This window comes from Sminthopsis crassicaudata, chromosome 4 (genome assembly GCF_048593235.1).
Source record: "Sminthopsis crassicaudata isolate SCR6 chromosome 4, ASM4859323v1, whole genome shotgun sequence".
Taxonomy (NCBI): Eukaryota; Metazoa; Chordata; class Mammalia; order Dasyuromorphia; family Dasyuridae; genus Sminthopsis; species Sminthopsis crassicaudata.
The window spans coordinates 374,190,929-374,251,876 of NC_133620.1; the positions used below are offsets into that span (position 1 = coordinate 374,190,929).

The window sequence follows — 60,948 nt, forward strand, 5'->3', positions numbered from 1 at the left end:
GTAAAATCAAATTATCCATGTGGACTTTCTATATATCCACAACAGAGATACAGTTCTCAAGGGTTCTGTGTACCTTTTTCTGTTTCTCTTTAGTTTTGTGGATGTAGATCAATTTTTTTGTTTAAGTCTGGTTTTTTTTTTCTTAGAAACAAATGGAATTCCTCTGTTTCATTGAATGACCATCTTCTTCCATGGAAGAAAATGCTAACCTTAGCTGGGTAGTTTATTCTTGGTTGCAATCCTTGATCTTTTGCCTTTTGGAATATCAGATTCCAGGCCCTTCGATCTTTTAATGTGGAGGCAGCCAGATCTTGAGTGACCATTATTGTGGCCCCTTGATATTTGAATTGCTTTTTTCTAGCTGCTTGCAATATTCTTTCCTTTGTGTGTAATTCTGCAGTTTAGCCACAATATTCCGTGGAGTTTTTTTTTAAGGGTCTTTTTCAGAAGGTGTTTGATGAATTCTTTCCACGCCTATTTTCCCTTCTGTTTCTATTATCTCTGGATAGTTCTCTTTGATGATTTGATGATAGAATCTAGGCTCTTTTTTTGGTCATAGTTTTTGGGAAGTCCAGTGATCCTCAGATTATCTCTCCTAGATCTATTTTCCAGGTCTATAGACTTTCCCAGTAAGTATTTGACGTTATTCTCCAGCTTTTCATTTTTTTTTTTTTTGGTTTTTTTTTTTTTTTGTTGTTGTTTGACTGATTCTTGGGTTCTCAATGAATCATTCATTTCTATTTGTTCCGTCCTGATTTTTAAGGAGTTATTTTCTTCATTCACATTTTTTAGTTCTTTTTGTATATGCCCAATTGAGTTTTTAAATGAATTATTTTGCTCTATTGAATTTTTTTCCATTTCCCTATTTTTTTTAGAGAATTATTTTCTTTTTCCAATTCAGAAATCCTATTTTCTTGAGACTTTTTTATCTTTTCCAATTCAGAAATCCTACTTTCTTGAGAATTTTTTATCTTTTCCAATTCAGAAATCTTACTTTCCTGTGATTTTTTTTAACCTTTTCTAATTCACAAATTTTGTTTCCTTGAATCTCCTGTGAATTCTTTATTTTTTCCAACTCAGATTTCAGAACGTTGTTATTCTCTATCATAGCTTCTCTTTCCTTTCCCCATTTTTCTTCAAACTCTCTTAACTTTTTAATAGTCTCTTCTAGGAGAGAGTTATGTGATGGGGGGCAGGTATCATTCCCCTTTAGGCTGTTATCTGCTGACTCTCTGCTATTAACTTCCTCGGGGTTGGATACCCGCTCTTTCTTTGTGTAGAAGGAATCAATGGTTCTTTTAAGCTTTTTACCCCTGGTTAAAAAATCTTTTGGGGTCAGTTCTTGGGGTAAGAAATTATTTATTTATTTCTTTACCAGCTTCCTCCCAGACCAGATGGATGCAGCAGCTCCTGTGCCTGAGCTAAGAGAGAGCTCTGGGAGAGAGTTCCCCTTCCCCTCCCTGGAAGTGCCTCAGAGGTGATTAGTACGGCTGAGGCTGTGCTGTGAGGGTTGCCCAGTGAAGGACCCCACTGTGTGTCTTAGAGACTTCCCTGAGGTTTAAGACTGAACAGTAAAGGTGACACAAAGCCCAACCAATGTGTCCCATGGGGCGTGGATATCAGCAGCTGATGTGAAAAGCCCCTGCACTCAAACTGGAAGTGTCTGCCCAGAAACCACGGTCCTTATTTCAAAGGTTCTGCTTCTCTGGGACTTCCACGGCTGAATTCCACAGCCAAGCCAGGCACTATGTGAATTATATGTTGCCTTGGGCTGTGTCCCCACTTTTCAAGCTCTTAAGTATCCCAAGGTGAAGCCCCGGACAGCAGATGGAGGCTGCACAGCCTTGCCAAGATCTGTTAGGTCACTTCTGGATTGGGGTGGTTCTAGGATCTGGCTTTGTATTTTAAAGTGGCTTGATTTCTTTTCTGGACTGCTGTTTTATAAGCAGAGAAGAGCTAACAGCCTGTGCCAGATTCTTCTATCTCAGTGGCTTCTCTGATCCCAGAGTTCTCCCCAGCTTGATCAGTGCAGTGTGCTAGCACCTAACCCTGTCTGTGCTGGCCTTTTTTTTTTCCTCCCCTGGGAACCGACCTTTTCTGTTGAAACTCCAGATTCTCTTCAGCTGGTAAGTCATGCTTCCAGTCCTTGTGGTTTCTATCAGTCCAGCATTATTTTTGAGGCTGCTTTAACGAATTGGTATTGAGGGAAGAAGGGAGCTCACAAAATCACGTGTATCTTCTCCGCCATCTTGGCTCCGCCCCCCAAGTATGACTTTAATAAATGGATTGAACATTTGACCACTGTTGAGCCTAGTTCTCATTGTCATACTTCTGTTTATTGATCTGCTGCTTTGTACCTTCTTGGGTATAACACTATGTCATCTCATGGATCAAGTGAACTCTAGCTAGTGCTAAAAGTTTAGCTTGATGAGATAAGCAGTTCCCACAAAACAAGAGAAGGGAATTGTAAGGGTCTTGTAAATGGGTGGCCACCATGCAACAGGAGATTGAGTGGTCCAGAAGTAATTTCTGTGGATATAAGACTGCCCCTTGGGTGGGATCCTGGCCGTATTGTGATAGCTTCGTTATGGCTGATGGCTCTCTCACTGATTGGCTGTGTGTGTGACACCTCACAGACCCTTTTAAGCCCACTACAGGCAGCAAGTCTCTCTCTTTAACCTGTGTAGTCTAGCCGAATGGATGGATAGCCAAGAGAGGTAAAGAGTTTGATAGTGAACATGTGGGTCTTCAGACCAGGTGTTCACTAGGGAGTTAACAAATCAGGACATTAAGTCAGGGCATTATATGAGTAGGTATAACAAAGGCTTTAAGGTTACATGTGGCTGTTCTTGAACACGCTATCTCTTTTAATAAGATCTATTTTTACTTTTACTTTATCTGAGTCCAGAATTGCTACTCCTGCTTTTTTTTTTTAACTTCAGCTGAAGCTTAATAAATTCTGTTCCAACCTTTTACCTTTAGTCTATATGTATCTCTCTGTGTGAAGTGTTTTTTGTAAACAATATATTGTAAGATTCTGTTTTTTAAAAATATAATCTGCTATTTGCTTCCATTTTATGGGAGAGGTTCATCCATTCACAATAATAGTTATGATTACCAGCTCTGTATTTTGCTTCATCCTATCTTCTCTCCTGTGTATACTTTTGCTCTCTCTTTCTACCCTGTCCTTAGTTGTATTTTTTTACTCAACCCATCTACTATCTTATCACCTATCTCTTCTTTTAACCCCCTTTTTTAACCCACTCTACTTATTCATGTTATCTTCTATCAATGCTTCCTCCTTTCTCTTATCTTTTCCCCCTAGTGTTTCTGCCCTTCCTTCTATCCCGTCCCTCCCTTTTCTTTTCCTCTTTCCTCCAACTTCTTTATAGGGTTAGATAAATTTCTATACCCAACTGAATGATTATGTTATTTCCTCTTAAAGCCAATACTGATGAGATCAAGCTTCAGACAATGCTCATCCCCTTTCCTTCAATTTTAATAGGCCTTTTTCATCTTTTCATGTGAAGTAATTGTTCCATTATACCTTCCTGTCCTTATTTTCCAGTACAGACTGTGTTCCACCCCTTAATGACTTTTTTCTTTGAGTCCATTCTCAACTACATCCTCAGTCCATGTGGTGCCCCCATTTTGCCTGCTCCAGTGTCAGTTACAATTTGCAAGAGTTATAGATAATTATTTTCCTATCTATGGATATAAACAGTTTAACCTTTAAATATCTATCTATCTATCTATCTGTCTATCTATCTATCTATCTATCTATCAATCAATCTATCTATTGATCTATCTTCCCCCCTGTTTACCTTTCTATGATTCTCTTGAATCTTATGTTTGTAGATTAAATTTCTTGTTTTGTTCTGTTTTTTTTCCAATAAAAATGACTGAAAGTCTCTTACTTCACTGAAGATCCACCTTCCCTGAAAGATGATGCTAAGTGTCATTGGGTAGTTAATTCTTGCTTGTAACCAGGTCCTTTGCCTTCCATAATATGGTATTCTAGGACCTCTGATCTTTTATTGTAGAAGCTGCCAGATCCTAGGGTGAAGGATATTATGTGATTTTAGAGAAAAGTTCGGATTTGCTCCTATAAATGATGCTCTCAAACACAGTCAATTATAAAAGTAAGATTTAATTATACAATACATGGAATAGATTGCTTACAATAACAACTAATACAGCAAATAATACATAAAAAAACAGAGTAATGAGAATTATGATTAAAATAGGAGAAAAGGATAGAGAATACATCACCAATTTGGAGGAGCACCAACACCAGATTTCAAATGGCTGGAAAGTCCCTATTCAACAGCCTCTAGGTTCCAAATGGGAAAAGGGGTCCCAGACAGATTGTCATCTTCATGGGTGAGACTTTTTTTTTTTAATTTTTTAAAATTAATTTTATAATTATAACATTTTTTGACAGTACATTTGCATAGGTAGTTTTTTTTTTTTTCCAACAGTATCCTTGGTACTCCCTTCTGTTCTGAATTTTCCCCTCCTTCCATCCACCCCCTCCCCTAGATGGCAGGCATTCCCATACATATTAAATATGTTATAGTATATCTTAGATACAATATATATGTGCAGAACAAAATTTTTTATTTTTATTTTTATTTATTTATTTATTTATTTATTTATTTATTTTGTTGTTGCAAAGGAAAAATTGGATTCGGAAGGTAAAAATAACCTGGGAAGAAAAATGCAAAAAATGCAAATAGTTTACACTCATTTCCCAGTGTTCCTTCTCTGGGTGTAGCTGATTTTGTCTATCATTGATCAATTGGAACTGGATTAGATCTTCTCTATGTTGAAGATATCCACTTCCATCAGAATACATCCTCATACAGTATTGTTGTTGAAGTGTATAATGATCTCCTAGTTCTGCTCATTTCACTCAGCATCAGTTGATGTAAGTCTCTCCAAGCCTCTCTGTATTTCTCCTGTTGGTCATTTCTTATAGAACAATAATATTCCTTAACATTCATATACCATAATTTACCCAACCATTCTCCAATTGATGGTCATCCATTCATTTTCCAGTTTCTAGCCACTATGAAAAGAGCTGCCACAAACATTTTGGCACATATAGTGTCCCTTTATGGGTGAGACTTCAAGTAGAGAATCCTTTACCCATCTTTTATAGGGGTCGGGACAAAGAAGATTTTGTGCCAAATTGTACATAAGATATTATATAAGACAGGGATGTGCCAAATGTGTTTTAAGGATATAACTTAAATAACGTTGATATCATGGAGGGGAGCGAGCCCATCCTGACATCCATGAGATTCCAAGGAGTAGCTGAAATTGTCAAAGTGAAGCTTAACACCTGTGTGGCTTGTTCCCAATCTCATAGGGTTAAAGAATGGTTAAGTTCCCAAGAAGAAAGTTATATCTTACATTAATTGGGTTCACATGGTTCACATAGAAATCAGGTTATTAGGTTCACGTGGTCCAAATGGAGATCAGGTTCACATGGAGAGAGTCATGTTCTTTCAATGATTTGAAATGAACTTACTAATAAGAGAACATTTCTTATTCAAAGATGTAGAAGATCCTTACCCAAAATGACTACGCAGAGATCACTGAGTAGAAGGCAGAAAAATTGTTTATTAAAAACTTCTGGAAGATGAGCCATCACGAGATAAGAAAGAGAAAGCTCATGGTAGGAGGGCTAAAGAAGTAGTAAAGATACATAGCTTTTATACAAGAGATTACATCACAAGGAAGAGAGCATTGAGAAGGGGAGGGGGAGGCATATAATTGGTTATTGCTATTTGAAGAGACTGGAATGGAAGGTTTCTGTTACAAAGGATTACATCATTAGGTGGGGAGCATTGAGAAATAAGTGCCCTCTCTCCTAATTGAATGTTAAACATTGGTGCCAAAGGCAGATTAGAACAGAATACTTTGTTTCCCTGATTTCCAGAGGAAGAGAGGAATCATCAGTCAGACCTTCGAACTTCAGATTACTGAGCTGAGGGCATTTAATTATCTAAATATTGATAACATTGAATAAGGATAAATGTCATCATTTCTGGTTAAGTAAATATATCTAAAGTTTTAAGTAAATATTGGCTTGCACATACCATACAGAGACATAGAAATAATAAAAAATACAGAAAAAGTATTTAAACATTCCTGTAAATTCTTCACAATATCTCTCCATTCCACATACTAGGTAATTCTGACTATTGCTCTTTGATATTTGAGTTGTTTTTGTCTGGCAGCTTGTAGTATTTTTTTTTTCTTTGAGATTATAATTTTGGAATTTCTCAACAATATTCCTTGAGTGAATGGATCCAACCATTCTGGAGAGCAATTTGGAAGTATGATCAAAAAGGTACAAGTTGCGTGTATACCCTTTGATCCAGCAGTGTTTCTACTGGGATTATATCTCCAACAGATCTTAAAGGAAGGAAAGGGACCCACAAGGGCAAAAATGTTTGTGGCAGCTCTCTTTGTAGTGGCAAGAAACTGGAAATTGAGTGAATGCCCATCAATTGGACAATGGCTAATACATTATGGTATATGATTATTATGGAATATTAGTATTCTATAGGAAATGACCAACAGGATGATTTCAGAAAGGCTTGGAGAGATCTATGTGAACTGATGCTAAGTGAATCCATTTGAGTTAATGAGATCAGTTAGTGAGACAGTATAGAGAGAACAGAAAAGAGGATTGTGAATAGAGTTTTGAGGATACCAACAGTAGGATTTATAGATGATGATTATCGCAAAGGAGCCTGAGGAAAGTTTTAACAGATTGAAAGGAAAACCAAGAAACAGTAGTGTCAGGGTTCTCCCAACAACCAGAGAGAAATTCTACAAGTGACATCTAACACAGACTTAGAACCAAGGACCACAACTGGCCTAATGTGGAGCAGTGAGAGTTGAGACAGGGAGTCTCTGGCATCCTTGAAGAAGGATGAGTGTAATAGAATTAGCCGCAGAAAGAATTTGGTAAGAACTAATTCAGGTTATATGGTTGTCTTGCTACACAAGAAAAATCAGATTTAGAAGATAAAAATAACCTAGAAAGAAAAACAATAAGAAGAGCAAACAATAACAGAAAGAGTATAAATGCTATGTTGTGGTCCACACTCATTTCCCAGTGTGTTTTTTTTTTTTTTTTCTCTGGGTGTAGCTGATTCTGTTTGTGGAGTTGTGAACTGATCCAACCATTCTGGAAAGCATTTTGGAACTATGCCCAAAGGACTATAAAACTGTGTGTATCCTTTGATCAGCATTGTCTCTATTGGGTCTGTATCCTAAAGAAATCATCAAAAAAGGGGAAAGGACCCACATGTGCAAGAATGTTTATAGCAGCCCTTTTTGTAGTGTCAAGAATTGAAAACTGAACAAATGCCTATCACTTGAGGAATGTATGAATAAGTTATGATATATGAATGCAATGGAATATTATTATTCTATAAGAAATAATAAGCAGGATGATTTCAGAAATGCCTGGAGAGACTTATATGAACTAATGCTAAGTGAGGTGAGTAGAACCAAGAGAAAACTGTATATAGCAAAAATAAGATTTTGGCTTTTTTCAACCATGAAGTAATTCAGGTCAATTCCAAAAGACTTTTGATGGAAAGATTCATCTGCATCCAGAGAGAGTACTATGGGGTCTGAATGTGACATAATATTTTTACCTTTTTTATTGTTGTTTGCTTGCTTCCCCCCTCTATTTTTTTCCTTTTGATTTGATTTTTCTTGTATATATAATGCATGTGGAAATATGTTTAGAATTGCACATGTTTAATCTATATTGGATTACTTACTGTCTAGAGGAGGGGAGGGGAGAGAAGGGAGGGAGAAAAATATGGAACACAAAGTTTTGCAGGAATGAATGTTGAAAACTTATCTTTGCAGGTATTAAAATTATAAAGCTATTTAAAAAAAAGAATGATTAGGTTAAAAAAAGAATCCAGTCAGAATATTGGAGTGAAAAATATTAAATCATATTTCTTTGTCTCCACCTCCACCTCCACATCTTTCTCTCCCATCCTCCTCCTCCAGGTCCTTTTCTCCTATCCTCCTCATTGCCTAGGAGTTGCTTATTGTTCTAGGCAACCAACCCTAACAGGGTGGTTATGAATAAGAAGTCAGTGATGTTGCTCTACCTCTGTAACTTTATGGGCAGACTGGCACAGCAGCTTTCTATGGAAAGCCCTTGGGCTCTGGGTTCTTGTTAGCTGAATGCAGATAAAAGCAGTTGAACAATTGTGGCTGCTCCAAGAGGCTGTGTGGGTCTACCGACATCCCTCCCTGGATGTGCCCCGTCTCCTCTGATATCTGAAGCCAAGAAAGGTCTAATCAGGTTAGTACTTGCATGGGTAGGTGGCCTATGAATACTTGCTGCTGTAGGCTTTTTCCTTTTCTTCCAGTCACACCCTGTTTCCCTTTTACTCCACTGAGAAAAACCCATAATAAAAATTAATTTCTTGAAACAAATAGGTAAGCAATACATTCTTTCCATTGCTTTATACAAAACTATTTGTATCTCATTTTGCATTTCTTTAATGGATAGTATTTTTTTATGGATATATATGTGTATATATATATATATATATATGTATGTATACATACATATATATTATTTTTATTATATGGCTTTTTATTTACCAGATATATGCATGGATAATTTTATAGCATTGAGAGATGAACCAAATTAATTCCAATAGAGCAGTAATGAACTGAACCAGCTATACTCAGTGAAAGAACTCTGGGAGATGACTATGAACCACTATATAAAATTCCAATCCCTCTATTTTTGTCCACCTGCATTTTTTATTTCCTTCACAGGCTAATTGTACACTATTTCAAAGTCTGATTCTTTTTGTAAAGCAAAACAACTGTTTGGTCATGTATACATATATGGTATTTAATTTATACTTTAACATATTTAACATGTATTGGTCAACCTGCCACGGGGGGGGGGGGGGAGGAAGGAGAAAATTAGAACAAAAGGTTTGGCAATTGTCAATGCTGTAAATAAAATATAAAATAAATAAAATTAAAACTATAAAAAACTTAAAAAAAATAAATTTTACAGCATTGACAATTGCCAAACCTTTTGTTCCAATTTTTCCCCTCCATCCCCTCCCCCCCTTCCATGGCAGGTTGACCAATACATGTTAAATATGTTAAAGTATAAATTAAGTACAATATATGTACAAAAAGAATCAGACTTTGAAATAGTGTACAATTAACTTGTGAAGGAAATCAAAAATGCAGGCGAACAAAAATAGAGGGATTGGAATTCTATATAGTGGTTCACAGTCATCTCCCAGAGTTCTTTCTCAGGGTGTAGCTGGTTCAGTTCATTACTGCTCTATTGGAACTGATTTGGTTCATCTCATTGTTGAAGAGGGCCACAAATGGGTATTATTTTTCATCATCAATCTTACAATCATTGATCATTGTATTGATCAGAGTCCATAGAGCTTTCAAAATTGTTTGTTTTATGGTATTGTAAGACTAATGCCTTTCCCTCTCATGTTGCCTTCCATCCACAGTGAATGTACCTTGTATGTATTTGAGTATACATGCTATTTTCCCTAATAGAAGGTTAATTCTTTGTGGGCTAGGGCAAAAGTGAGACAGTCACTACTCTCAAAGATCTTATATGTTAAAGGGGAGGTAACATTTGAAGGATAGTGGATGTCCATGGAAGTCAGATCTTGTCTGGAGATTCACAGAACTGATTAAGGGGAACCCTAGGACAGTAGATTGCCATGCCTTCTTTAATAGTAAGAATATTATTAGGATTTTAAAAAATTGTCTGCTGGACAATAGATAAAAAGAAGTGGAAAGGAAGGAAACAAGAATCTATTAAGTACTTGCTATATGTCAACTGCCATACACCAAGTCTGGAAAATAGGTGCTATTTATAGTCCCCATTTTATTTTTTAGAAAACAGGCCAAGGCAACTTAAATAATTTGCCCAGGATCACCCAGCTGCTAAGTATCTGAGCTAAGATTTTTTTTTCCCCTGATGCAAACTATCGGGGTTAAGTGACTTGCCCAGGGTCACACAGCTAGGAAGTGTTAAGTGTCTGAGGTCACATTTGAACTCAGGTCTTCCTGACTTCACTGCTGGTGCTCTATCCACTGCGCCACCTAGCTGCCCCTGAGGTAAAATTTCAAGTCTACTGTTTTTAACTCTAGGCTCTGTGCTCCATTCTATGCCTCTAACAATTGGGATGGAGGTGGAGGGAGAAAGGGAGGAATGTCATGAGTATGGGTTCAGGGTAAATGGCAAGCTGCCTGGGTAAGTCCTGTTTGGTGACTGGAATGTGAAATCAGGGGCCGACTAGATACAATTGTTTAGCTGAGTTTCCTTCTACTCATCAAGCTGCCAATCTGGACAAGCCCAAAGCTGAGTTCTAAAACTTGAGCAGATTAATTGAGGGGAAGAGGGAGGTTAGAACAAAGTCTCTGGAGAAAAGGGGAAAGAGTTCTAGGCTGAGAGAGGAAGAGGGGAGAGCCCATTGTCAGAGCAGTTAATAGGATGTCCCCACCTCCTGATGGATTCCTGGACTGGATGTAAAGTATGGCCTAAGCCTAGATAAGAAAGCATTCACTATTTGGTGTATAATGTGATATATAATGTGACTGAATATAACATCTCTATGTAAATGCAGGGAACACTTGTGCAGGAGGCTGGAAGTGATATCCTGGCAGGCACACAGTTGGAACCAGGATAGAAGGCCTCCCTGGGAAAAACCTGAAACATTTACTGAGGAGGCTTCCCAGAGCACATAGCCAAGAGCAATATCCGATTTTGTGGTTTGGATGTGGATCATCTTTCTTTTGTTTCTCAGTCTCATCCCAGGTGAGTATTTACCCCCAAATGGTCCTGCCCATACTTTGGGTCTCTCAATTGGAATTTAGAAAGTTAGGTTAGGTGACAGCAGGTTCTTAGGACTTGAAAAGAGCAAGAATGAAATAGGGAAAAGAAGGGAAGCTATGAAGAGCACAGGGTGGGGAAGCTGCTGGGTGCCTTCCCTCTCTTCACAGATAGTGGTCTGAGGACCAAAGAGCTGAGGAGGGCTGGAGGAGGTCAGCAGGACCAGGAACAGCTCTGCTGAGCCATGTCACCTGCTCTGCCTAACGCTCTTTACTTCCAGCTGAGATGCTTTCTTACTGTAGATTTCACAAGCTGGTTCTAAGCCCTTTTTGGACATTCTTGGTGGGCTGAGGCTGGGCTGAGGCAGCCCCGGAGACAGCCATGGTGTTTCATTGTGCCTGCATCTGGAGACTTTCCTCCTTTCAATGTAGCTCATGAGCCACATGAAGGGATGAAACTCTGAAGCTTGTGCCTCAACCCTGCAGACCTGGTTTGATATTTGAGGACTGAGAGGGAGGGGCTTGGTTAGGATATAGAAGAGGAAGGAGACATGGGGTTGAGAGAGGGAAGGAACTTTAATAGCCATTGAGTGCAATGCAAACCTAGAGAAGAAATCCTGCCATAATACACCTGACCAGTATCTTTTAGCCTTTGCTTAAAGCCGTACAGTGAGAAGGAGCCCACTCCTCCCTCCTGAGAATCCATTCTACAACAGGCTAGCCCTAATGGTTAGAATTTTCTTTTCATTACACAAAATCTGAATTTGGTCTTCTATCCCTGTGTCTATCATTCTTGGTTCAGACTTCTGGGGCCAAAAAAAATAAGCTCTTCTTATACAGTATAATCTGAGGAATTCTATATCTCTATAAAGATAGATGTGTGTATATGTATGTATATATCTATAATGTATATACGTGTACGTATATATTATTCAAGATGTCATTTATTTGCACGTATGGACATATATGGGTATATTCCTCCAATCCACACTAATGACATTTAGAGGTAGATGTGTGTGTATATCTATGAGTGTGTGTTTAAAACATATGTCTTTTAGATACAAACATAAAAATATACATATAAACACATGCGTGTTAATATCAGGCAATCTAAGATAAGGGGGAAATGATTAGGTGATGGGCAAATTGAAAGAGGAAAGTTAAAGATAACATTGAGCTTGCTACTATGGATTACTGGCCAGGATGTTGGTGTCTCTGACAGAAATAGCAAGTTTGGGGAAGGAGAAGCGTTGGATGGGCTCGTAATTATCCTTCTCTTGGGCAGACTGAGTTTGAGGAAGAGAAAGTCCATCCAGGCCTTCTCCAAACCTACATTTCCTTGTTCCATCCTTGGTAACTAAAGTGTCATTTGTTCCTCTTTCCTGCCAATGACACAGGTACTTGCATCTCTGTAGGTGAGGGAAGAATAGGGTACAAAGAGGTCCCATCTTCTTCCAGATAGACCCAAACTTAGGAACAGAGATATGTAAGACCAAAAAAGAATTGAACTTAGTCACAGGGCTTGAGTTCAAATCCTGCCTCCAACACTTATGAGCCCTATGACCTTTTGAGCAAGCTCCTCAGGCCTCCAGCTCCTCATGTGTAAAATGAAGGGATTGAACCAAATGGCTTCTATTATCTTTTCTGGGTGTAAGTGAAAGACCCCACAACCTGACCTTTTAAGTCAATGTTCTTTCCATTTCTAAGATATTATGCCAGGTTAACCAGTGTTATCAGACCAATTTAACCCTACCTCTGACACAAGCATTTATTAAGCACCTACTGTGTATCAGGCACTATGCTCTATAAATAACATCTCCATTGAGCTTCCCAACAACCCTGGGGGTGAGTGCTATTAGGATTCCCATTTTAAAGTTGAGGAAACAGAAGCAGCTAAAAGTTAAGTGACTTGCCCAGAGTCACATACCCAGGAAGTGTCTGCAGCCAGATTTGAACCCACTTCTTCCTAACTTTATCCTCCTGGTCAGAGCTGCACTGTCTGTATAACCCTGTACAAATCACTGAACTTGCCAGGCTCCTCCCTCCCCCCAGGAAATGCTCCTCTGCCCTGGACTAGGCTGCAGCCCGGGATCCTAGACTGGTCCTGGAAGGGACCGCGGGGGTCAGCGAGTTCTCTGGTCTCATTTTAGAAATAAGAGAAGGCTCCTTCTCAGGGAAAGTGACTTGGCCAAAGCCCCAGAGTAAAGTAGGAGCACAGCTGGGAGCAGAGCCAGCCCAGAGCTCTCCCTTTGCCATGAGCACCTCCCACTGAGAAGGGGGCCCTGGTCCCTGCACTGACTGCAGCTCTGACTCCCATTCCAGGCCATATTCTGACCCTCCAGAGCCCCCACCACAGGAGATGAGCCTTGAAAGGCAATAAGCCTTCAGATGGGGCCACGAGGGGGTGTCAGAGGGCTGGTCCAGAATTTAGGAAGACTCAATCCTGAGTTCAAATTCTGCCTGAGACACCCACTAACCAAATCACCCTGGGCATGTCACTTAACCTGTTTGCCTCAGTTTTCCTGTCTGTAAAATTCAGTGGAGAAGGAAATGGCAAAAGTCTCCGGCATCTCTGCTAAGAAAGCCCCAAATGGGGTCACAAAGAGCCAGAAAGGGCAAACAACAACTGGATCCCAGCAAAGGACTCAGAAAGATAAGAGAGAGAGCTGTGCTTCTGCTGAGTGAAGCCGTGGAAATGGGAAAGAAATGTCAGCTTTGGGGACTAATGGTCAAATTCGTCTGCAATGGGGAATGTATCAAGGGGAGGAAAGAACATAAGAAGGTCACAAGAGGAGCAGATTGTAGAGGCTCATCCTGGAGGCAACTGGACTCCTCCAGGGAGGTTTTAGAGCAGTCCCAGGGCTGAGCCTTAGGAAAGCCAGCTCTGTGTGGGGGTGGATCCAAGGGAGAAGAGAGAAGAGAAGCAGGAGATGCATTAGGAAGCTGCAGCACTAGTGCAGGTGAGAGGTGGTGAGAGCCTGGCCAAGGGAGGCCATGTGAGCAGAAGGAAGGGATGATATGGGAGAGGGGCTGAAGAGGGAGGGGAGACAAGAAGTGGTGACCCACTGGGTATGGAGAGCAGGAGGGGAATGTCAAGGGAAGCCAAGGCTCCTGACCTGGGGAGCCCACTGTAGGGCCCAGGAGCCTGGAGAAGGGTCAGGTTTGCAGAGAATGACAATGACTTTCATTTTGTAATGCCTCTGAGATGGCTGTGGTTTATATAGATCCTACTCAGGATCTTTCTGCATTTTTTATTTCATGTACTTAAGAGGCCACCTTTCCTATGTACTTATGACTCTTATTTGCATCTTGTCTTATTTGCACTGGGAACTCACATGAGGTGACATCTCTGAATAAAAGCCGAGGAGAAGATGCTGTGTTCAGACTAGACCAAAAAATAGGAAATGACACCCAGAGAATTATGTGGATCTCAGCATTTAAACAGCTGATCCTAGCCAACATCTCTGCACCGGAGAGCAGTACAAACTGGCTCACTAACAACACACCATTTGAGAGGAGGCTGTCTCTCCTTCCTGATAACTCTCTAATGTTACACAATCTGAGAGTTGAAGACAGTGGATGTTATGAAGCTGAAATAAAATCATTCTTGGGAGAGATAATTACTCAGAAGTTCAACTTAACTGTCCTTGGTAAATGAACCACTGGGCCCTATTTGGACCCCTCCCTGCTGTCACCCACTTGTACACTTTTAAAAACTATTTCACTGTCCTCCTTTCAGACCTTTTCAAAACCTGTCTTGCCTCCCAACTTTGCCCCTTAGAGAGGGGAAAAAAGGTGGAGCTGCTCTTTCCTTAGATAATAAGAAAGCTGAAAACAGAAATCTGAAACCAGCAGGACTGTCACAAGTCACACACTCATTAGACAGCTCCAATGAATGAAAAGGACTGACTGAGCTTCCTTGTAGAGCCATGTGAAAGTTACTGAGCCAGTCACTCCCTTAGTCCTTCGTCACGCTCTCCCTGGGATTCTCTGGACTAGAGAGCAGTCACTGAAGGTTAAAGGTGACCCTGAAACAGTGATGGAGGAACAGTGTCCTTTTCTTCTGGGTGTCCTTAATGAAGGGAAAGAGAAGAGAGGTAGGGGTGAGGAGATGTACTACAGGGAAGATGAATGATGTACACTGGACTTTCTTGTAGAAATGGGGGAGAATGGAAAGAACTGAGCAGGGATTAACACTCTGGAGGACAGACACTGACAACAGTCATACTTTAGTCTAAGCTTCTGGTGACACCTCTGTATGACTGTCCTCTGTTCAAACCATCCAGGCCCTTTTCTCTCTTTATTACTCTTCTTTCCCTACTTTTGTGATCTTCCTTTACCCAAATACCAAAAAATTTTGCAATGATTGGAATCTCTGCCAGTTCCTCTTTTTCCATCTCCTTCTTCACATTCCTTGCTTTCTTCACAAATTCCTTTTTTGCAACCCTCTATCCCACTTCTTGGTGACGGACTGATGGCTAATGATACTGATTTATTGTTTTAGAGAATGACAGTGCAAACTTCAACAAGAATTTAGGCATTATTATGGCAGTCATCATCATCCTACTCATAGTCCTTGCATGTTACTTAAGTCGAAAACTACCAGGTAACTACCTTTACAAAATAAAGTAACTTGAAGATGAGAGGTTATGGCTGTGCTGGGGCATTGGGACTTGGGCAGAGAATTGCACTGGTTTTAGTTTTGGGAGAAGGGAGGGAGGAGATAGGCCCTAAGACTGCATGTTCTCATTAGTGGCCAAGCCTCTGGGAAGGGAAGTGACCAACCTGCTCTTTGGATTCCATTCTTCTTATCTCCAGGTAGCAGATTTTCTTGCTTCTCCAGTAGAGGCGAACCACATACAGAGGAGAATGGACATTTCCAGATGGCTTCTTCTCGGACCAATGAAGAGAGTCAGAGGATGCTTAAGTAAGAAATTAGCCACACACACATACATACACACACACTTATAAATATAAACACATACTGAGTGCCCAAGTTTGTGTGTGTGTATAACGTATGTATGTATATATCAATTTCATAAGTTTATGACTTAAAAAACTGAAGGTGCTCACCGTGGGAGCCCTTGACCATTTTCTGGAGGTATTCTCTAAAAGGACAATAATAAGGTACTTTTGAGCAATCAGAAATTAAGCAGCAGGCCCTAAGAAGTTCTCATCCTAGCAGAGGCCTCTGACAAAGACCTTATCCCTGGTGACCAGAAATTAAATAAGAGAACAGAATAAGTCTAAAGTAACTATGTAGGAAGGAATCTATTTCAAAGTGATTGACAGCTGGATCAAGAAATTGCCTTCTAGAGAGGAAATGCCCATTCTAGGCAATGCTTTAAAAAATAAATATATTCCATTTGTTGGGGAAAATCCCTTAGTTTTTTTTTTCTTCCAGGATCATGATTGAGTGTCAGAGGGCTCCTTTACCTTTTAAAAGAGCTGTACTGTGGTAAAAAGGTTTCTGGGTTTTAGGCTAAAAGAACAGTAAATGGCTGAATCCAGTCCTCCTCCCCTGAGAAAGAGGGAACAGCTCAATTGAAGATTCCAGCTTCAGCTTGTAGCTAAAAGCAGATGGAACCTCAGTTCCCAAAGTACAAATTCTGGCAAAAACACAGCACTAAAAGGCTACCTGAGCAGCACACTTGAAGTTGTCATCCTTCAGTCTCAAAGAAGAGCAAAATGATATCACTATGTTCGAGTCAGTCTTTTACAGCAAAATGTGTAGTTTTCCATGATTTTTGATTGTTGGCTTGACAGAATACAAATAAATGGCATTTACCTAAACTTTTTTTATCCAGTAGAGCATTGCCATTTGCAACCATACAAGAGGATGTAGTAGAAATGCAGAACGGGCTTGGCACACAACCGGAAAACAGCAGAGATCAGCACAGACAGGAGCTGCCTGATGAAGAAAAGAACAACACAGAATCTATGGACCACAGGAGAACAGCACAGATAGAAGCAGCCTGACAACATCAATCAAAGATGTGGGATCATATAAAACACATTTCTGTAATGTTCTGGCTAGTTCTCTGGAGGTCTCTGAACCAATCTTGGTCTCAGCAGAATAAATCACCACGAGAATATTCAGGGATAAAGTCTAAGTCTTTATTGTCTCCTTCATAGTCTGTCTCCTTCACCTGAGGCTGTTCCAGCTTTCTGGATAATCTTGTAGAATAGGTGTCAACTTGTAGAACTACTAAGTACTAAGTACAAGTAAACTAGAGAATCATTATCTTAATTCCACTGAGTTTAACATCCTGTTTTAGGATTAAACCAATCATACTGAGTCTTGAGTATGTTTCTCCAGAGTTCCTGCCCTTTATACAATTCCATATTGGTTGTTTGGTGAAAGAAACAGTGAATAAAATTTAGGACCAAACAAGAAATAGACAAAGTTGGGAAATAAAAAATGGATAGTTTTGATAAATTAAAAAGAGGAAGAATAGACACAGAGGCATTATATGGGGCAGAAGAGCTCATATTTCTGAAAGCCTATTCACATCAGGAATGGTTTAAATAGCCAACACAACATGTATACCATGAGAAGTATAGCCCCCTCCAAAATGTATTAAGAAGTAGAGAGGGAGGGATGAGTGGAAGAGAAAGCAAAGAGTGAGAAAAAAAACAAAGAAAAAAAACAAGGGAGGGATCCATGAGTGGGGTGTAGTTAAATAATAGCAAGACATGTTAAAGAGCAGAATTAAAGAAAAGAGTTAACAGGAATAGGAAAGGTGTGTGTTGTATATGTGTGAGAAGGGCAGCATTTCTGTGTGTGTATATTCTTTATACTAAAAATAATTGGGGGAAGTGAGGGAATGATTGGTTGATTGAGATATGACTAAGATATGTAAGCTAGTGGTCATGAAAGTGGCTGCAGCAGGTGATGTGGAGGACTTAGAGCTTGGTTGGGAATTGAAAACATCAAGCTCATCCTTTGGATCCCCAAGCCCCATTTGTCTCATCTCCGTTTTGTCCTTGGACTGTGACGATTCTTAAATTTGGTCTTCTACCCCCCTGTATCCATCATTTTTGGTTCAGCCTTCTAGGCCCTGTACAATATAATCTGAGGAACTGGCCACAGTAAGGCAGGAGCAGAGCTGGAAGCAGAGCCAGCCCAGAGCTCTCCCTCCCATGATCCCCTTCCTACTGAGAAGGGTGCCTTGCTTCCTGGCACTGACTAAAGCTCTGACTCCCATTCCAGGCCATATTCGGATCTTCCATACTCTGCCCCTCCCCCCATGAGCTGAGCCTTGAAGGACAATAAACCTTCAAATGGGGCCACTAAGGGCTGCCAGAGTGGCCAATGTTGGACCAGAAGTCAGACTCATGGTCCTGAATTCAAATCCTGCTTCAGATGTCTATGAACTGTGTCACCCTGGGCATGTCACTTACCCCTGTTTGCTTCAGTTTCCCATCTGTAAAATGCAGTGGAAATAGAGATGGCAAATGTCTCCTGCATCTCTGCCAAGAAAACCCCAAATGGGATCACACAGGATCAGAAAGGACAAACAACTGAAACCCAGCAAAGGATTCAGAAATATAGGAGTGAGCTGTGCTTCTGCTTGGCCTGAGTGAAGCCATGGAAATGGGAAAGAAATGTCAGCTTTGGGGAAAATGGTCAAGTTTGTCTGCAATGGGGAATGTATAAAGGGGAGGAAAGAATGTAAGAAGGCCAGAAGGGAAGCAGATTGTGGAGGCTCAGGAGAGCTCATCCTCATCCTGGAGGCAACTGGACTCCTCCAGGGAGGTTTTAGAGCAGCCCCAGGGCTGAGCCTCAGGAAATCCAGCTCTGTGCGGGGTGGATCAGAGGGAGAAGAGAGAAGAGAAGCAGGGAGATGCATTAGGAGGCTATAGCACTAGTGCAGGTGAGAGGTGGTGAGAGCCTGGCCAAGGGAGGCCATGTGAGCAGAAGGAAGGGATGATATGGGAGAGGGGCTGAAGAGGGAGGGGAGACAAGAAGTGGTGACCCATTGGGTATGGAGAGCAGGAGGGGAATGTCAAGGGAAGCCAAGGCTCCTGACCTGGGCAGCCCACTGCGAGGGCCCAGGAGCCTGGAGGAGGGTCAGGTTTGCAGAGAATGATAATGACTTAAAATTTTTAATGCCTTTGAGATGGCTGTGGTTTGTGTAGGTCCTTCTTGGGGCCTATCTGCATTTTTTATTCCTTCAGGTTAGTAAGAAGCCATCTTTCCTGCAGATACTGACATAATTTATTCATATTTTATTCATAGTTTCTGTGGATACCTCTGTATGTCTATCCTCTGTTCAAACCATAAAAACCCTTCTCTCTCTTTATTACTCTTCTTTCCCTCCTTTCATGATCCTTATTTACCTAAATGTCAAAAATTCTACAAAGAGTGGAATCTCTGTTAATCCCCTTTCCCCCATTTCCTTCTTCTCATTCCTTGCTTCCTTCACAAATCCCCTTTTTCCAGACCTCTCTTCCACTTCTTGGTGACAGATTGATCCCTAATGATCCATATTTATTGTTTTAGAGACCGAGAACACATTGTCTACATGAACTTATGGATCATGGTAGCCATTGCATTTGTGGTCCTGATAATAGCATGTGTCTTCTGTCTAAAACCATGAGGAAATTGCCAGAAGATGAGAGATTATGACGGGGCTGAGGCAGTGGGACTTAGGCAGAAATTTGCACTGGTTTTACTTTTTGGAGCAGGGCAGACCAGGAGGAGATGGGCCCTGAGGCTGCATGTTCTCATCAGTGACTGAGCCTCATGAAAAGAAAGTGACCCGCCTGCTCTTTAACTACACTCTTCTCATCTCCAGGCACTCACAAAAGAAGCATAATAGATGTAGTGAACCATACAGAGGAGAGTGGGCCAGTGGAGGGATGTACAGTTGTTCTTTCACGCCAGTGAACAGAAAGTGAGGACACCTGGGTAAGGTACATGCTAGCCACATATATATACACATGTATATACATACACACACATATACACATACACATACACAGAGAGATCATCCAAAACAAGAACGAGATCTGTTAGAAGCAGGCAGGAACAAGAATATGATCTTGATTTTTGGTCACAGTTTTATTCCTTTGTCTTTTCCTTCTGTCACTCAATTGCATAAATTTGGGGCTTAAAAAATTGAGAGTACTCTTACCTTGAGAGCCCTTGACAGTTTTTTGGAAATGTGTCCTCTAAAAAGTCAGTGATAAGGTGTATTCTAGCAATCAGAAATGGAGCAGCAGGCCCCAAGAAATTCTCATCCTAACAGAGGCCTTTGATTAAGACCTTCTCCCTGGTGACCAGAAATTAAGTAAGAAAACAGAAGTAAGCCAGAAGTAACTATTTTTGAAAGTGAATGACATCTGGGTCAAAAATTCTCTTTCTAAGTAGGAAATGCCCATTCTAGCCAAGACTATGGAAAAAAAAAACCCCAGATATATTCCATTTTATTGGAGAAAGTCAATTAGGGTTTTCTCCTCTAGTATCATGACTCAGTTGTCAGAGGGCTCTCTTGTCTTTCAAAAGAGCTGTTGTGTGGTAAAAAGCTGTTGCATTTTAAACTAAAAGAACAATAGTGGCAGAATCCTGTCCTCCTTCTATGTGAAAGAGAGATCAGCTCAGCTGAAGATTCTGGCTTGAGCATAGAGCTGAATGAAGATGAAAGCCTCAGATCCCAAAGTATAAGTTCTGATAAAAATGCAAAAAATAGGGCAGCTAGTTTGTGCAGTGGATAGAGCACCAACACTGAAGTCAGGAAGACCTGAATTCAAATCTGGCCCCACACACTAAATACTTCCTAGCTGTGTGACTCTGGGCAAGTCACTTAACCTCAATTGCCTCAGGGAAAAAAAAAAAAAGCATCAAAGGCTACCTTATCAGCATACTTGGGGTTTTTGTCCTTTGTTCTTGAAGAGAAACAAAATGGCATAACTATTTCAGAATCTACTTTTAAAGGAAAATGTGTGGTTTTCTAATAGATGCATGTTTTGTGATTAATGCTTTGACAGAATATAAATAAATGTCATTTATATAGAATTTTCTATCCAGTACAGACTTGCTACTACAACCATAGAGCATGCTGAATGGAGTCTGCACACTGCAGTAGAGCAACTGAAAGCACAGACAGACATAGTCTGACAACATTGATCAAAGATGTAGGATCATGTAAAACATATTTCCATATTAATTGTTTTGTGGAAGAAAACTTGAATGAAATTTATGACCAAATATGAAATGAACATTATGAAAAGAAAAATGTATAGTTTTGATGACATCAAATTAAAAAGGTTTCACAGGAACAAAACCAATGCAGCCAAGATTAGAAGGGAAGCAGGAAGCTGGGAAATAATTTTTACATTCAATGCTTCTGATAAAGGCCTCTGTCTTAAAATATAGAGGGAACTGAATCATATTTATAAGAATATGAGTCTGAGGATTAATAAATGGCCAGAGGACATGAATAGACCATTTTCAGATGAAGAAATTAAAGCCATGTGTAGTCATATAAAAATGTTCTAAGTTATTATTGATTAGAGAAATGAAAATTAAAACAACTCTGAGGTATCACCTCATACCTAAGAGATTGGTTAGGATGACCGGAAAAGATAATGATAAATGTTGGAAGGGGTTTAGGAAAACTGTGACACTAATGCATTACAGTTTACGACTCCAAACTGATCTAGCCATTCTGGAGAACAGTTTGAAGTTCTGCCCAAAGGGTTATAAAACTGTTTATACCCTTTAATCCAGCAAGATCACTTTGGTCTGTTTCCCCAAAAGACCATAAAAAAGGGAAAAAGGACCCACATGTGTAAAAATGTTTGTAGCAGCTTTTTGTGGTGACAAGGAATTGCAATTTTAGTGCATCTTCATCAATTGGAGAATGGTTGAATAAGTTATGGTATATGGATGTAATAGGATATTATTGTTCTATAAAAAATGATGAACAGTCTGATTTCTGAAATGCCTGGAAAGACTTAAATGAACTGATGTTGAGTGAAGTTAGCAGAACCAAAAAATTTTGTACATGGCAACAGCAAGATTATGTGATGATCAATTATTATGGATGAGCCAAGTCTATTCCAGCAAAGTTTGATGAAAAATACCATCCACACACAGAGAAAAAATTATGGGGACTGAATGCAGAGTAAAGCATACCTTTCTCACTTTGTTGTCTTTTCGCCCCTTTTACATGACTTTTCCCTTTTGTTCTGATTTTTCTTTCACAACATGTCTCAGGTGAAAAGATGTAAAAATGATCAATGTGCACATTCTTTTCTCAGGGAAAAAGTTGGAAATTGGGGTATCAGTTTGTAATTTAGTGGAAAGAACAAAGGTTCTGGAGCCAGACAATCTTTTTTAGCTGTTTTACCTGCATCAGAGTCTTCTTGATTTCATTTTGGATTTTCTTGGTAGAAATACTGGAATGGTTTGCCATTTCCTTCTCCAGCTTATTTTACAAAGGAGGAAACTGAGGCAAATGGGATTAAGTAACTTGAGGCTAATAAAGCTAATAAACGACTGAGGCCAGATTTGAACCCAGGAAGAGTTCAGTCAAAGTTAAAGGATCTAAGATCAAATTCTCCTTTATGAATATTGTGCCCTTAAGCAACTTAGTTGCTCTCCATAGAACTGTTTCCTTCTTTGTAAGATTTTGACTTCCAATTTTTTTTTCTCTTTTACCTCTCCCCACTCCAGATTAGCAAGCAATCTAGCAAGCAATCTGTCATAGGTTATATGTACACATTGATTTTTTTTATTTGATATTTTATTTTCCCCCACTTACATGTAAAACAATTTGTAACGCTTCTTTGAATTCCAGATTATCTTTTTTATCCCTCCACCCGATTGAGAAGACACAAGTTATGCAAAACATTTTCATAAAAATCAGACTGCAAAAGAAAACATGGATTTTCCCCCCGATCATAGTGATGGCGATGACCCCCCAAACTGTCCAATTCTTCTCTCAGGCCCACCCTTCAGGGAAGTTAAGTGCTTTCATTCAGTTGGAGATTTTGGTCAATCACCCTCCATTGAATTGCCACTAACAACTTCCTGTAGCTCAAACTTCCAAGATAAATAATTTCTTTTCAATTGGAGATCTAGGCCCAGGGCACTGTCAACACTGACTCAAACTCCCAGTTAAGTAATCTCATTCAATTTTAAATTGAATTGAAATTCAGTCTCTCCTGCCCTCCCCCTTACTATCTCCTGGCCAAAGATCAAAGCAAGCCACAATATATCTAGGGCTATATGCCCAGATATCTTTGCAGAAGTCCTCAAACATGATTATACTTGTCAAGGAAGTTGTCTTCTTAGCAAGCTGTCCTGCCAGGACTTTTGCCCACTGGTGAAATTGCCTTCTCAGGGCCTATAAATTCCTTTTGTCACAGATTTCGGATTTGTGAATTCTTTTTCCATATAGGACCTATGACTCTGACCAAAGGGGATTTCCCAACCTAATTCTCTCATCATAACTACCATTAACCTCATCAATAGGTAAAGTTAATATGCTGTTTTCTAATATCAATAGTATGATTCTTATGTAAAGTCTAGCAGCCCCATTTCTATTTGAGTTTGAAATCTCTGACATAGAGCAACAAAAATTAGGAATATCAGGAATAAAAATAAAAGGAAGGAGGCCTTGTCAGTACTAGATCTCACACTATAATATAAAGCAAGGATCATCAAAAAGGTGTGGCATTGCTTTAAAAAAAGAGGTCAATCAATGCAACAGCAAAATTATGTGATGATCAACTATGATGAACTTAGCTCTTAGCAATTCAGTGATCTAAGGCCATTCCAGTAAACTTTGATGGAAAATACCATCCACATAGAGAGAAAAAATGATGGGGACTGATGCAGATCAAAGTATACCTTTCTCACTTTGTTATCTTTTTTTAAAGTTAACAGTATACAGAAGGAAACAACAGTATAGAGTCTGATAAACTCTCCAGCTACCGGGTAAGGACTTAACTATGGGACAAAATGCTTCTGGGAAAACTGAAAAGCAGTTTGGCAGAAGTTATGTATAGACATCTCACACAATATAAAAAGGGGAACATCACACTTATATATGACAGGCATTATAGGCCACATCATTAACAAATCAGAAGAGAAAATATGAACCTTAATATTTACAACTATGGATAAAGGAAGAATTCCTGAATAGAACAAAGATAGAGAAGACCACAAAAGTTAAAATGGACAATTTAAAAATATATAAAAATTATTTTTTGCAAAAAACAAAAACCATGTAGATACAATTAGAAGGGAAGCAAGTAGCTAGGGAAAATCTTTTTATCATGTTTCTCTGATAAAGTATATATTTTAAAACATACTTAGAGAACTGATTAAAATTTATAAAAACAAGAATAATTCTCCAATATATAAATCATCAAAGACCTGATATAAGCAATACTCAGAGGCAGAAATCCAAACTATCATCATCCATATGAAACAATGTTCCAAATCACTAATACTTTGAGAAGTAAAAATTAAAGTGACTTAGGTACCATCTCACACCATGACAATATTGGAGGGACTGTGAGAAAAGAGACAAATTAATGTATTTTTCGTGAACCTGGTTTAGTCTGGAAAGCAATTTGGATCTATGCTCTAAAAGTTCTTAAACTGCACAAAAGCTTTGACCAAATCATGTCACCAGCAGCTTTATAGTTCATTTTAGGGTGACTAAGTCCTAGAAAAAAAACCAAAAAGATGAAAATAGTATGCTTCAATCCATATTCAGTGTTCCATTCTGTCCAGCATTACTACTTCATCAGATTGTTCCTGTCAGTGCTACTGTTGAACTACTTCACGCAACTGCTCCTGACTGTATTATTGTCTGCTCTTCTGCTATGATGTGCAGACTCTGTACAGCACTGCTACTTTCTCATCTTGTATAGTTAGTTATAACTGGCACGGCTCTACTGGACAGAAAATTTTACATATATGACCTTTATTTATAATCTGTCAAGCCATTAATTAGAAATCATGCACCTGTTACAAAACCACATAATTTGCTTTAAAAGGTCTCAAGTGTGCTATTAAGGTAGCCTTTTATTTTTGCATTCTTTTAAACCACAAATTGCACTGTGGGATCTGAGGCTTCCATCTCCTTTTAGCTTCAAGATCAGCTGGAATCTTCAGCTGAGTTGCTCTCCATTTCTCACAGAAGGAGAACTGGATTCTGCCATTGTTGTCCAAGAAAAAATTTCTAAGGACCAGATAAATATATGAGGCATCTGAGACTCAAAATGTGCTGATTAAATGGGTATTGACAATGGGTCACTAGAATAAAAGGAGATTTGATGCCAAATAGTATTGGTGATAGCTATTGTATTACTTTAGTCTTTTGTTTCAAGATGATTATGTTTAAGTTTTCTTGGTTATTTTGGTGACATATAAATCTTCCTTCTTAGAGCTGTTTCACTGTAAGCTCATTAAATGGTTTGATCTGTACTTAATTTTATTTGGTTCCAGGATATTGGAAGTTGTGACTGGACAACTAAATCATCTCTGTGTTGTTTAGACTAAGGACTTATGTTATGCTGGCCAGAAATTCAGATTGAAAGATTGATGCAAGGAGTTTTCTCTAAAGGTCCCTGCCAGGTCTTTCTAATTACTCCCACAGTTGCCAAACTTGTGGGTGTGAACTGCTGGATCATTTGGAGAAAACCTCTGCTCCTGAGTAGATAGAAGAACCCTTAAGGGACCTCAAGGTTTGTCTAAAAGGGACTCAGAAGCAGATAATATTCAGATGAGATGGTTGTTCCAAAATTCCAGATCAAGGCTGAGCATACTATTCAAGTTTTTTTTTCCTTTTCCCTCTTGTTATATGCCCAACCAGCAAGGCCTTGATTCAAATGTGTGTTGGAATTTTTTCCCTCTACATTCTTGACTCTCTTTTCTCTTTTCTACTTGCAAGTAAATGATATTAACACTGATATTTCAGACATATTTTCTTAATAATAGATCTTTTCAAGGAACTATCCCCTAGGCAACATCTTATCTTGGTCAATTGGCCTTTCATAGCATGTTGGTATATATCTGCCTCTTCTTTATTAGCCATAAAGGTAGGAATTCTTTCAGACCCCCTTCTCTTTTTGGAGAAAAAGGGGATATGTCAAGATGATAGACACTCTATTTTCCAGAGCTAAGGCCCAACAAGCAGGCTGTGGCCTGAGCTTGTTATAACAACAATCCTTTGTGATTACTGTCTGGGTGATCTCAGCCCCAGAAAAATCCCAGAAATGTTTCACACCAGCATCAGCTGGTTTCTTAGCTTGGATTAGCACCTGTAGAACCCCATATTCTGGTCATGAAATCCTGCTAGGAATCACACTTGTCATATTGTTGCTCCTCATTGTCAGAGCTGTACTTTATTTCACAGTCATTGGAACAAATATTGAGATCTCCTCACATTAAAGCATCTCCCCCTCCCACTACAGGCAGGATTGTGACACATATGTCCTTACTTGCAAGCTGTTCTCACTCTGAAATTAAGCTTCTATTTGTTTCCCAACTCTCCTGTCTCTTGCCTTCTTTGTTCTGCTCTGGCCACTAATAGGTTAAAGAGCAATTCTGGTCCAGTTGACAAAAGGTAGAGAGTGTGCAATTATTGTTTTGATCAGTAAGGTGGTCTATAGAAGCCCAAATGGAAGCTGAGAGTAAAGTGAAGAGGATGGAAGAAGACATTCAAGGAGAGCAATATCCACAGTCCTCTGAGGAACTGAGCAAGAATTTAGAAACCTTGCCTGTCACTTTGCATGACTGAGAGGAAAAAAGCTGCCCTGATGCCAGTAAATAGTAAAACTTGGGATGCTAATGTTTGGATTTCCTGGGAAGACAGTGATACTAGAGCTAGAGGAAGAAGTTGAATACTAAAAGGAACTTCAGAGATCACTTAACCCTAAAACTCCCCTTCACAAAAATCATAGCCAATGTTTATTTATCAATTTCATTTTTATAAAACACTTTACATGTGTTATTTAGTTTGATTCTCATAATAACCCTATACTGGAAATGCCATTTTTAGAGGCTGAGATGGTATGTGACATTCTCAGGATGTTAAAGGCAGTGAATCATCAAACAAGTATTTATTAACTCCTTATTATGTGCCAGGTTACATGCTAAGCCATAAGTTTCAGGGCTAGGGTTTGTGTACAGCTCTTGACCTGACATCCAGCACCGGATCCACTATATCATTCTCTCTCTTTCTTAGTGCTTTATCTTTGATTTTATCTCTTCATACTGTTCAGTTCCCTGTCCAATAGAAACCTAGCTCCCTTGAGAAGATTGCAACTCTTGTCACTCTCTCCAGTGCTGGGTATTCCTTCCCTCAGGTCCCCCCAAACTGTTGAACCCAAGGAGGAGTAGTCATTTCTCTCACTCTCTCACTCTCCTTTCCAAATTATCTTTCCATAACTAGGAGCCTCTTTTCCTTTGAGGTTCCTTCCATGCATCTTCATTGACCTATCCACAGGTTCTCAGTATCCTCTATTTTCATTCCAAAGTAATTCAATACCTGACTCACATTTTTCCTTATTACCTCAATATCTCCTCTCAAATTTGGAGTTTTTAAATATATATAATGTTACTGTTTAATTGCTTTTCAGTTGGGAAGAACTAGTTGTTTTCATTAAAAAAATATTAGGATGGTTTGTAATTTCCCACTCCATCTCATATTACAGATCAGGACACTGAGACAAATAGGGTTAAGTGACTTGCCCATAATTACACAGATAGTAATAGTTTGGGGCCAAATTTGAATTGCGGAAGATAAATTTTCCTGATTCTAGGTTCAGTGCTCTATGCAGTGCTCTCCTTCACAACCCTACTTGTTGGAATCTCTTTAAAACAAATCAAGCATTTGTTAAGCACCTCCCATCTGCCAGGCACTGAGAATATAAAGTCAAAAATGAAACAATCTCTGCCTTCTAATGGGCCATACGTTAGTTAAACACCATGACCCACCCATTTATTCAACCTTTGAAATGCACGTGGCTTCCATCTTTAGACATCTCAATCATCCAAAGCACTAGTTATAACTTTATTATATGAATGACTGAAGCACTTATTAAGCATTTACTTAGTGCAAAGCTAAGCATGATGCTAATTGCTGGGATTACATGTACAAAAGTAAGACAATCTGGGCTCTCAAGAAGTAGACATTCTAATGGTGAAGACAATATGTAAGGAAGGTTTTAGTTGTAAGCCATATGGAAAAATTCCATGATTTGCAGGGGCAAAGCAGAGGTGAATGTTAACAAGGTTAGTTTTCCAGAAAAAGCGCACCTAAAGTTCTTTTTTATCCTCGATCCAGAATTTCCAAACCCTTTTCCCTGATCATAGCTTTGTAAGAAAGAATTAATTTGGATTCCTACTCTATTTTAATTAGTATTGATCAATTTGATAGAGTCATACCAAAGTTCTCTATGTAAATTCCCAGAGCTATGAGCTACAGATTCTAAGTTCATGTGCTTAACTATAGGAAATTAATTAAAGCCCCTTCCCTTTTCCCCCCTTTATCAGGGTGTCCAAGTTCAGTGTGCCAGAGGTCACAACTGCATGGAAAGGTCCCCAAAATATTTTTGTAAATCTGGACTAATGATCATTTAGCTCAATGACGATGATAGCTTGTAACACTTCCTCCTGCCCAAACTAGAGAGAAGTCTGTCCATCATGGACGTAAAAATTCCTTACTTCACCCAACTTGTGATCTTGCTGAAATGTCATTTTGTTTATGGGAAGACATGTCAATCAATGGAATTATCTAGTATTTGATATAGTGAAGACATCTAGTCCTACAAAAATAGGGCTGTGAAAGGAGGAGTCATCTCAGATTTTGAGGAAGATTTGAATTTCACTTCATTAGAGGGAACCATGGACCTTTTAATAAAGTAGGTGGGATAATGTAGGTGGGATAATTTTAATCCCCATAGCCTATAACCTATCTCTCCTTCTGCCTCCTTCCTTTAAAATCTGTTTTTTGTTTTCAAATTATCCTGAAATCTCCCCAGCCCTTTTTGTTCTCTCAGTTCATCAAGTCTTATGTAGTTTCACATTTCTCCTTTAACAATTGGGACTCTATTGTCCATTAGTCCATCCATGCTTGCAGAACTGCCTTTAAACCCATTCTCTATTTTTCAATCACCAGCCTTGATCAATTGCAGCCTTCAGTTAACCTAAGTCTATTTCTCTTCATATGGTACTGAATGCTCCTATAGAAATTCTGGAAATCAGTGTGAATTTGTCCAACCATTCCGAAAAGTAATTTTATCTCTTTCTGGGCTTTTTTTCATTTGAAATAGGAGTAGCTATTTGTTTTATCAGATCATCCAGATCTTTCCAGTGTCCTTGATCCAGAATTTCCAAATCCCTTTCTCTGATCATTTCCTATAATCAATCTCTCCCTCTGTCTTATTCCTCCTAAATTTGTTTTTGTCTTCATCTAGTTCTGTAGTCTCCCCACCTCTTCTTGTTCTTTCAGTCTACTAACTCTTCTCTGATTTAATTTCAGCTATGTTTGATTAGCTTTCTTTCAACCCACTCTCTCTATTCCAATCACCAACCTTGGTTAATCCCTTGTTTACCTTGGTTACCTCAACTCTTTTTCAGTTGACATACTGTTGAATGCTCCTCTAGAAATTCTGGAAATTAGGGTATGTGTGAAGACAGGTATACGGATACCCTGTTGTCTGAAGTGTGAAATTGCCCAACCATTATGAAATGTAATTTTAAATTCTTTTTGTGAAAATAGCTAAACAATTCATATCCATGGATTTAGGGATCATAGCATTATTCTGTGTATATGCCAGAGAAGTAAAAAACAGAGAATAAGGCTCTATATGAACTAAAATGTTTATAGTAGCATTTCTTGTGCTAGCAAAAACAAAACAAACTTCTCATCAATTGTGGAAGATCTGAAGAAGGGCTTCTGAATATAATGGAATAAAATTACTCTGAAAGAAACAACTATAAAGGATTCAGTAAAACTTAGGGAGATTTGAATGAACTGACACAGAGAAGTAAGGAGGACCAAAGAACAATAGGAAAAGTGACCACAATGATGGAAAGGAAAAGAATGCCAATTTGAAGAGATGGTGGACTGTGATTGTGGGATGAGGCATACAGTGAGAGGCATATACAGTGCCATGTGATAAGTATTTTGGTTAATTACATCTAACAATACTTCTTTTTTAAAGGTATTAATTTTATTTCTGATGATTAGTGACAGTTTTTAACAAATAAAAATGATGTAAAAATATGGATCCATAGAAAGAATTTTAAAAAGTCAAATACTGATTTCACTAAATTTTTTTTTATTGTCTAATATCAACTTGTCGCTCACGAAAATCTTGTTATTTTTCTTTTATTAATTCTCTAGCATTATGCTCTCTGCAGTAGTTATTCTAAATCTTTTCTTTTGTTCTCAAAGCCTCAATTACCATTTCCTTTCTTCTCTTGCTCAGCAGAGATTTGGACTCTTACTTCACCGAGAAAAGAATCATCTTGTCCCAATTTCTCTATCTTACATCATTCCTCAGAATCCTACTTCATATTTTTCCCTCATTCTCTCTTTGCTCCAGTCCCTGATGAAAAGTCTCTTCTCTTTACCAAAGCCAAATTCTCCCTATATGGTTCAGAGCCCATTTCACCTTATTTTTTTTGGAAAATTGTCCTAGATGATTCCTTTTCTCTTTTACTCCTAATCTCCTCTAAATCACTAGCTTTTCCCACTCTTCCTACATATATAATGATGTTTCCCAAGTTCTTTTTTAAAAAAATCTCCCAAGAAAATAAGAAATCTTTGATTTTGTACCCTCTGAAGCTGTCATCCTATAATCTCTTCTCCCTTTCATGGGTAAACTCTGAGAAAGTATTGACTGTACATATTACTTCCATTTCCTTACTTCTCAAGCCATTTACAATCTGACTTCTAATCTCATTACTTGACTGAAACCTTTCTTCCAAAGTTGCCAACTATTCTTCCACTGGAACTTCCAGTAGAAGGGTAACTGGATTTGTAATCAGCAAACCTAAGTTTGAAAGCTAACCTATCACTTATTCCCTCTGTGTTGCTGGGCAAGTCAGTGAATCTCTAGATTTTCTTTATCTGTCAAATGAGTGGATTGGATTAGATAATTTCTAAAATACATTTTAGCTCTATGTCTGTGTTTCAAGTTGAAGGACTAACATGATCCAATTGAAAAGTTTGGTTTCCTTATATTCATTCTCTCCATGTGTGGATCTCCCCAAAGGATTTATCCTGTGTCTGTTTCTTTCTCTATAGAACTAGTCTCCTAATCTCTCTAAATGCTCCTTAGTAAGATCCTTGGCTCCCTTGAGTTAAGTCCTCATCTCCAAATAGACAACTGCCACATCAAACTATCCAGAGGAATGTCTTCCCTGAATTCTAGCTGCATCAAACAGTCACCTGCTGGACATCACCTGGGTTTCTCACTGGCAACTCAAATTTTACATGCCTAGAACAAAGCTCAGCACATTTCTCTCCCCCCTCCCTCAAATATATCCCTTCTCTAAGTTTTCCCATATTTGTTGAGTACAAGATTATCTGAAAATGAAACCCATTTGTGACCTTGGAGTTATCCTCACTCCCTATATACAGGCACTGACCACAGTCTGTTAATTCTGCTTCTAATATAGCTCATAGCCTGGTTGTTTCAACATTAACTCTCCTCTTATCCATTGCAAGAGACTACTAATTGATCTTTTATCATAGAATGTAAGCCTGTAGAGAGCATGGTTTATTATATCCTTATAAGCCAACACCCAGCATAGCATTTGCCACATAATAGGTGCTTAAGAAATGCTTGTTGAAGCATTCTGGGAAAATGGTGGAATAGGTCAGAAATCTCTAGACTTTCCAGATTTTCTCCACAGTCAGAGAGAAAATTGTCATGAAATGAATGCCAAGCAGTAAAAATAACAGAGTAATGTAGTTGTCCTTCTGGAACATTTTGAAAAGATCTCAGAGAAGACTCCAGGGGCTGAGGTTTGGCCTGAGTGCAGTGTAAACACCTTCAGTCTGACTCTACCCAAGCAATAAAGAGTAGGGCCTGAAAGAAGCAGATTAAACCTCAAGAAATTTCACCTCACAGACTTTCATCTAAAGAAGAACAGATGTTGAGTGAGGGAAGATTGAAAACCTTCTGCTATTTATGGAAGTCAGGTGTTGATCAGACGTGATCCCTGGCTATGGTGAAAAGGAAACACAAGCTCCATGAGTGTGGTACCATAGTCAGGAAGAACATTTTTGGGACAGCATAGCTGAGGCTTAGGGGAAGAAGAAAAGAATCCATGAGCCTGAGTCCTTAGAAAGAATTCAGAAAACAACAGTAAGAAGAACTTGTGGTACCAGGGCACCATTCCCCACAATTTGAGATTAAGAGTCAATTATAATAATATTATAATATAATATAATACTATAAAGTTGCTAAAAACAAAATGACAACTTAAAAATAAAAATGAGTAAGAAAAGGGAAAATGCTTAACCACTCTCTCAGTATTAATTTAGTGTTAAAGATTTAGATTCATATTTAGAAGTTAATGAAGTCAAACAAACAAACAAAAACAAAACAAAACAAAAAAAAACTACTTCTACTTAAAAGAGCAATTTCATTTGGTCACAAGCCCAAAAAAGAGATCTTGGAAGAACTTAAAAAGGAATTAAAATTTCAAATAAGAGAGAATGAAGAAAAAAAATAGAAAACAAAATAAAATCAATCCAAGAAAACTATGAAAAGGAAGTTGACCAATTGGAAAAAGAGATACATCATAAGAAGAAAGTAATTCCTAGAAAACAGGAATTGCACAAGTGGAATTGAATGATGTTATAAGACACCAAACTATAATAAAAGTGGAAAAAATATTTGAGAATCTGATACCTTTCAAAAGGAAATTTCCCCATCTGTAAAGGTTTTTAAAAGAAAAACAACTGATCTAGAGAACAGATCAAGGAGAGACAATATAAGAATTGTTGAACTAACCCAAAATTATATAGAGAAGAACACACACACACACACACATATTACAGAGAGGATCTGATATTCCTCAATTCTGGTATCCTGTATGGATTCTGACAGTAACTTAGTCTATAATACTCCAGACAAACACAACTTTCTAAACTTTCTCAGGCTGGATGCGAAGAGGAATTGATTATATAACAAATACATTTACAATAGTTTTTTTTTAATTGCTTACTATAAGCCAGGCAATATACTAGGATTAAGTTGAAATAGTTCCTACTCTATTTGTATACAAAAGACACACATAACAAATATAAGGTAGTTTTGATGGGAAGGCTCTAGTAGCTGATGCAATGGGAGATCATGTAGTAGGTGACATTTAAGCAGAGTCTTGAAGGATGCTAGGGTTTCAAAGAGGTAGAAGTAAAGGTAAGGATTCCAGGTATGGAGAACATCTATTAGGGACAGTATGCAGACATTTGGAGAATAGTGTATGAAGAATAAGAAGATAGGTAGAGTGGACTCTAGACTCTAGTGTATGTGTGAGGGAGGGTAGGGATGTCTAATGATTCTGGAAAAATAGGCTGAGATGAGATTATGAAAAGCTTTAAATGCTAACCAATGGAACTTATATTTAATTCTAGATATAATAGGGAATTTAATGAAGTTTATGAAGTAAAAGGGTTACAAGTTTGGCTTGAGGACAGCTAGTTGGCACAGTGGAAAAAGAGTTAGCCTGGAGCCAGGAAGACTCATCTTTCTGAGTTCAAATCTGGTCTCATACATTTCCTAGCTGTGTGACTCTAGACAAGGCACTTAATCCTGTTTCCCTCAATTTCTTCATCATGAGCTAGAGGAGGAAATGGCAAACCACTCCAGTATCTTCACCAAGAAAACCCAAATAGGGTCATGATTTTTTAGAAAGCACTGAAAAATGACTGAACAACAGCAACAAAATCAGACCTAGAATTTCAGAAAGCTAGTTTAGCAAGTGTGGAAAATAGGAGTAACGAGAGCCTCAATACAGGGAAATCAATTAGGAAGCTAATGAAGAAGTTCAAAGAAGAGATAAGAAGGGCTTGAACTAGAGTAAAAGTGATGTAATTAGAGAAAGGGGCATTGATGTTATAGAGATATTACAAGCTCTGGCAAATGAATGAATATTTTTGTTGAGTGATAGTATTGGGGTGGAAAATAACATAAAATTACCACTTGGGTAACTAGAATTAAAATAATAACATTGACAGTAATAAAGAACAGAAAAGTAGACTTTTGGATCAAGGTAATGAGTTCTATTTTGAACCTGAGATCCTTAGGATCCATGCAGTTTGAAATGCCCATAAGCAGCTAGTGATGTGGGCCTGAAGGTCAAAAGAGACTAGATATAAACATCCATATTTAAAAGGCATCTTCATAAAGTTTATTAAATCCATTGGAGTTAATAAGATTAATTAGTGAGAGAGTATAGAGAGAACAGAAAAGAGGACCGTGGACAGATTTCAGATTTTTAGATGATAGAGAGTAGAGGAAGCAGAGGCATTAACTATAGAACATTATATCAAATTCACTGGAAAAATTGAAGCCATCTTTCAAGAGCTGCTTACTTTATCCATTCTCATTTCACATTGCTCTGATATCACTTGCTAACTTCTCCTTCCTTGGTGTTTTGGACAAAGTAATGGCATTTCTCCTTGCCAAGATCAATCCCTTGTGGATTAAGAGTGATTCCACTCTTCTTGCTTTCTTTTCTATATTGTCCTTACCACTTTCTCTAATCTTCAATCTTTCCTTCTCTATTGGTCCCTTCCCTGCTGCATAAGAACATACCCAAATGTCTTATATATTAAAAATAAACCATAAAAAATCCCTTTAAATAGATCCTAAAAGACTTATTTTCCAATATGTCTGCTTTTCTTCTTGGTTAAACTTCTGGAAAAAAGCCATCTATATTCAGAACCTCCACTTCTCTCATTCTCTTCTAAATTCTATGTTATCTGACTTCTTACCTCATCCTTCAACTGAAATTGCTGTTGCCAATTAATAAATAGACAAGCATTATTTACCTACTATATGCTAAGTACTATGCTGAGTGCTGGTGACAGAAAGGAAGGCAAAGTTATGGTCCCTGGCCAAAAGAGCTCATCTTCTAATAAAAGAGACAATTTGGAAATGATAGACTACAGCAAGGGATTGCCTAATGAGCCCAATTGATAAAAGTATGCTGAGTGCTACTGATGCATTTCCCCATAAGAAAGAGACTAATGACACTACTTTTGGAAGTGTCAAAATGGTAAGAATTGGGAATATGTGGAGAGATTTTGGAGCATTTGTAAATCTACAATTGGATAGGGTCAACCAACTGTGAAGTCTTTTTATTGGCTGTGGTTGATCTCCTTTCTACTCAGTTAGTTTTTCTTTTTGTTTGAGCCCTTCATTCATTCATCATCATGGAAAGATGATATTGTAAGGGGAGAAGCCTCTAGTTTTTTCCCTTATAAAGTCAAAATGTGGCCCTGTGAAAATAGATCTGAATTTTTTGCTTGTGTTGGTATCTATTCTTTCCTTTTAGGGATTAGAGGTGACTACCCTATGAGTTTCAAAACATAAGGCTAGTGCACCATTTGGGAGTTTGGAATTTCAATCAATGATAGTCTTGTAGCAGACAATAAGGGACAAGCTTCAGGATCTTTGAGACACAGAGAGAATTATATGCATTTGCATGTCTTGGTGAACTTGGTGGGACAAATGCTGTTTAGAAATTGTTTTGAGTCTGAGTCCAGTCTTCTCAGAGACTAGGCTTGGGGAGTGTGTGTCCCAAAGGTAAATGGAGGAAATATTTATACTTTTTTTCTTTCTATATCTTCAAAATAAATATTCTTTTGTAACAGTTAATTGATGTTAAATGATTAAAAGAAATAGAAGTATTAATCACAAATGGTTAACAGCATTAGGAGAAAAAAAAAGTTGTAGGATTCTAGGCTATAGTAGCTCAAGGGTTCATAACTTTAGCCTTTGAGGAATACACTAAGGTGTTTATGTAGTTAACTTGGCTTTGAGATTGTGATCAAAGAGGGTATTCTAGATATGAACATATAAGATCTATTGTAGAAATGAAAGGTAAAGTCTAAAAGTAAGGGGGAAAGAGAGAGAGAGAGAGAGAGAGAGAGAGAGAGAGAGAGAGAGAGAGAGAGAGAGAGAGAGAGAGAGAGAGAGAAAGAAGAAGGTGGCATTTGATCTGAGGCTTAAAAGAAGTCAGAGGAGCAAGGAGGTAGAGGTGAAGAAGAAGAACATTCAAGGCATGGGAGAGCACCTGAAATTGGACAAAGTCAGGAGGGAGCATTGTGTGCAAAGAACAAAAAGTCTAAAGACACTGAATCCTGGAGTACTCAGAGAGGAGTAAGGCCTAAGAAGGCTAGAAAGGAGGTCAAGTTATAAAGGTCTTTAAATTCCAGACAGAGAAACTAATGTATAATGGTGGTAATACAAAACCATTGCAGCTTACTGTGTAGTGGAATAATATAGGCAGACTTGCACTTTAGGAAAACTACCTCAAAAGGGGTCATGAAAAGTTGGATGTGACTGTGATTGAACAACAATAACAGCAACAACAAAAAAGTTAGTACCTGTTATAAGTTTTGAGAGATTACATCCAGATAGGTCAATCAATCAACTTTTATTATGTGACTACTATGTGCAGAGCACTGTGGTGGGTTTTTGGTAATATACAAAGATAAGATAATATAGGTTGCTGCCGTCATAGAATCAATTAATAGCTTAATTATGGAAGAATGCTAAGATGACTTCATAGAGTATATCTGCCACTTTCTGAGAAACATGCTGATATAGTCAGTCCTTATAAATCTAACTCTGTCCAGAGACACAGAGAAAAGCAAGATGACTACTAGGAGAACCTAGAAGAATAAAATTAGTACATGAATAGAACTGTCCAATTGTTGTCTAGAAACAAAATATAATTTGGTGAGTTGGGCACAGGGTCCTGTGACACAAAGACAGAAAGGAAATCACATGTAAAATAGAAAGTTCAATGGAGAAAAAAGTCGGTTTTGACTTTATTCTTCTCCCTAGCTTTCTCTTATGGGCAGAGACACCTCCTTCATAGACTCTGAGGTCCCAGCAGCCTAGGGGATAATTCATCAATTATTCTAACAGTTTTCATTCTGTACATCTGCCACATTTGAGGAAGGAGATTTCTTAGCCTTTCTTGTTAGTCCTGTCATGGGTAGAGGGAAGAACAGTGAGACCTCTATCATGCAATAAGCATGGAACTTATGACTGGAGGATTTTGGTTGGTTGGCGTGTTGATTTCTTTTCCATCAGTGACTGAGAAACTGGAAGGATAGGGTAAGGGCTTTGTTGTTTTTTGTCAGATAATGACATATCTTTTACTATTTGATGTGACTGGGGTTCATTAAATTTGAGCTTTTTAGTTTGTCCCTTTGTGGTTTGTTTCTTGTTCACAGTGAACCTAATGCCCAATATCCACAAGAGGATCCCAAGGAGAATAAACACCTTCCACAGGAGAATCCACTTCAAGGGGCAGGAATACACATTCACAGATTCTATTGGAAAAGAAACAGAAAATTGGTCTCATGAAATATGATAGTTCAACTTGATTGGAATAGTGGGTAGGAATTAATTTGGGCAACTTTCTCTCAAGAGGTTGTGCAGATTCCCAGAATGTCACCCCATTCAGTAGAGCTTTTTAGTTGGAGATAGGATCAAAGTATAGAGGTCATTTGAAGGGAAGGGCTAGAGCTATGATAAAACTATGCTACCTTCTCTATACTACTTTTAATGGTGAAATGTGAGGTCTGTGGATGGGCCTAATTCAAAGTAGGTCAGAAAAATTTCCATTGATATAAAAGTTATTCCCTATTGCTCTCCAAGCCCCATCCCTCACTCTCCACTCCCAGGTAAGTAGAGAGATCAAATTGCCTTCAAAAACTTTGCTAGGGGAAGAATCTAGGATATGGGTCAAGAGAATATCTCCCTTAGTTCCAGTGAACTATTGATGATTCCAATGAGCAATTGTGTTAAATCTCTACCTCCATAGTTTTTATGTAGTAAGGATTACCCATCTTTCCCATTTAACCTAAAACTCTGCCTTCCACTACTTCCCTCCTACTTCTGGAATCCATCACACCTACCCTGTGGGGTTTTGTTTGAAGCAAAGATGTCCCTCAGAGCACATATGTACTTCAGATCTATGGTGATATTCTTCTGCTCCATAGGATTGCTGGCCAAGCATGTGATCGAGGAGTTAGATTGACCCATAGGTAAGGACAGACTCAGCGTTCTGGAGTTGGGAGATACTTCTGACAATTCTGATTGATTCAGCTGACTCAGGAGGTTCCAACTCTTCCAGGTCACTGTTACAGCTTTCCCCGGCCCTGAGACTTGACAATCCAGGGTGATGTTGCACCAGAGTGGTGTGAGACATTGTGACTGGATATGGATCTGAGGGACAGGGAGGGGTTCTGGGGTCAAAGGAGAAGAAGAGAAATTAGGGCAGAGGAATGAAATACCAGAAGTCTTCACTTCTCCCTGCTGCTTCATCTTTCACAGGATGTCTTGCTTCACAAAAGAAACTCCTTTATAGGAATTCCTTTATAGCACTCATAGAGAAGAGAGCCAGTTAAGGAAATTTGGCCTGAGGGAAAAGAAGCACCAATTGGAATTTTCAATAAAAATTATAGTTAATGATGTGAAAAATACAAATAATTGAGGGAAATTAGTTGAATATGTGGGAGACTTAGTTATTAAACTGGCTTCTATGCTTCTGAAGGATCATGTGTGTAAAATTTTTGCTTACTCTCAATTTTGGTGCTCTGAAGCAAATCCTTGGATAACCTATCCTAGAAGTAGTATCCCATTTTTCCAGAGGAAAAGGTAAGGGCCAGGCAAGAGAAGAGGTTCATTCTATTGGCCACAGAGATCTAGAAATTCTCTCTTAGATCCTGCTTTCTCTCTTTTGTTATTAAGGACTGGGTTAAACCATGTAATTAGGAACTGAGTTTATATTTTTTGGTCATTGTTTTGGGGTTTAAACATTAGAACTGGGGTAAATGGACATGGGTCAGGGAAGGATATTTATAGATGAGTTAACTTGGAAATAGGAAGGATTCTGTGATTTGGAGGAAGTTGGGAGATGTTTCAGATTGAATCCTTCTTACCCCTTTTGAACTCCCTTCCACAGACTGGTTTGGACAATGGACTTTAGAAGAAAAGAAGTACAGGGAATAGCTTGTTTCTATGAATGAAGAGGATAACTGAGTCTGTTGGCTATAGTAAGCTCTCTTTTGAGAAGGGAAAGGGGGAGGTAGGGAAGAAGCAGAAGCAGAGGCAGCAGAAACAGATGAAAGCAGACGAAAAAAGAGAATAGGAGAATAAAAAGAGGAAGGGAGGATAAGAAAAATTAATTGTAGCAGCATCAGCAGGATTGCAAAGTTGGGAAATATTTGAGGCTAGATTTGAACTTAGGTCTTTCTGACTTCAAAGTTTAGGATTCTATCCATTGTACCACCTAGCTACCTCAAACTAGACAAAACAACAACCACAAAGCAAAGCAAAACTCACCATGCTTTTTTTTTTACTACCTGTGTGATCCTGGTCAAATTACTTAATTCTACTAGCCCTCAGTTGCCTCTTTTGCAAAATGGGGGAGTGGTTGGTTTAGATAGCCTTTAAGAAACTGTACTCAATAGAGCTGTCTGAACACAGTCCAGGCTACTGTGGGGTAAGTCAGGACATGCTCATGAGTTCTGTGATTTGGAATGACTCCTTGCCTGGGATGCTATAGAAGAAATCCTTGAGTTTCAAGGCTGAATTAGCTGCTCATGAGGTCCCTTCCAACTCAGGGGTGCTATGATTCTATGCTTCTTAGCTATTGAAGTCATATTTACCATAGACAGAAAGGAAAAAAGACCGAACATTGAATATTCCAGAAATGTATATGATCCGAGCTTCATATAATCCACTGTCCTTGAGAGTCACATTCCTAATAATGAGGGAGGCACCCTCCATGGCATCCAGCCTCTTTTTGTATCTGTCCAAGGGGTTGTACCAAAGAAAAGAATGACTTCCAGGTCCAAGGGAGAGTAGCTGAAGCATCTCAGATTTAAATCTCCATTCAATCTCTTGGATTTCTGCCTCTAGGGAGATATTCAGAGGGAACAGGATATCTCCCCCAACAAACACATCCACTTTATGGTAAGAGGAGCTCCTGGCTTCATTCTTCTGATTGCCTGTGTTGAAAGACAAAAGAATTACATAGAAGGAATTAATTTATTCAACAGACACTTAATAAAACTTTTATTATGTGTAAAGCAGCTGTTTGGCACTGGGGAACCTACAAAAATAAACAAAACATGGCTCCTGGCTTCATGGAGCTAGAAATAATAACTAGCACTTATATAGAGCTTGAAGGTATATATATCTCATTTTATCCTCACAACAACCCTGGGAGGTAGGTATAAGTTTTAGCCCCATTTTTCAGCTGAATCACAGAGAGGGGAAGTGACAGCTAGTAAGCCTCCGAAACAGGACTTTAACTCAACTAAGATTTCTTGACTTCAGTACTCTGTGTACTGCATCAGATGTTTGGAGGGTATAACACATAGACAAGTACACCATTTATATTGCAGTATTGATGAGGTTAGTGGCAGTCAGAGAGTTGTTAAAATCTCCTTTAAGTCAGTGCAGGTTCTTCATGAAGGAGTTCAGGAACTCGAAATAGTAATTTGCAAAAATGAAAGTTTATTGTTGCATAAGAAGTCAGCTTTGCTAAGAGACTGACTTCTTTAGTGGCAAAATCCTATTAGGGAAATGTAGGCTGGCACTGAGAAGAGAATGCCTTCTCAGCGGGCAGGGTCCCAGCAAGCTGCTTTGGACCTTCTGTGAAGAGTGAGTTCAGAAATTGCCCTTTAAAAGGGATCTTGAGGCTTCAGATTTCAGGTTGAAAGGAAAGCCAAAGTTCCCAGGCCTAGATGCTTATCGGTATCCCGTCCAGATGTCCAATTAGAATTCAAAGGATCTGGCATCCCCAAAAGATAACTTATCTGGGAAGATATGCTTTCCCAAGAGGCCCTGAGATTCAAAAGGAAACACAGTTTCAGAGTGATAATTTTAAAGGGAACATAGTTTTACTCCCCCTTCAGTATCATAAGATCACAGAATTAGAGCTGGAAGTGATGTAAACTGAAATCTTGGGGGGAAGGGTAATCTTGGGTTAGAATTCCTCAACCCCACTGGAAGGGGCCCAACCCTCTTGTTTTTGGGGAACTCCCAGATAGTAATTTCATACATTCAAATGGATCTTGGCCAAGGGCATAATCACCACTCTCTATTGGACTGAAAATTAGTCCCTCAAATTGCTCCCTAGCTGGGAGCAACAAAAATCCAATATAATCAAAGACTGTGTGCCCAACCTTTTCAAAATTCTTAACAGGATTTTGCCTGCTAACAAAGTTGTTTTCTTAGTGTAATAACATCCTCCCCCCCCTTTTTTTTTTTTGCCACAAACCTTGCCTCATTCATTGCTTGTGACTGGCCAGCGGATCTCTCAACCCTCATTTCTCACACCTCAAGAGAAGCAGATTTAGTGAATGCTTGCTCTAAACACTTTATTTTTTTAGGTCAGGAAATAAAACTGTAGAGAACAACTGGCTTACCTCAAGTCACAGAATAGTTAATAGATTTGAGAATTGAACTCAAGTTCTAGAATAATGCCAGAGAAACTGAGCAAGATAGAGATTAGAGAGTATTCAATATAGAATTTATTAAATGGAAAGATTTACTGGGACCAATGGATCCATGGTTGGTCCCAGGACTGAAAGAGACTATCCTCTCAAAGAGGATCCAGCCCTGAATGTTGGATACAACATTCTTTTATAGGGTAACAAGAACAATGACATAATGGGGGAGGTACCTGGATGGGGATGACCTAATGGGGGGGAGGAACCCAGGATGAGGATGACATAATGGAGGCAGGCAGAAGAGAGGTACTGGAAAGGTTCCTGATATTCTAATGATGTCTAAAATGGATAAAGACCTTTGTCCCATCAAACATTAAGAGGGAATGACTATAGCCTAAGGTCTAAAATATAAGACCTTTATCCTAACATTAAGAGGGAATGGTTATAACCGAGGCAGAGTAACTGAATAAGACAATTAGGGAAACTGGGTCAGGACTTTAAAAGAACTGTGGCACAACACTAGAACCCTCCTTTCTTTACATACCAGATGCCTCTCAAAGCTTAAGATGTCAGTAGTTGAATGACCTTATTGACATAGCCATTCCTGTATAGGTACTCTGTTGAAGGAGACCACACAGCCTTCCTTTCTCATCCTGGGAGATTCTTGTCCATTAGTTCTACTGTTTTTCAGTCTTATATTCCTCTTAATGATCCTATTTGGTGTTTTCTTGGCAAAAATACTGAAATGGTTTGTTTTTTCCTTCTCCAGTCTATTTTATAGATAAAGAAACTGAGGCAAACTCAGTCAGGGTCATACAGTATACATCTGAGGTCAGATTTGAACTCAGGAAGACTCATTTCCTTGACTTGCTCCATCCACTGAACCACTTGGGTTCCTGGTTCTTTACTATGTCCTCCCACAAATTCTCCAGAGAAGACTCACACAAAATACCCCAAATCATTTTATAGACCCTCTGTGGATGCCTGTGCAGGCTTAGAATTAATTTTGACACATACCTGGACTACCTTTCCCCCCAGCATTCAATTCCTTTTATTCTACTTTTTTTTTTTTTTGGTACATAAGTCATAACTATTGATATATGGGATGTCCTAAAAGTATAATTTTAAGCACTAATAACTAAAACCTATGCCACAATTCAGAACACCATTGGATTTCTCAGTTCATAGGGCTTTTCAGCAATAAACAAGGGGAAATTGAGGCAGTTTGCTGAAGCATTGACTTCCAAAAAAATGTTTTAAAAAAGTTAGCTATACATGTCCGAATGGCTATTTGAACAATTCATTTAATCCCTCTACACTGATAAAATCATAGCTCTTATCGAATTTGAAAAATATAGGTGGAAATCTAGGTAGTAGATGAGTTGTGTTCTCTTAGCTAATAAATACAACTAGAAAGCAGATTAAGGGCAACTAGGTAGAACAGTGGATAGAATATGGGGCTTGAATTCAGGAAGATTCAGCTTGAATTCAAAGCCAGCCTCAGATTAGCTGTGTGGCCCTTACCACTGTTTGCCTCAATTTCCTCATCTATAAAATGAACTTGATGGGGGTGAACTCTGAATCTGTAAAACAATCACTTGAAACTGTGTCCCCTATGATCTGTAAAAAAAGAGAGATTCAGGGTCTCCCAGACTCTGAGGGGGCATATTTTCCAGGTGGGCCTTTTCTAAGATAAGCAGCATCATTCAATTGGAAATCTCGGGCAAATAACCCCCTTCTCCCCTTTCCCCCCACTGATCTTTTGGATATCTGGATCCCCATTCAGGAAACTTCAAATTTTGGAAAGTGCCTTCAAAGTGATTCCATTCAGTTGGGAAATCTTGGTCAGTTCAGCCTTCCCCCAGCCCCCAAGATTTGCTCATAAAATAGGTTTCTGTCAACACATTCTTTGCAAATCTCCTCATTAAGAGATTTGTCTGCTAAGAGAGAGCTTCTTAGTGAAAAATAAAACTTTTTTTTTTTTTTTTGTCACTGAGATTTCAGGTTTGTAAATTCTTTCATGTTGGACCTGACCTGAGACCAGAGGGGATTCTCACATATATATTCTCACAGAAACTGAGGTAAATAAGGGATAAGTGACTTGGGGTCACATAGCTAATAAGTGTCTGAACCTGGTTTTGAACTCAGATCTATCTGATTCTAGGGAAGTATTTTGGCCACTTTACCAACTATCTACTCCCTCAGCTGTTTCTCAGAAGCTGGCAGTTTGAGGGTTGCAATGGACTTTCTGAATGTAGCTCTCACTTCCAAATTATCTTTTTCATCTCTGTGGTGACCCAAGGGTCCAGGAAGTCTCTACCAAGAAGGCAGAGTTTGTGGCTAAGAAATGGAGAATGTCAAGCCTACCACTGGAAGTGAGACTACCCTATCATCTCAAATTTCAATTTTAGTTTTTAAAACAATTCATAACTTCTGTTTTTTTATCATCATAATTTCCCCCACTATCCTTTCCTCTTCTTGTCCCAGAGAACTATATCTTAACAATCAGTACTTTTAAAAGCAAAAAAAAAAAAAAAAAAGGAAAAGAAGAAAAAAATCAGTATAACATCAATAGATTGAAAAATTCTGATAATATGTGAAATGTACTTGTCATTTTACAAATGAGGAACTGAGGTAAACAGAGTTAAATGATTTTCTCCAGGGTCATGCAGTTACTGTCTGAAGCCAGATTTGAACTCAGAAAGATGGGCCTTCTTGATTTTAGGCCTGGTATTCTATTTAATATGTCACTTAGTTTCCCCTTAACAGCAACAATAACAATAACTATCTCCACTCCTGCTTCCACTATCATAATTTGTTTTTAGCCTGTCTTCAATCTATGGTTATCTGCTTTGCTCCTTCCACCTCTTTAGTAGGGTGTATTTCAAAAAGAGCTGCTATAAATATTTTTGTTTGCATGCGGACTTATCATATCCCCATGGAATATGATCCCAGTAATGGAATCTCTGGGTCAAATACTTATGGGTATTTTAGTCATTTTGTTTGCATAATTCTAAATTTCTTTCCAAGATGTTTGTATTAATTTACAATTTCACCAATTATGTACTAATGTGTCAATCTTTTCAGACCCTTCTAACTTTGACTAGTCCCATTTTTAGTCATTTTCCTCAATTTGCTGGTTGTGATGTAAAACCTCAAGGCTATGACATGTAGTTAGATGGCACAGTGGATATCTCCTTGGACTAGAAGTCAGGATGTCTTGAATTAAAATCTTGTCTGATCTTTGGAAAAGTCACTTAACATCTGTCTTAAGTTTTCTCATATGTAAAATGGAAACAATAACAACTCCTACCTATCAGGGTTGTTGTAAAGATAAAATGAGATAAAATTCGTAAACTGTTTTCCAAACCTTAATAAGAAAAAGGAACAAATATTTATTAAATGGTTATTATGCTGATACATAATACATATTTGAATAATTCATTTAATCCCTCTACACTGATGTATGCACTTTGGCATACATCTCAGCTCATGTCTTCCTGACTCCAAATCTACTACTTTTTCCACTCTACTCTTTAACTGCCTTAAAATACTATCTTAAAGCTAACTGTGATTATTATTAGTGACTTAGAGCATTCTTTCTTATGGTTGCTAATACTTTGCAATTTTTCTTTTGAGAACAGTTTATTCATATCCTCTGACCACTAATTTTTTTGGAAATGGATTTTGGAGATTATATATATATATATATATATATATATATATACACACACACACACACATACACACATATGCGTATAATGTTTTTCGGACACACACACACACGTAGGCATTTAGTTGGTAAAGTGGCCAAAATACTTCCCTAGAATCAGATAGATCTGAGTTCAAAACCAGGTTCAGACACTTATTAGCTATGTGACCCCAAGTCACTTACCCCTTATTTACCTCAGTTTCTCATCTGTGAAATAGGGACACATTGGAGAAATAAATGCCAAACAATTCTGATATCTTTGCTAAGAAAACACGATGTATGGGGTCATGTAGAGATGAAAAGTCGACAATGACTGAACAGCAATGACAAAATAAATGAATTAATATATATATATATACACACACACACGTGTGTGTGTATACATATAACACACACAAACTGTTAAATGTGATCTCTTGTTTATATATCTTGCTTACTAAAACCTTATCAGAAAAATTTGATAAAAAGCTGTTTCCTTTCTTATGCTGATAGATTTACAAATTTTTCTAAAGAAAAGTTGTTCCCAGACAATTCTCAGATGAAGAAATTAAAACTATTTCTAGCCATATGAAAAGATACTCCAAGTCATTATTAATCAGAGAAATGCAAGTTAAGACAACTCTGAGATACCACTACACACCTGTCAGATTGGCTAGAATGACAGGGAAAGATAATGCAGAATGTTGGAGGGGATGTGGGAAAACAGGGACACTGATACATTGTTGGTGGAAGCGTGAATACATCCAGCCATTCTGGAGAGCAATTTGGAACTCTGCTCAAAGAGTTATCAAACTACATATCCTTTGATCCAGCAGCATTACCACTGGGCTTATATCCCAAAGAGATCTTAAATAAGGGAAAGGGACCTGTATGTGCAAGAATGTTTGTAGCAGCCCTCTTTGTAATGGCCAGAAACTGGAAACTGAGTGGATGCCTATCAATTGGAAAATGGCTGAATAAATTGTGGTATATGAATATTATGGAATATTATTGTTCTGTAAGAAATGACCAACAGGATGATTTCAGAGAGGCCTGGAGAGACTGATGCTGAGTGAAATGAGCAGGACCAGGAGATCACTATATACTCCAACAACAATACTATATGATGATCAATTCTGATGGACGTGACCCTCTCCAACAATGAGATGAGCCTAATCAGTTCCAACAGAGCAGTAAAGAACTGAACCAGCTACATCCAGCGAAAGAACTCTGGAAATTGACTATGAATCACTACATAGAATTCCCAATCCCTATATTTTTGTCTGCCTACATTTTTTACTTCCTTCACAGGCTAATTGCACACCGTTTCAAAGTCTGATTCTTTTTGTACAACAAAATAACTGAACATGTATATGTATATTGTATTTAGCTTATACTCTCACATATTTAACATGTATTGGTTAACCCGCCATTTGGGGGAAGGGGTGGGGGGAAGGAGGGGAAAAGTTGAAACAAAAGGCTTTGCAATTGTCAATGCTGGAAAATTACCTATGCATAAAATTTTTGTAAAAATAAAATAAAATAAAATATATTAAAAAAAAAAGAAAAGTTGTTTCCCAGCTCTTTGAAATGCCTCTGTGATTCACTCTTTCGATTACATTTTCTACTAGTTTCTGGTGTTTTTCTTTTAACTTCTAATTAATTACCTCTTCCCTGAATTGTTTCATGTCCTTTCAGTTAGTCATTCCACCTCCACATTCAGCCCTCTTCAAATCATTGTGAAGATTGTGAAATAGAACATCTGACTCCAGGGCCCAAAGATGGCTCTCCCACTTACTATTTCTGTAACAATGGATGAATTCCTCAACCTCTATGAGTTTCATTTTCCTTGTCTATAACAAGTGGAAGTTATACTAAATATTCTATGAGGTCCAAGTCCCTTTTAGAATTTGAGGATCTTTTAGGGTCTAGATTTGTGGTTCTATAATCTCAGGTAAATACCATCCTCAGACTAATATTCCTAAAATACTGCTTGCTGCTGGGACTCAGAGCTAGTGCCAAGGATGGGACACCTCTCCCACCTTAGACCTACAGCCCATGAACATCTGGGGGAACCCTGATAGTCTTAGTGCCAAATGGGCTGCCTACAGCTCCCTTCTTCATCCTTGAACACCTTCCTGACCTCAGTCTTATTGCTAATATTGCTCCCCTGACTTTTAAAAAAATCTCTAACCTCTCTCTATCCTTGCCTGAGGGGCTGTGGAATTATTCATTCATCCTCACTTCTCTGTACTTTTAGTCTTTCCCATAGAGTCTAGTAAATAGTATAGGAGGTAGTTTATGTAGTGATGCAGTAGAAAGTAAAAGTATTATAACTGATAGAGATTTGACTTAGAATATATATTATATGAATAATATCCATTTTCCAATAGTTAAGTGGTCAAAGAATGTGTGACTAGTTTTCAAAAGAAGAAATGCAAGTTATCAATAATAATGTATTAGAATACTCTAAAATTTCCAAAAAAAAAATAAAATTAATACAACTCTTATGTTTCACAGACATCCATCAGGAAGTATTTCTAAATTTCCATTTTACAGATAAGGAAACAGTGATTTAGACAGATTAAGAAGTTTGCTTTGGGTTATATAATTATTAAGTCAGAGAAGGAATTTTTTCAGTGTTGCTTCATTGCTAAATATAAAATTAGCCTTCTTTCCTTTTTCCTTCCCCACCATATCTTTTTTTTTCATTTTTAAATTCTGAATGTAAGACACAAAACAAGTATTTCTATAACATAAACATAGAATAGAAAAAAGATGATTGCATATGAAAATGCAAATCCATTACTATTCCATATACAATAAAATTCTACATAACAGACTTATTCCATATAATAAAATTATCCTATTCTATATAATTCCATATGACAAAATTATCACATGTTTTTTCTCCTTTTCCTTTTCTCACCCTAAAGACTACCTTTAGATACAAATATGTATAACATATGTATACATATATATTCCATATATATTTCTATTTATCATTCTATACATCATTTCTTTCTATGGATGCAGATAGTTTCTTCCTTCATGGATTTTTTGTATTTAATTTTTGTATTTGTAATAGTTTAAATGACTTAGTCACTCAAGATTGTTTGTAAAAGAATATTGTATACAATTGTATTGTATACAATGTTTACTTGGTTCTATTCATTTTGCTCTTCATTATTTTGTGCAAATTTATCCTGAAAGATTATGACCATCATTTCTCATAGCACAGTAATGTTTCATCACAACCACAAACCATAATGTTCCATTTTTGTCACTACAAATAAAGCTGCTATAAATATTTTAGAAGACACATATTTTTAAATTTTTATAGCATTTTATTTTTTCCAATTGCATGTAAAGAAAATTTTCAACATTCACTTTTATAAGATTTTGATTTCCATTTCCCCCTCTTCTTCCCTGCCTTCCTCTTTCCCCAAGATGACAAGCAATCTGATACAAGTTATACATGTACAATTGTATTAAACATTTTTCTACATTAGTCATGTTGTGAAATAAGAATTAGAATAAAAGGGGGAAAAGTATGAGAAAGAAAAAACCCAGCAAAAAGTCAAAATAGGATATTTCAATCTGCATTCAGACTCCATAGTTCTTTCTTCTTTGTGGATAATATTTTCCATCATGGATCTTTTGGAATTGTCTTTCATTATTGCATTGCTGAGTTGATTATCACATAATCACGTAATATTGTTATCACTGTGTACCATATTCTCCTGTTGCTACTTCCTTCACTCAGCATCAGTCTATGTAAAATTTTCCAGGTTTTTCTGAAGTCTGTCTGCTCCTCATTTCTTACAGAAGAATATTCCATTACATTCATATTCTACACTTGTTCAACCATTCCTCCATTGATAGACATGCCCTCAATTTCCAATCCTTTGTCACTACAAAAACAAATACTATAAATATTTTTGTATATGTAGGTTCCTTTTTTCTAATGTCTTTGAAAACAGATCTAGTAATAGTATTGCTAGATTAAAGAATATGCAAAATTTTATAGCCCTTTGGACAAATTGCTCTCCAGAATAGTTGGATCATTTCACAATTCTGCAAACAATGTATTAGTGTGCTAATTTTTCCACATTTCCTTTAATATTTAGCATTTTATATTTCTATTATTCATAGTATCCACTCTGATAGGAGAGAGATGATATCTCAGAATTGTTTTAATTTGTATTTTTTTAATCAATAGTGATTTTGAGTATTTTATGTCACTTTAGATAGCTTTAGCTTCTTCATCTGAAAACTGCATGTCTTATGACCAATTTCTTAATTGTAAAATGACTTGCATTCTTTTAACTTTGACTCAGTTCTCTATATATTTTTTTTTAAAAATGTAATCTTTATCAGAAACAATGGCTGTAAAAATTGTTTCCCAGCTTTCTGCTTCCTTTCTAATCTTGATTGCATTGCCTTTGTTTGTTCAAGGCCTTTTTAATTTAATGTAGTCAAAACTATCCATTTTGCATTTCATAATGTCCTCTATCTCTTGTTTGGTCATAAATTCTTCCCTTCTTCACAGATTTGACAAATAGATTCTTTTTTGCTTTCTCAATTTGTGATATTACCCTTTATGTCTAAATCATGTGCCCATCCTGATCTTATCTTGGTGTAGTGTGAGATGCTGGTTCATCTCTAGTTTCTGCCATGCTGTTTTCTAGTTTTCCCAGAAATTTTTGTTAAAGAGTGAATTCTTATTTCAGCAGATGGAGTCTTTGGATTTATCAAACTATAGTCATTTACTACAATGTCTTGTGAACCTAACTATTCTACTGATCCACAATTCTATTTCTTAGCCAGTACTAAATAGTTTTTATGATTACCAGTTTATTTTTAGATCTACTACAGCTAGTCCCCTTCCTTTGCATTTTCCCTTTAATTCCCTTGATATTCTTGATCTTTTGTTCTTCCAGATGAATTTTGTTATTATTTTTCTAACTCTATAAAATAAATTTTTGTTAGTATGGCATCAAATGAGGAAATTGATTCTATAATTCTAATTTTATTTTTAATGGAGATTTTTTTCTTTAGTCGATTTTTGTGCTTCCTTTTCCATGACATTGACATTTGCCCCCCACAATTCTTGATATTCACTATGACCATTGCAGCTTTCTATATGCAGGGCTTTTGTTTTTTGGGTTTTTTTCCCTCATTTTAAAAATCAATTTTTCAGAACTCTGCTCTTAGATCACAGGAAGCATTATTTTAAAATTCTGATGCTGGGGGCAGGGACCTAGTCACTTATTTGCAGTGCTGGAACTGTAGGTGTTTGCAGCTTGCCCACTGCAGGGCAGGAGTGGGGGGTTTCCAGAATGCTAGTTGTACCTTTTGTGCTGGGCTGCTAGGGTTGGCAATTTATATATATATAATTTTTTTAAAAATTCTTTATTTATTTATTTATTTTTCCTGAGGCTGGGGTTAAGTGACTTGCCCAGGGTTACACAGCTAGGAAGTGTTAAGTGTCTGAGACCATATTTGAACTCTGGTCCTCCTGAATTCAAGGCTGGTGCTCTATCCACTGCGCCACCTAGCTGCCTCCAATAAAATATTTTTTGATAATTTAATTGGGATTGCATTAAATATATAAATTAGTTTAAGTAAAATCAAAATTTTTATCATATTGGACTTTCTTGCCCATAAACAATTAACATTAGCCTAATTATTTAAGTCATGTGGTTTGTATAAAATGTTTTAAATAACTTTGTTCATCTACTTTCTGAGTTTGTTTTGGCAGGTACATGCCCAGATATTTTATTCTGTTTAGAATTATTTTAAATTAAGTATTTCTTATTATGTCATCTTTCAGAGTTTTGTTGGTGATATATAGGAATACTGTGATTTGTTTGGATTTATTTTATATCCTGCTACTTTGATAAAATTATTAATTGTGTTAATTAACATTTTAGTTGAGTCTCTAGGATTTTTCAAGTATATCATCTGCATAGTTTTATCTCTTTTCCAATTCTGTTTCTATTTCTTTTCTTCTCTTATTACTTTTATTTTTCTTCTCTTATTACTATTTCTAGGATTTCTAATACAATATTAAATAATATTGGTAACAGTGGGCTTTCTTATTTCACACCTAGTTTTATCCAGCTTATCCCCATTACAAATAAAACTTGCTAATGGTTTTGGATAAATGCTTTTTTTTTTTTTATCAATTTAAAGGAAAAAATCCACTTGTAACTATACTTTCAAGTATTTATTTTAAATAGAAATAGATGGTGAACTTTATAAAAATGTTTTCTCAACTCGTAAGAACTTTGTCATTATTGGGGCAGATAAGAGTATGTATAGACAGAAGGAACTGGTGTGAGTTGAATATGAAGGGATGATATCTAAGGAAATAAAATTAAAGGTAAGAGGAACATACAGGGAGAAAGGGAAAGGGAGAGGTGGAATAGAGTAAATAAATTATCTAATATAAAAAAGGCAAGAAAAAAAACAACTTTATAATGAAGGGGAAGAAGAAGAAGAGGGAGAATAAGTAATCTTTACTTTCAACAGAATTGACTCAGGGAGGGAATAACATGCAAACTAAATTGGGTATAGAAATTTGTCTTTTTCTACAGGACAGTAGTAGGGAAACTGGATAAAAGAAGTGGTGGAGGTAAGTAGGGGAGCTATAGAAGAGGAGCAATTTGGGAAAGGGAATAGTCAGAAGCAAAACATTTTTGAGGAGGGATAAGGTAATTGGAAAGAAAGAATAGAATAAATGGGGAATGAGAAGTAGGATGAAGGGAAATTTAGCTAGCAGTAGTAATTTTGAAAAAAAAATTGAAACAAGTTTCTTTGATAAAAGTCTCATTTCTCAAACATAAAGATAACTGAGTCACCGATAAAAATAAATATTCCCAAATTAATAAATGATTAAAAGATTGGAACAGTTTTCAAATGAAGTAATCAAAGCTATCTATAGACATTTGAAAAAAAAGTTTTAACTCACTATTAATTGGAGGATTGTAAATTAAAACAATTCTGAGATATTTCTTCATCTCTATTAGATTGGCTAATATGTCAGAAAAGGAAAGTGATAAATGGTGGGAAAAATGATACATTGATCTACAATTGGTGGAGTTGTGAATTGATTCAACCATTCTGTAGAGCAATTTGGAAATATGCCCAAAGGATTATAAAACTATGCATACCCTTAAAAAAAAACTAAAAGAAAAGGGACGCATACATACAAAAATATTTATAGTAGCTCTTTTTTTGGGGGAAAGAATTGGAAAATTGAGGGGATACCCAATAATTTGAGAATGGCTTGACAAGTTACAAAATGTAATTGTGATGAAACACTATTGTGCTATAAGAAATGATGACAGAATACTCTTGAAAAACTTTGGAAAGATTTGCATGGGATGATACAAAGTGAATGTATTGTGTACAAAGTAACAATAATATTGTAGGAAGATCAGCTGTGAATGACTTGGCTATTCTCAGCAATACAATGATCTAAGACAATTCTTAAGAACTTCTGTCCATCTTAAGAGAAAGAACTGATGGTTTTTTGAATACAGATTGAAGCATAATTTCTTTTACTTTATTTTTCTTGAAGTTTTGTTTTTATTTTTGGTCTATGTTTTCTTTCACTACCTGACTACTATGGAAATATTTTATATGATTACACATGGATAACCTGTATGAATTGCTTGCCTTCTAAATGAAGGGAATGAGAAGGGAAGAAAGGGGAGAATTTGGAGCTCAGAGTTTTAAAAAAGAATGTTAAAAATTGTTTTTACATGTAGCTGGGGGGAAATAAAATTCTAAATAAAAATAAAAAGCCTTTTATTCATCTATTGATAGAATCATATGGTTTTTGTTATTTTTATTGTTTACATAATCAATTATGTTAATAATTTCTCTGTGTTCTCAGTTTAAATCCTATTTGATCAGAGCATGATCTTTGTAATATATTTTTGGAATCTTCTAGCTAGTATTTTATTTAGCATTTTTGCAACCATATGCATTAATAAAATTGTTCTATAATTTTTCTCTATTTTTATACTTCCTAGTTTAGATATCAATATCATTTTTGCTTCATAAAAGGAGTTTGGTAGGATCTCTTCTTTGTCTATCATTTCAAATAGTTTACTTAATACTGGAATTAATTGGTCTTAAAATGTTTGATAGAATTTATTTGTTAACCTATCTAGTCTTGTTGCTTTTTTCTTAGGAAACTCATCTATAGCTTGTTCAATTTATTTTTCTAAAGTATATCTATGTAGATATTTTATTTCCTCTTTTGCTAATTTAGGCAATTCATATTTTTGTAAATACTCTTCCATTTTCCATTAAATTATTAAATTTATTGCAACTTTTTACAATTATTTTGATTTTATTTTCATTAGTAGTATCCATCCTTTTCATTTTTAATACTAATAATTTATTTTCTTTTCTCTTTTTAAAAATCATGTTAACAAATGGCTTATTTATTTTATGAGTTTTTTAAATATAAAACCAACTCCTAGTTTAAAATATTAACTCACTTTTTTACAACCAATTTTATCATTCTCACCTTTTAATTTTTAGGATTTCCAATTTAATTTAGGATTTTTAGTTTGTTCTTTTTATAGTTTTTTAAAATTGCATATCCAATTCATTAGTCTGCTTTTTATTTTACTGACGTAAGCATTTAGAGATGTAAACTTTGCTCTGATTATTGTTATTGAGGTATCCCATTGATTTTTATATATTGTTTCATTATTGTCATTCTCTTTTATGAAATTATTTTTATGATTTGTTCTTTAACACACTCATTCTCTAAGATTAGGTTGGGTAGTTTCCAATTAGTTTTTATTTTATGTTTCCATTGTTCCTTATTAAATACAATTTTCATTTCATTGTGATCTGAAAAGGATGCATGTAGAATTTATACTTTTCTGCTTTTAACTACAAATTTAATATTTGAAATGTACCATGAACGTTTTTTTCTGTTTTCAATGATTTTATTACATCTAGTACAGAGTTGAGCCCAGAAAAGGCCAATTTGCTGTGATGACTATCATAAGTGGCTTATCTATGCCTAGTTTAAGCAGTGAGGCAACTAAGACTCAACTAAGTTTAGGGCATTGGGCTTGGAGTCAGGAAGACCTGAATTTAGATCCTGCCTTAGATATTAACAGTGCAACTCTAGGTAAGACACTTAATCTCTGTTTGTCTTAATCCACTGGAGAAGAAAATGGCACTCCAGTATCTTTACCAAGAAAACTCCAAGGACAGTGTTGAGGAGTTAATGAGTCCATGAGATTATGAAGAGTTGTACACAACGAAGCCACCATCACCACAGTTCTAGCATGGCTCTGCACACAGTTGATACTGTATAATATACATTTTTTCCTTCTCATTATATCCTAGGAAAAATGGAAAAACTAGACATTTGAGGATGATAGTCCTAAAAGCTGGCCCTGGGTGCTGGGGCCTATCGGTGTTGTGTGTTCTCCTACCCAACCTGTCTCACCCTGCTTACTGTTAGCCCCACAGCCCACCAGTATATTCTGAAGAGGTAAACTGCTGGGAAAGGTAAGAAAAATTGTAGGTCTTAGAATTCAAAGCTCCCTTAAATGCCCTTTTTGTTTCCTGTGTCCAAGCATATGTTGGAGAATTAAGAGAATGCTTCAGGAAAGAGGAGTAGAAGGGGAGAGAGGAAAAAAGAGGAGGAGAGAAAGAAAAAGGAAGAAGAGGGAAGGGAGAAGAAGGAAGAGAGAGGGAAAGGAAAAAGAAGGAAGAGAGAAGGGGGATGAGAGAAGAGGAAAAGGACAAAGGGAAAGGAAGAAGGGGAAAGGAAGAATGAAAGGATAAGTGGGAAGAGATGAAGGGAAAGAAAAAGAGGGAAGGGAGAAGAGATAAAGAGAAGGCAAAAAAAAAAACAAAGGGAAAAGGGTGAAAAGATAAAGGGAAGGAAGGAGAGGTAAGGGTTTCTATCCCTAGAAAAGGTAAGGGATGCTGTTCTGTGTAGCTAGAGAAGCAGATGGGTGACTGAAGTTGGTACAGTGTGATGAAAAGAGCATAAAATTTGAGTCAGAGACCTGAGCTGAGTTCCAATGTTTCCAGTTACCACCTATATGATCTTGGGTAAGTTATTTATTCTTTTGTGAACTTGCTTTCCTCATTGAGGAGTCTGGAGTAGATGAAACTTTAAAGGCTTTCTTACTCTAGATCTTGTAATACTTTAGGGTTATCTTCTCTTGTTTTATACATATTCAGCCTTTTCTTACTTTTGTTGTTATTATTCAGTCATTTTTCAGTCTTGTCCAACTCTTCATGACCCTATTTGGGATTTTCTTAGCAAAGATACTAGAATGATTTGGCATTTCCTTCTTCAGATCATTTTACAGATGAAGAAACTGAGGTAAATAGAGTTAAGTGACTTGTTCAGAGTCACCAGAGTCTTTGGGACTCCAGGTCTGGTGCTTTATCTTTTGAGTCACATACAAAGATACTCTCAAGTCTAAAAAAAGGATTCTTTTAATCTTTCCATCATGTCTGTCTTCAACTAATTCTCCACCCCTCCTCTTCTGGAACACCTTATAGTCCAGCTTTTCTTTCTGCCACTCAAAACACCTTGCCTCTTCAAATTCCAGTTCAAAATTATTGCCAGATTCAATTCTTGCTTTTTAAATTATCTTTCTCCTTGACCAGCTGTATCTTTTCTAAATGAGAACAGCACACAAGAAGATGAGACACTGGGCTCTAAGGACCTGGCTACAGAAGAATACCAAATTTGGGATTCACTCACCTATTTGGGATTGAAGAAAAAAGAGAAATTGGAGAATTCTCATCCTGATCATTGGGTACTTCTTCCCACTCAGTATAATCTGGATTGTAGAACCTCCAGGCTGATTAGGCACACAGGCTAAGAACGGAAATAGATGATCAAGACAGGAAATGTAAGAGTTTTGTTGGTCAATTCAGAGTTGAAGGAAATGCTACCTGTCCCAAACCTACAGAAAATATGAGATGTGTTTCTATGACCACTTCCTCCAACTTCATAGAATCTTATAATTAGAACTCATGCTTGAACAAAAATCTCTGAAGTATCCAACAGGAGACTACTTAGATATGATTCAAACACATTTAGAGAAAGGAAACTCACCACCTCCCAAAGCATTTTGTTTTATGTTTGGACATTTTGGGAACATTTTTGTTTATAACTGAGCCCTTTCAAACCTCTATGACTAGAGAGAAATCTTTTATCTTCCTCACCAGGGGAGGCCATCACATGTCAAAGTACAAAGTACTTTAACTTTCTATAAAATATTTGTAGTATTGGTTTGTTTTAAGGAAATTGCATTATAAACAACTCGACATATTGGTATATTATAAGGGACTGACTTGTTTTTGTTGAAATTTTTTTGTGTAAAATAAAAATAGGCTGTAATTATAAACAATTACATTTTCTCTTTCCTCCCTGATCTTTTCTCATCCCTATGTGTCCACCACAGGGAATCAATTAGGTAGTATTGATGAGTTTGAGGTTCAGTACCAAAAGATGAGACTGAGGTCAGCAATTGCTACTAAATGTTGAGGTTTGGCACCAAATGTTCAGTAGCAATTCACAATTCACAATGGCCCATCTCTTTGGCAACAGGTAGGTTTATTTATGAGAAGATGTTATAGACAAAATGAAGAGGTAAAATAGGTACTAGGAGTGATAAATTTGAAATATATTTTGGAGAGCATATAGTTAGCAAGGAAAAAGGTTTTAACAATTAACAATGGAAAAGAAAAGTTCCTTTCCTTATAATTAAATAGGAGAAAGGAAATACTCCATGAGGTGGAGTACACAATTGACTGGCAGGCTAAATTCATAGAGCAGTTTGGCACCTAAAAGAATTAATTAGCTATAAGAAGGAGAAAGACCCTATGAGGCAAATGGGAAGAAAGATAGCACAAGGCAGAATCCCATGGTGGGCTAATCCAAAAAGGGGATTCAGCAAAGATGGCACAGGCCATGCACAGATTTAAAGAGCAAATTTAACTTCAGGAGTTTGGCATAACTTGGCTTTCTGAGTGAATACAGTAGGGTGGGGTTACCCAAGACCTGAGTGGAACTATAAGTTTGAAATGATCCCTATCAGTGCCTCTTCCTGCTTTCCTCAGGGGGTAATCTTCTTTATTATATTTGCTAGCCCTATCCAAAAGCATTTAACATTTTTCCAATTGGTTGGATATGACTTAATTTGTGTAGAAAGTGTTGTAGTTTTGCTCATATAGTTTCTGACTTTTCCTTGGCAGATAGATAACTAAATATTTTATACTATTAGTAGTTACTTTAAATGGAATTTCTCTTTGTAGCTCTAACTGTTGGATTTTGTTAGTGATATATAAGAATGCCGATGATTTATGTGCGTTTATTTTGTATCCTGCAACTTTGCTAAAGGTGTGGATTATTTCTAATAGCTTTTTAATAGAATCTCTAGGGTTCTCTTTTAATGTGGAAGCTGCTAGATCCTGGGTTATCCTTATTGTGGCTCCTCCATATCTGAATTGCTTTTTTCTAGCAGCTTCCAATATTTTTTCCTTTGTCTGATGGTTCTTGAACTTGGCCACTATATTTCTTGGCGTTTTGATTTTAGGGTCCCTTTCAGTAGGTGATAGATGAATTTTTTCAATGTCTATTTTACCCTCTCTTTCCAAAACGTCTGGGCAGTTCTCTTTGATAATTTCCTCAAAAATAGTGTCCAAGCTCTTTTTTTCCTCACATTTTTCAGGGAGTCCGATTATTCTCAAATTGTCTCTCCTGGATCTGTTTTCCAGGTCTGTTGTCTTTCTAATAAGGTACTTGACATTCTTTTCAATTGTTTCATTTCTCTGGTTTTGCTTGACTACCTCTTGGTTTCTCCTTGAGTCATTCATTTCTACTTGTTCAAGTCTAATTTTCAATGATGTATTTTCTTCACTCACTTTTTTTAAATATCTTTTTGTAATTTTCCAATTGTGTTTTTAAGCGAATTTTTTTCTTCTATGGAATTTTTTTCCATTTTATCCATTTTATTTTTTAGAGAGCTGATTTCTTTATCCAGCTCACTAATCCTGTTTTCCTTGGAGTTGTTTACCTTTTCCAATTCACTAATTTTGTTTCTCAATGATTTGATCTCTTTATCCACTCTGGATAAGCTCTCTTTCCAAGCTTCCCTTTCCTTTTCCAATTTCTCTTCTAACTCTCTTGTGAGAGCCTTTTTTGATTTCCTCTATGAGATTCTTTTGTATTGAAGAGCATATCATATCCCCCTTAGGGGATTCCTTTGGGGACAGTCTATTTTTAGTCTCCTCAGTTTTTGAAGTCTGCTCTCTCTCCATACAGAAGCTGCCAATGGTTAGAGCCCTTTTGAATTTTTTGTTCATTTTGTCAGAGTGGGAATCGAAGAAAACAAATTGACAAGAGAAACAATTGGTCTGTTTTGGGGGGGATGGGGCTGGATGGTGTTAATGGGCTTCCTCTACAGACTGGGGGTAGGGCAGCAGACAGCCACTAACAGGACAGCGATGGCTGCAATGCATCTGCGCTCTGAGGCGTCACTCCAGGTGGGGGTTGGGGGTAGCTGGGTTCAGAGAGACGCTAGCTTTCCAGGGTTTTAATCTTCACCTCCGGTGTTTACACCCTCTCTGTTGCTCCTGGCTTGCTGCCAAGACGGAATATCCACACTGGGGTAAAAGTCTTTTTGCAGAAACGGCAGAGATATCTCTCCCCACTCTGGTCTTAGCTGTTTAAGCTGCCTATCTCACTCTGGCTGCCTGCCCTCAGTCTGCGCCCAGTCTGTTCCACCCTCCCCTGAGCAAACACATACCTTCTCTAGCGAATTTCAAGGATGTTGTTTCTTGGTGATTATTTGTGGGTTTCTTTTCTGGTCCAGCATTAACTCTGAGGCTTGTCATGAAGTAAGTCCTGAGAGAAAACACGGAGCTCAAGCAGCTGTCTGCCTCCACGCTGCCATCTTGGCCAGAAGTCTAGGGTTCTCTAAGTATGCCATCATATCATCAGTAAAGAGTGATAATTTGGTTTTCTCATTACCTACTCTAATTCCTTTAATCTCTTTCTCAACTCTTATTGCCAAAGCTAGAATTTCGAATACAATATTGAATAGTAATGGTGATAATTGGCAACCTTGTTTCACTCCTGATCTTATTGGGAATGGTTGCAGTTTATCCCCATTACATATGATGCTTACTGATGGTTTTAAATAGATGCTACTGATTATTTGAAGGAAAAATCTATTTATTCCTATACTCTCAAGTGTTTTAATAGGAATGGATGCTGGATTTTCTCAAATGCTTTTTCTGCATCTATTGAGATGATCATATGGTTTTTGTTAATTTGGTTATTAATATGGCCAATTATACTGATAGTTTTCCTAATATTGAATCAACCCTGCATTCCTGGTATAAATCCTATTTGATCATGGTGTATTATTCTAGGGATGATTTTCTGTAGTCTTTTTGCTAATATCTTATTTAAGATTTTAGCATCAATATTTATTAGAGAGATTGGTCTATTCTTTTCTTTCTCTGTTTTCAACCTACCTGGTTTAGGTATCAGTGTCATATCTGTGTCACAAAAGGAATTTGGTAGGACTCCTTCAATCCCTATTTTTTCAAATAGTTTATATAGCATTGGGGCTAATTGTTCTTTAAATGTTTGGTAGAATTCATATGTAAATCCATCTGGTCCTGGGGATTTTTTTCTTTGGGAGTTGATTAACAGCTTGTTCTATTTCTTTTTCTGAAATGGGACTATTTAAGCAATTTACTTCCTTCTTTGTTAATCTGGGAAGCCTATATTTTTGGAGGTAGTCATCCATTTCACTTAGGTTATCAAATTTATAGGCATAAAATTGGGCAAAGTAACTCCTTATTATTTCTCAAATTTCCTCTTCATTGGTGGAAAGCTCTCCTCAGGGAGTAATCTTAACAGTACTTCAGGCTTTCTTTGCCAACCTCATTGAGTTATCCAAGACTTTATCAGTATGTTTCCCCCCCATTATGGAGCAATTGTTTCCAGATGGATAAAGGATATCCTAAATTCTAAAGGTTCAGAATCATACCCTAGATGTTATAAACTCAAACCTAAGGCATCTGGGACTTTTCCAGACAGATCAGATCACAACTTTTACTCTCTCTGGTTTAATCATATGATGTAAGTTAGAATAGGTATAACCTTTAACTAAAATGGAGGAAAAAGTAGAAAAAAGGCAAAGCTAAACAGTTTGGGTCACAAAATGATAAGACATTTAGATGTTTTCCTGGATTTATTTGCATTTTGTCAATCATGGTTATTTCTACATTTCTCTTTTGCTACAGATTTTAAAGTCTGTTACACTATACCTTATACCTAATATCTTTCTCAACCAGAAAAAAGCAATTTGAGCTTCAGTCACTAATTATTTAATTTTTGATTTTGTGAATTGCTAGATCAACTTGATGGCCTTTTAAAGTGGTGGTTTTGGCATATTGAAAAGCATCTCCCTAAGGAAGATTTGGACCTATTGGTAAGTTTTTGAGAGGAAAAAAATCCTAGTTTAAATATCAGGGATTTAATGCTGTCTGCAGGTGAATTGGTTGAAATGGAACCATCCTTTGTGCTTTTGAAAGAGAAATGTCAATAATTGGAGGAAGAAGGGACTGTTTTCAAGATAAATTAGTTAGCTAGGGTTC

General features: G+C 37.3%; 2 protein-coding genes across 2 annotated transcripts; one reads left to right on the forward strand and one right to left on the reverse strand.

Annotated features, from left to right (window-relative positions):
• Positions 1–14,209: 14,209 nt before the first annotated feature.
• Positions 14,210–17,186, forward strand: LOC141541370 (uncharacterized). Its single transcript, XM_074265509.1, has 4 exons — positions 14,210–14,531; positions 15,386–15,487; positions 15,700–15,808; positions 16,692–17,186. Exons 1-4 carry the CDS (start codon positions 14,303–14,305, stop codon positions 16,858–16,860), a joined length of 609 nt encoding a protein of 202 aa, XP_074121610.1. The 5' UTR covers positions 14,210–14,302; the 3' UTR covers positions 16,861–17,186.
• A 19,242-nt stretch (positions 17,187–36,428) lies between these two features.
• Positions 36,429–56,166, reverse strand: LOC141539434 (SLAM family member 9-like). Its single transcript, XM_074262221.1, has 4 exons — positions 56,033–56,166; positions 39,783–40,124; positions 38,028–38,357; positions 36,429–37,439 (listed from the first exon to the last, which is right to left on the reverse strand). Exons 1-4 carry the CDS (start codon positions 56,082–56,084, stop codon positions 37,147–37,149), a joined length of 1,017 nt encoding a protein of 338 aa, XP_074118322.1. The 5' UTR covers positions 56,085–56,166; the 3' UTR covers positions 36,429–37,146.
• Between the last annotated feature and the right edge of the window lie 4,782 nt (positions 56,167–60,948).

Bases quoted from the DNA above. Each gene is read 5' to 3' on its own strand.
- LOC141541370 (XM_074265509.1), top strand. From the start codon at position 14,303: ATGTGGATCTCAGCATTTAAACAGCTGATCCTAGCCAACATCTCTGCA. The intron at 15,488-15,699 runs GTAACTACCTTT...TCTTATCTCCAG, and splicing joins CTTAAGTCGAAAACTACCAG to GTAGCAGATTTTCTTGCTTC. The intron at 15,809-16,691 runs GTAAGAAATTAG...TTTATCCAGTAG, and splicing joins GAGAGTCAGAGGATGCTTAA to AGCATTGCCATTTGCAACCA.
- LOC141539434 (XM_074262221.1), bottom strand. From the start codon at position 56,084: ATGATCAGGATGAGAATTCTCCAATTTCTCTTTTTTCTTCAATCCCAA. The intron at 40,125-56,032 runs GTGAGTGAATCC...CTTTCAACACAG, and splicing joins TTTTCTTCAATCCCAAATAG to GCAATCAGAAGAATGAAGCC. The intron at 38,358-39,782 runs GTAAATATGACT...CTTTGACCCCAG, and splicing joins TTTTTTCCTTTCTGTCTATG to AACCCCTCCCTGTCCCTCAG.